The sequence below is a fragment of the Gossypium hirsutum genome, chromosome A03 (assembly GCF_007990345.1).
Source record: "Gossypium hirsutum isolate 1008001.06 chromosome A03, Gossypium_hirsutum_v2.1, whole genome shotgun sequence".
Classification (NCBI taxonomy): Eukaryota; Viridiplantae; Streptophyta; class Magnoliopsida; order Malvales; family Malvaceae; genus Gossypium; species Gossypium hirsutum.
In genome coordinates, this window is record NC_053426.1 from 2116149 (window position 1) to 2188237 (window position 72089).

Sequence of the window (72089 nt, forward strand, 5' to 3'; positions counted from 1 at the left end):
AGTCTAATGCATATGATGCAATGTAATGCAAATGCATGAAATGAATGCCAAAAGAAACGTTGATTCTTGGTTCAATTCTATTAGAACAACTGGAATAGAAAACAAATCCATTTACATAAAGCAGATATATATACGGCTTTGCCGTCATAGGCGGGGACATTCGATCCTCTTCTTCATTCGAGCGTTAAGATAAATCTCCCGAACTCTTCAAAAGGGACATCCCTTCTATCTCTTTTTTCTTCATCTGGGCCGCGACTCGTTACTCACTCATCCTTGTGATGCTCGTTGGCTTCTCTTTAAAAAGTTTAGCGGTTCTCGAATAATCTTTGTCATCTTGAGTCTTCAGGCAACGAGGCAAAGTCGTATAGTCCTCTACTGAACTATCATCCTTCTTTTGTTATATCTTCTCGGACCGTATTAGGACAACCGTATCGTCATCCACTTTATCAAGAAACCCATTTTCTTATGACAAGCTCTCTATTTAGCAATTGAACGTGAATCAACACCTCTTTTTATGATGAAAATACAATGCAATCATGACAAAAAGAAAACATGTTAGTACAAAGCAAAAGCAAGCAAGAATAAATAGAACACCTATTTGGGTGAATACTAGGGGTTCGAAGTGGTTCTACCTAGGGTGAGCTCCTAAGGTTCACTACATGAGGTTTGGTTCTAAAGTAAGGGTACCTGAACCAGCAGATTCCTCGATCCTCACCCATTGTAGGCTCATGCGGACCGAGTTCGGTTCAGGGGGATACATTTCTCTATGGCCATGCGGAGATGAAAATCTCACGAAGACATAGGTACGGATGTATCCCGGAAGCGATTCACTATCCCATGCGGAGGTGAAAACCTCACGAAGGCGTAGTTTCTCACTCCCACTTAAAAGGGTATGACCAGCGGTCATGCAATGCAATGTGCCGAGGTATAAAATAAAATACAGAACACGATAAAAAAATATAATTCAAAACAAAAGAGATGCAATGAGAGGATCGTAAATTTAAATCGAATTTCCCACTTTCAACAAAAAGACAAGAAATAATCAACACGTGGCTTGACTCTCTTATTGTCCCCAGTGGAGTCGCCAAGCTGTTGACACCATTTTTTGGATGGAAACGGGGTCGACTTGGATTTTGAAAATAAAACGAAAAATGGGAGTCGCCACCAATCTTTTTTCATGAGGTGTGATCAGGTCACCTCGTAAAACGGTTGTTTTTAATAAACGATTTAGATTTTATTAAAACAACGATTTTTGTCTACGAAATTCAGAAAAATGGGTTCGGGAGTCGGTTACGCACGAGGAAGGATTAGCACCCTCGATACGCCCAAAATTGGTACCTAGTTGATTAATCAGTGTCTTAGTGTCGAAAATTGAAAATTTGAAGAGTTTTAAAAATGCGATCCTTAAAAGAAACTCTGATAACGTGAATTGAAATATAAGATTCTCTTGTTCCGAAGGAATATCACATCCAGCACGTTAGGACACGATACTCTAAACCATCGAAACCAAGATCACCTTATAGTTTAATGAAACCATACTTTGAAGCTTTAAGAGGATATTTGGCTATTTAGTCGAACGAGGAATCGAAACCCAGCACGTTAGGGCACGTTTCTCGATTTTCCAAACGCGAAATATTGCCTCATTTAGAAAAATTTTCCTTTTGATGTTTAGTGTCAATGCTTGACAAAACAACAACGAATACGACGAGGTGAGCAAAGTAAAGTGAGTAACAACAATACAATAGGCAAAATGAAATGACGAGGCGATTACATAAACAAAGCATACAAATAAATAAATAGAACTAACCTTTTAGAAAAAGCACAAGTGTACATGAATAAATAAACAAACGCCAAATAACAATGATGACAATAAATACAATTATGTAAAAAAGTATATGCATGTATAATTTTAAGCCATAAAATAAGAAATGCATATAAATTATAGAATATGAAAACATAGATAAATATATACATATATGTGTAAAAAATAATATTATAAAAAGGGTACGTATACATGTATAAAAAAAAATAAATGTATTAACAACGAATATAATAAGGGTAAGAAAACAAGTATATACACAATATATATGTAACGTGGTACTAAGGATATATATATATACAATACAGTATTTAAAATAATATTTACGTAATACAAATATAATATTAAAAGGTATATGTACATACGTAATATATAAATACATATATAATATAATGTTAAAATATTTACATAATACTAAAATATTTAGGTAATATATGCGTATATTGAAAACTAGTAATAATATTACCGAGGTATATACAAATATATCAAGTATATATACGTATTATAAATATATAAATATATATCAAAGCATAAACTAATAAAAATAATAAGAATAATAATAATGATAACATTGGAATATAAAAGAAACAAACATAACATTAATAAATATTAAAATAAAGTGAAATAAAAATATTAAATATGAGAATATATATAGGTATACACGTACATAATAAAAATATATACTAATACATAATAATAATAATGGTAATATAAAATAACAAGGATATTTAATAAAGATATAAAAATCAACAAAAAAGGACTAAAATTGAATTAAAAACAAAGTTGTGGGGCCAATTTGAAATGAAAACAAAGAAAAGGGACTTAATTGTACGCGCGTGAAATGTTGGGGGACCGAAACAACAATTATTCCTTTCCATTAAAACGCAGCACATTGGCGGGGACTAAATCGAAAAGCGCGAGAAATTATAGGGCCAAATTGAAAACCATAAAAAACTTAATTGTGAAGCATCAGAAAAGCGGAAGGACTGCGCGCATAAATATCCCATTCAAACGAAAACACGCGGATCCTCTAGCGGGTCGGGTCGGATGGGTCGGGCATGGCCAAAACGACGTCGTTTTGGGGCTTAAGTGTAGCCCCCAAAACGACGTCGTTTTGGAGGGCTATATAAGGCCCAAACTAACCAAAAAATCATTTGGGGAGAGGGAAAGAAAAAAAAAAGAAGAGAGAGGGAAGAGAGAAGGAAGAGAGAAGGGAGGGGGAAGGAAAATCCGGCTAGGGGGGCCGGTCACCGGACGGCCACCGGAGGCTCGCCGGCGCCGGCGCCGGCCACCGCATGCGGTGGCCGAAAAAGGTAAAAAATTTATTTTTTGTTTTTTTTTTATTTGTTGTATATTTTTATGTTAAATAGATAGAAAATAAAGACATATATGTATATGTATGTAAAAATCGAAAGGAACAAAGAAAAAAATACAACCTTTTGTTTTTTCTTTTTGTTTTTAACAATCACTGCTATCTGTTTATTGAAGACTGTAAATTTCTCTTTAGTGTTTACAAAGTAGAAAAGAAGAAGAAAGAAAAAAAAAAGCCCCCCGTACAATTTTTGATTCGGGTTTTTATAACCCATTTTCATCTAATTTCCTATTGTTTCTGTTTTGTCTCTTTGCATGGGATGGGCACGATGGAGGTGACAGAGGCATGGGGTGCAGACGGTGATGGGCATGCGTGGAGGCTGGCGCGGAGCAGAGGCGTGCGAGGTTGAGTGGTTGCGCACATAGGGCAACGGCGCAAGTGGGCAAGTGGGGGGGTTTGCTGGTATGAGCCCGGGCAGATTTTGGGCTTTACATGATCAAATGAAGTGTAGACTTAGCAAACATTGATTTTGACTAAAACTGACTGATTTTGGCCAAGGATTTGACTAAAGCTTTTTCCTCCCCCTCAAACCCACGTCCAACCATTACCTATGAATTTTCTGAGGTGGGAGTAATCCAACATCATCCTCCATGTTGTGGATCAAAATAGCAAACTCGGCTACAACATATGGCTAAGGCCAGCAACCAAAACTACACCACCAATCTTTCTGCATTTATTTTCCTTTTGAAATCAATGAGCAAATCTATGAAAAAGAAAAAACATTGTAATCAAAATCATGATGCTGTTGTTAATTAAACCAGGGAAATAAATTTCACCATGAAATTTCATTATTACAAATACAATATACACAATCGACAAAGAATTAGAAAGAATTAAATTAAATAGAGAAAAATCGAATAAAACTTAAATATAATATATATAGGAAAATTAGAAATTCATATATTATAATTACATAGATGAAACATGAAATTAAATATTTAATAATTTAAAAACTTTAATCAACAAGTTAAGACCTCATTGACCACGGTTCTATTTTAATTTATTTTTATTTTTTATTTGTAGACCCTAACCCAAAGTGATTGGTGATACTTAATTTGCATCAAGTTGGATGCATATGAATGAGCAGAAAATGATTCGGAATTACGTTAATTTTAAGTGATTTGATTTGTTATTTGCTGTCGACCACATAGTTTTGGTAGTCCTTGATAGCTATTTTTAAGATAAAAATTACAAATCAATTTTATTTTCTCAAAAAGTTTGATAAAACATGGTTATTTTTTTTGCTGTTATTATATATATATAATACTTCAGTTGGTGGTACAAGTATATAATAATCAAATAAAATAATAAAAATATTATTTGAGAATTAAACACAAGACTAATAAATTTATATAAAAATCCTTTTTCACTCCACCAATAATTATTTATTTGAAATATTTTTATAAATATGTTTTTAATATAAAATATTTCTGTTCACTCATATCGTGAGTGTGATAAAATTTAATATTAATAATATTGTTGATGAGATGGTGTTACAAGTTAACTCGATGCTAGTTCAAGATTGATAACAAAACTATGATAAACAATTGGTCATTTAATATTCTTAATATGGTGTATTTATGTTTTCACTTTTTTTTTCATTTTAACATTGTACACATTTCATGTGTTTATTAAATAGTTTCAAACTATACATTTTATTATTTATTGTATGTTATTTTTAAACATAACTCTGTATTATAAATATATTATTTTCACACGCATATGCATGTGATAAAATTTCTAATAAATATTTATATTTGATGAATTGAAAATATATAATTTTGTTTACAGTCATTGAATTATATAATATATTACAAAAAATAAACCCACTTAAATTTATTTTTATAAACTTTTGATGTTACGTTACTATCATTTGCTGACTACAGTGTACTATTGTTCCCTCCCATCTTTATAATTATTATTTAGATTAATTGCATCTAGACTTGATCATGGTTCAGGTCACTCGGCATGGCCCGAAGGTCTACCCGAAATGTGAGAGAATTTGGATAAAAATATAGGTCCGAAGAATAGACTTAGACAAAAAAATAAGACTTGTTTAAAAAAGGATTAGGTCTTGGGTAAGGCATTTTTAGCCCAGACTTGGCTTGAATTTACTAAAGGATAAATTTTTTTTTAATATTATTTTCTTATTGTTTTCTCTCTATTTTGTTACTATTTTACTATCATGTTACTACAATTTTGTTGTTATTGTTTGGATATTGTATAAAACTTATTTTATTGTTAATTTTGTTATTATTTTAAAAACATTTATTAGTTTTGTTATTATTTTAAAGATATTTACTTGTTAAGTTAAATTTATAATTATTATTTAAATTAATTGCATCAAACATCCCTATTTTATTAGCTAAATTTTAAATTGATCTTAAATTTTAAGACATTCATAAAGTATCGTTTTAATAAAAAAATTGTTAATTTAGTAATATTTTTTGCGTTAAATGTTAGCTTAAATTTAATGTGTTTAAAATATTCATTAATTCACATATATATATTGAAAAAAAAAGAAGAATATAAGATCTAAACTGACATTTAAAGAAAAAATTAACGGTTAAATCACAAAAAGACATGATCGACACAATACTTTAGTTTGAACTTTCAATTGTAACATTAACCAATTTAAAATTTTATCCATAATTTGAGGATATATTGTAAAATTAATCTTACTTTTTGAAGTTATAACAATTTTAGTATAAACAAGCATTACACGATTTGAACTAAATATTTAACTCATTTCAAATTAATTAGCTGATCTTAAATCTGAGACCTCAAAATTTCCAGGCTCTTGATTTTACGATTGAGCCAAGTTCGGACATCATCTCCAAATTAAATTGAGTGTATTTGCATATGCATATGAGTATAAAATAAACTAATGCATCTACAAAAAGCAGAGGTCGAGGAAAGGTAGAGATGGGGGCAGGAGAATCTGAGTGATAATGTGTTTCCAAAAGCATGCACATCAAAATTATGTCCATGCTGGTTTCACTATAACTTTACAGATTCCTTATCTACAATTTTCTTTCCTTCTTGCATTATAACTGAAATTTATATTTCAAAATTCAAACTATTCAAGAGGTTTTGATTGGAGTTATCCATATTGATATGGTAAAATATCAACCTAGAGTCTAATTGTTGAACCCGATCGAAGTAGTCAATCGAATTAGAAATCGGTTTAAACAAAAGAGTTGGCTTAGTTTTTAAACAAACAACTTGAAATCAGTTGAATCAAAATGAAAATCGATTGAATCGATTTCATAATTTATTGAAACTTTAACTGTATAATGGATTCGATTTTTAAAACTATGCCTCGGAGCAGTTGAGTTACTGTATTAGAGTGTTAGAGGGGGGTTGTGTCCCTACTGAATTTTAAAAACTCAAATTTTCATGTTCAAATAATTGTAGGTTGTGGGAACGGTTTATGCAACCCATCTGGCCATAGCTGTGAAGCTTTGAAGTTTTATCATGTTCCAAAGAAGTGACTTCAATCATTTGAAACCCGAAATAGTTTTTAGTGCTACGAATTCAACGTTTATCATCGATTTGAGAATGGAAGAAATTAAAATTGGAAAAGAATTAATAATCCATAAGTAGGTTAATAAATAAACTATGCAAATTAATGCATGGGACAAGCAGGGTTGGATGACAATTGAATTGGGTTTACTTAATTAGTAATATATAAAAAGTGAAAAATATCAAAATTATACATGAATTTTGATTGGTTTAATGAGTATTATATTGATAATTGTACTAGTGATTTAAGAAAATTGAAGTAAACAAAATTTTATATATAAAATTATTCAAAATCAAAGTTCATGTACAGTATTCAACATTTAACAAATATTCATGTATAGTTTTGAGACTTATTCTTATATAAAAACAATCAAAATTTTCAAAACCTATAAATCACAATAAACTTTGATCAACTTTTTTTACTTTGAATCTGGTTTGACGAAACTTATGAATAAAATCTATTAAAATTTTTATTAATAATAAAAAGATGTTGAGTACATATTAAATTAATATAAGGTCTAGATTAAGGAGAAAAAAACACTTGAGATTACAGTGCATTAGTAAGGAATAAAGAAGATTAATAGCTAGGTTAAAAGAATAGGCATACACTTGATAAATTGGTATGGCCCTATATTATTCCATCAACTTTTTTTTTTGTTTGCACTTCACTCTCTCACATGATTGCACATTGCTATGTAGGGACTTGTAATCTTTCATGCATGCCTTTCATGAAATTTTTTATTCTAAATACTTATTTTTATATATATTTTTAAAAGTTTGTACAATCACATTTGCAAATAGATATGTAAATTAGATGAATTTAAATTTAAAGTTTAAATGATTTTTAATTTAATTTTTTTCGAGTTTAGTTTCATATTATTTTAAGTTAACATCAATCATTTCGATTTTTAATCTAAAGACTAGTTTTCTTGCAGATCTCAGTCGTAAAGATTTTCTTTAGTCAACCAAGAGATTGAGCTTGCAAATGTCAGGTAAATACCTTTTAGTCTTTATATTTTATGAGAGTTGTGAATTTAGTCTTTATATTTTAAATCGGTTATTTTTAGTTCTTGGATTTTTCGAACTTTAAAATTTTAATTCTCACCAAACGATATTAAGTTCTCATATTTCCAAAACTTAATGTGGCAAACATATTATCATATATTTGATGACATATCAACTTATTATTTCCACATATTACTCACTAAAAATTTAATTAAATTAATGATTGTCATTTGCATCAAGACTAAAATTTCAGAATTTAAAAAGTATAAGGACTTAGAATGATCTAATTAAAGAATATAGATTAAATCTACAACAGTGAAAAATAAAATAAAATAAAATAAATAACACACAAATTTTACGTGGAAACCCTTTCGAGAAAAAACCACGGGAAGAGTAGAAGAAAATTCACTATGTCGAAAACTTGAATCAATACAAGAGGAATAGACTATCTTGTAAAGCCATATTCTAGTAGGATTGAAACACCTTATCCTAATAAATATAAAATAGATGGAGTTTAATAAGGTTTAAAAAACCTTATTCTAAAATATAATAAAAGAAGTCTAGTTCTATATGGATTTTACTTTTATTTTATTTTCCATCGTATTTCATTGAAATAAGAATTCGGGTCACTTAATTCTAACAATCTCCACCTTGACACAAATTCTCAATAAACAAGTTCTTTATCGCGAACAAGTTCTCCACCTCTTCCATAAAACCCCTTAAGGGTTTAACTTCAACAATGAACATCAACCAAGTCTAAGCAATGCTCAAACTTAGTTATACGAAGTGCCTTAGTCATCATATCTGCAAGATTTTCATGAGTACTAATTTTGCTCACAACAATATCACCACGAGTAATAATATCACGAACAAAATGATACCGAACATCAATATGTTTTGTTCTCTCATGAAACATTTGATCTTTTGTAAGGAAGATGGCACTCTGACTGTCACAAAATACTGTACTGATTTGAAGGTCTTCATTGAGTTCACTAAATAGTCCTTTCAACCAAATAGCTTCTTTACAAGCCTCAGTAATTGCCATGTACTCAGCTTCAGTAGTAGACAAAGCGACTGTAGTTTGCAAAGTGGCTTTCCAACTAATTGCACAACATCCGATTGTAAAGACGTAACCTGTGAGAGATCTTCTTCTATCAAGGTCTCCAGCAAAATCAGCATTAACATACCCTATGACTCCATCTTTAGTTCTTCCAAATTGTAAGCAAACATCAGTAGTGCCTCGTAAGTATCTTAAAATCCACTGAACTGCTTTCCAATGTTCTTTACCGGGATTTGCCATGTATCTGCTAACTGCACTGACTGCATATGATAAATCTGGACCTGAGCAAACCATAGCATACATGAGAGATCCCACTGCACTAGAGTATGGAACATGTGACATGTACTCAATCTCATAATCTGATTGTGGAGACAAAGCCAATGAAAGTCTGAAATGGGCTGCTAAAGGAGTACTAATAGGCTTAGCACTCTGCATATTGAACCTACAAAGAACTTTTTCAATGTACCCCTTCTGACTTAGGTACAATTTACTTGCTTTTCTATCTCTAAGAATCTCCATACCAAGTATCTTCTTTGCTGGTCCTAAATCTTTCATCTCAAATTCTTCACTTAGTTGGGCTTTGACCTTTCTTATCTCTCCTTTATCTTTTGCTGCTATCAACATGTCATCAACATAAAAAAGTAGATACACAAAAGAACCGTCACTATTTTTCTTAAAGTAAACACAACTGTCTAAACTACTTCTTTTGAAATCATGAGAAGTCATAAAGAAATCAAACCTCTTGTACCACTGTCTTGGTGACTGTTTCAAACCGTAAAGGGACTTTCTCAGCAAGCAAACATAGTCCTCTTTTTCTGAGACTATAAAACCCTCTGGTTGTTCCATGTAAATATCCTCCTCAAGTTCTCCATGCAGAAATGCAGTTTTTACATCTAACTGCTCAAGCTCCAAATCATGCATGGCCACAATACCAAGCAAAGCTCGAATCGAACTATGCTTAACAATTGGAGAGAACACATCTGTGAAGTCCACTCCTGGAATTTGACTATAACACTTTGCAATAAGCCTTGCTTTATATCTGGGTTCTTTAACTCCTGGAGTCCTTTCTTTCTTTTTAAACACCCATTTACAGCGAACAACCTTTTTACCTTTAGGAAGTTTCACAAGGTCCCATGTTCTATTTTTGTGGAGTGATTCCATCTCTTCTTGCATAGCAAACATCCACTTTTCTGAGTCTTCACAGCTAACCGCCTCAGAATAATTAGATGGCTCTTGATTCGCATCTATATCTTCAGCCACATTTAAAGCATAAGCAACTAAATCAGCTTCGGCATACTTCTTTGGAGGTTTAATTTCTCTTCTAGTTCTGTTTTTGGCGATAAAGTATTGTGGGGAAGAAGCAACTCTATTCTCAATTTTTGTTATGGCTTGAGGAGTTGACTTTGTGTGAATCTGATGCTCCACCTGCTTTTGGTTTTCTTTATTGGAAGAGTCTTTAAGAGATAAATTAGGTAGCATAGCAGTTTCATCAAAAACAACATCTCTGCTAATCACAACTTTTCTATTTTGAGGACACCATAACTTATACCCTTTTACACCATCTTTATAACAAAGAAAAACGCATTTAATAGATCTCGGTTCCAATTTTCCATTATCAACATGAGCATACGCAGGACACCTAAAAATCTTTAAATTAGAATAATTAGCAGGATTACTAGACCATACCTCTTGTGGAGTCTTTTTCTCAATGGCAACGGATGGCGATCGGTTGATAAAAAAAATGTAGTAGAGGCTGCTTCTGCCCAAAATGACTTCAGTAAGTTGGCCTTTGACAACATACATCGAACCTTCTCCATGATCGTTCTGTTCATTCGTTCTGCAACACCATTTTGCTGTGGAGTATGACGAACTGTCAAGTGTCTCATGATCCCTTCTGACTTGCACAATCTATTAAACTCATCAGAACAGAACTCTAAGCCATTGTCTGTACGGAGGTATTTTATCTGTTTTCTCGTCTGTTTTTCAATCATAATTTTTCAAGACTTAAATGCGGAAAATATATCGCTTTTCTGCTTTAGGAGGAATGCCCAAACTTTTCTGGAAAAATCATCAATAAAGGTTAGCATATAATTAGCTCCACCTCTCGAAGGCACTCTGGATAGCCCCCACAGATCAGAATGAATATACTCCAACGTTCCCTTCGTGTTATGGATTCCTCTAGTGAATCGAACTCTCTTTTTCTTCCCAAAAACACAGTGTTCACAGAAATTCAGTTTGCAAATTCCTTGCCCATCAAGAAGTCCTCTTTTGCTCAATTCTGCCATGCCATTCTCACGCATATGCCAAATTTTAGTAATATCATCATCTGACAAGGAAGAAGAAGTGACAGCTGCATCACCAGTAACAGTAGAACCCTGCAAAACATATAACTTGGCAATTTTTCTCTGCCCTTTCATCACAACAAGGGACCCTTTAGAAATCTTTAAAGCCCCACTTTCAGCTGTGTATCTGTACCATTTTGAATCAAGAGTACTCAACGAAATTAAGTTTCTTTTCAATTCTGGAACATGTCGTACGTCACTAAGTGTTCTGACAACTCCATCAAAAATCTTAACTTTAATTGTTCCAACACCTGCGATATTACACGAGGCATTATTTCTCATCAAAACAACACCTTCAGACATTGTTTCATAAGTTGTAAACCAATCCCGATTGGGACTCATGTGGAAGGTGCAACCTGAATCAAGTATCCACTCCTCACTTACTTTAGAATCATTGACAGAAACGACGAGAAGTTCACCATCGCTGTAGTTTTCTACAACATCAGTTTCACCGAAATTTTCTGGTTGTTTTCCCTTTTGATTCGCAGCCTCCCTTTTAATATTATTTTGTAGCTTATAGCACTCAGATTTAATGTGCCCTTTCTTCTTGCAGAAGTTACAAGTTTTACCTCTATTTGAAGACTTCGATCTACCCTTAGATTTACCACGAGGATTCCGTTCCTGTGTCCTACCATGATCATCATCAGCATTTCGATCTTGTCTCCCACGAACAATGAGACCCTCTCCCTGAGAGTCGGGTTTAACTACAAGATGTTTCATCTTATCATACGAGGTTAAAAAATCATAAACCTCATCAACTGTGAGAGACTCGCGGCTATATAAAATCGTGTCTCTAAAGGTTGAATAAGACGGGGGCAACGAACAAAGTAGAATCAACCCTAGATCTTCCTTATCATACTAAACCTCCATGGCCTCCAAGTTTGAGAAAATTTCTTTAAACATTGTTAAGTGTTCGTGTACAGACGCACATTCTTCCAAACGATGAGCATAAAGACGCTGCTTCATATGCAACTTGCTTGTTAGAGTTTTCGACATACATATTTGTTCTAGCCTCTTCCATAATGCAGCGGCAGTTTTCTCTTTCATCACATCCTGCAAAATTTCGTTGGACAAATGCAGATGTAATTGTGTTAACGCCTTTCGATCTTTACGCTTATTCTCTTTATCTGTTAATGTCGAAGGCATCTTATCTATCCCTAGTAGGGCATTCTCCAGATCCATCTGCGCAAGAACTGCTTGCATCTTAATCTGCCACAATGCAAATCTGATGTTGTGATCCAACAGCGAAATTTCATACTTCAAAGACGCCATTACTGTGATTGAGATGAACAACTCAAAAGCTCTGATACCAATTTGTGAAAAATAAAATAAATAAAGAACACACAAATTTTACGTGAAAACTCTTTCGGGAAAAAACCACGGGTAGAGGAGAAGAAAATTCACTATGTCGAAAATTTGAATCAATACAAGAGGAATAGACTATGTCTATTTATAGGCTTGTAAAGCCATATTCTAGTAGGATTGAAACACCTTATCCTAATAAATATAAAATAGATGAAGTTTAATAAGGTTTAAAAAACCTTATTCTAAAATAAAATAAAAGAAGTCTAGTTCTATATGAATTTTACTTTTATTTTATTTTCCATTGTATTTTATTTAAATAAGAATCCGGGTCACTTGATTCTAACAACAACAATACACATAATACATGACTAATAATTGAATTTAACCGAACAAATTTAACTGTAACTGTTTGAGTCTAGAAATACAAAAAATTTTAAATTCGAGAAGTATAAGAATTAAATCTATAACTTTCACAAAGTATAACCACTACTAAAATAATTTAACCTCGTAAACTAAAAAAGAAAGAGATAAGCTTAAGGGAGAGGAGAAAAGAGGTCTTTCAACTTTTTGAGGTTGAAGATTTGCATGGAAAAGGAGAAACAAAGGAAGAAAAGGAACGGCGTTAACTGAGGTGAAAATTTAGGTAAAATCATAATGGGATTCGGTGGCCTGCCTTTCCATTAAAGGGATGCCATTAGTATCTCATTCGCAATGGCTTTTCAGTTTTCAAACTTCTTTTAACCACTCTCATCTTCATAACTAGATTTGGTGGACACCCTTTTTTTTAAAATTTTTTATTGCATTAGCCATTATTAAATTATAGTCTTAATTTCAAAAGCGAAACTTAATTCAATTATTAATTTGTCTTTATTTTGATTGTTTCACTATAAAAAATTTTAATTTCATTATTAATATTATTAATGTTGGATCGTTTAATCACACTTTTGTTAAATCTTTAATAGAAGGTTTATGTGAATTTTTTTTCACATGAATTTCTAGTTAATTTTGTAGATGTTCACATATTTTTCACTTAAGAATAAAAATTTTATGTTATGTGTATATTGTTTAAACCCTTTTATTTCTATTTAATATTACAACCCTAAATGTTTTACTAAGCTAAAGCTTCTTCATTTGTTTCAAGTTAACTCAAAATCAAGAAGAAAAAAGAAATTTGGATGGAACTAATGTCATTCAAGTATACTATTGTGGATCTCTAGCTGAGGTAAGAACGTATTGGTCCAATAACAATCATGGAAGAAGGTTTTTCGACTACAAAAACTTACGTCAATGGGATTACATAAGAAATGTCATTTCTTTGGGTAGTTTCATCCATAAACGAGTCAGAAGAAAAATTAGAAAAACGAAAAAAGGAAAGGAGGAAATGAATATTTTTTTTGGGTATTTTCATTTTTTCTTCTCAATTCATAGAAATATAATAAAAAGAGAAAGACATTAGTAAATACTAACTTTTTTCAAAAATAAATAGATTGCGGAAACTCTTAGAAAACAAACGAAAACAAATTAATAGCTAGCGAACATTAATCACCATGAGATGACATGATATTTCTTTCTTGTACTTTAAATATTTAATTACTTTTTGTTTAATTTATTTATTTAATTTTATTAATTTAAAATAATGATTTTTTTTTTGTTTTGGGGTTTTAAAACTCTTGTTTTCTTATTTAATATTAATTCATTAAGCATAATTCAATGCATAAATTTTTAACGTGAATTTCCTTTAATACTGATGATATTTTTTAGCATAACATGAATTTTCTAACATCATTAGGGTTTTGGAATAATTTGTGTAATATTTAACAAGTTTAGGTGCCAAATTGAACCCAAAAAATATTTAAGTGCCAAATTAGAAAAAAAAAATACCAAGTTCAGGTACTATATGTTATTAAACCAATCCTTTACTATTTGACTAGAATAATGGGCCGTGCATTGTTGGATTATGGCTGGAACAATGGCCCATCTGATGGATTTTTAGCTCTCATTTGGACCATTATTCTCCACATAGAGCATAAATGGGCCTTTTGTATTCCACTTCATTTTGTATTTTTATTTTCATACTACAAGAGAAAAACCTTTACCAATCAGGAATTTAATTTAATTTTCTGACTAAATTAGTATTACGGATTAATTAGATATCAATCTAGTTTCGAAAAGAAAGAAATATCCTCACTTTATAAAATAAATTGTATTATTTTTAAAAAAAATTATTCAAATGATTTCATTAATTGAATCAATGTCACTTATATTATAAAATAAAATTATAGAGTATTTCGTGTTTAATCATATTCAAACACACAACTTTCAAATTGTTGCAACAATAACAGCATGAATTAAATCATCATATTTTATCGACAGTGTATAATAAAGATAACATCCAGAATACTAATAATTTTTATAAAATTATTTAAAAAATTAAACTAAACCCCAAATCATAAGAATTCTAGAACAAAAAAATAGAAACTTCAAACATTATATAAATTAAATTGTCAACACGAAGAACAACAAACAATAGATTGAATTGCAAGAAAAAAACATAAACTATATTATTGTGGTCTACTTTCATTTGTTAGATCAATGTTTTCGGCTACTTTTCTTTTTATTTTTATTCACTAATTAATTTATTTGTGATAAAACCAAAAGATGAAAATTAGAAAAAGAAAATAAGATATTTATTTACTTGTTCGTTTTGATTTCTATCATTGACGTTGACTGGGTTCTAGACGAAATTCACCAATTAGAAAGAAAAAACCTGTGAAGAAAAAGCAAAACGTGGCCTCTATCCTATTTTTTTTATTTAATTTTGTAAGCTTCTAGTAATTCTTTTGGGAATTCAAGTCAATTAATCATACGACATTTTCCCATATTATTTAGATTCCATAAAATTGGCAAAAGTTATAGTTTTATTAAGTTTTACACGGAAATTATTTCGAGAAAAAACCATGGATATATAGGAAGAAAAAATTCATTAATGATGAAACGAATAATACAAGAGAAATTTTAATTACATTTATTTAAGGGTTAAAAAATTCTATTATAATCAAAGTCAATTCTATATGGACTCAACTTAATGTAGTATGGTCCGTAACTATATTCAAGATTAATCAGAATGGTCAAAATATATTATAGAACGTAAAGTAGATATTGAATCTGTATTACTAAAATTAATTAATTAATTAATTTAACTTTTTAAATTAATTAATTTTCGATAAAATAATCTAATAAATCCGTATTACTATTAATATATAATTCTTTTTTTAATTTAAATGTAACAAGTTTTTAATTTTTTAATTTCACAGATGGGTGTGAGATTTTTAGTTTGCCTTTTAACTTATTTGTATCGTTTGCTAATTGTCATTGACTAGAAATAAAGTAAGCGAACGTGGATTAATTTGATTGGTTTAACTTATAGTTAATATGACAAAAATAGTTAATATAATATTAATTTCTTTTTTTTTTGGAAAGAATATAATACTAATTTTTTTGTTAATGGGTAGGTAATTAAGAAAGCGATTAAGTTGCTCATTGCGAATAAGGCCATTGATTTAAGATTGGATTAATTTTACATTAAGACTTGTTCTCTTGACTCCTGCATGCCTTCGGATAACGAAGACATTCCTTTCGGTTCAATTTTTAAAAGTTTGGATTTTTAATTTCATCAAATCTAATTTTTGTATTTTTTAAATTCATCCATTTTAGTTTCTGCATTTTTTTCAAATTAAAAATTTTTTATCATAAAATTTTATTATTAATATTACACTATATGTAAAGTTGTAGATTTGGTCTATATTGATCTCTAACGAAGTTATTCATATTTTTTAAATTTCGAAATTTTAATTTTGACATAAATGAAACAGTTAAGTCCATTAACTAATTTTCTCATGATCAATAATATGTAAAAAAATAATAACAAGACAATATTATACATATAATAATATATTTATTATGCACATATTATTAACAGATAATTCTTACAATTCGAACTCATAATATAAACCGTAAAATAAACATCTATAACCAATACACCAAGAGAAGTAGAAATTGCATCAAAGAATTCCTTATTTAGTTTCCCCACAAATCAAGGTATAGTATGAGTCAAAATCGTCTCACGCGTTAACTCGATGATTTAGCACAGAGCCGTGATCGACGAAGCAATGGAAACGTTCAACATTCTTTTCAGCTTACGCATATATAGAAGCATTGTTGTGTATTTGTCAGTTTCTGGTTGCATTATAATGGAAAAAAAACAGAAAGAAAAATATGCATAGAATTAATTAAGAACAATAAATGGATTGAACTTTCAAATATTGACTACCCTATCCTTTCTGTTCACACCTTTTTTGATCATTTTATTGGTTAGGCCTCCCCCAGTCCCTATATTTTTCTTTAATTAGGGATTAGAATTATAACACCGACTCTTTCAATAAAAATTTTAAAACGTTCGTATGTTAATATTAAAGTATTATTTTTCAATGGGATTTTGCCTCTCATACTTAGTCGAGAGTTAATATATCTTAAAAAATCTAATTAGAGATGTAATTGAATTTAACTAAAGTATAAATATTTGTTGTAATAATCAATAGGAATGTTGGGGTAGTTGGTTTAGAATTTCCAGGCTAATTCCAACAGGACATTATTTCTAATTGTTGATTTAAATTATGTTAAAGATGGAAGTAGTTGGGAAGATATAAAATAGGGGAGGCCAGCCAAATGCTACTACTCTAGTACATAATTATTTTTAAGTCAAAGGTTATATTTTATTGCAAATCATTTCATTTTACAAGTTCAAATTATACTTTTAATAATTGAAATTTAAAAAGCTTAAAAGAAATTATCTTTTGAAACCTTTTTATGTAATTTATTTCAATACTCCTTTTAATAAAATAGAAATTGAACGTTATTTTTTCTTGAAAATAGAATATCCTTAATGTGAATTGAAAAATAAATTAGAAGAAAATGTCAAACTCTCACCAATTCGATCACTAAATTTTAAAAATATATAAAGAAAAAAAATCATACACTTTGTAAATATATATATAATAAAATCAAAAGATATTTTAAAATATTAAAATTTATATGATTGATTTTTCTAAGTTGTTCCAAAGTCTTCTAATAAATGTGTTGACACCATTTTTTGGATGAAACGGGGTCGACTTGGATTTTGAAAAAAAGAATGAAAACGGGAGTCGCCACCAATCCTTTTTTTGATGAGGTGTGATCGGGTCACCTCAAAAAGTGGTTGTTTTTAATAAATGATTTAATTTTATTAAAGCAACGATTTTGGTCTACGAAATTCAGAAAAATGAGTTCGGGAGTCGATTACGCACGAGGAAGGATTAGCACCCTCGATACGCCCAAAATTGGTACCTAGTTAATTAGTTAGTGTCTTAATGTCGAAAATTGAGAATTTTGAAATTTTTTTTAAAAAAATACGATCCTTATATTAAAACATAAAAAAAAATTCAGGAAAAGGGACATATTTCACGTTATCTGAGAAAAAAGAATCATATCCAGTAAGTTAGGACACAATGTCTCGAATTCCCGATATCGTTTAAAACTCGAATTTGAAAAGATTCATGTAATAAAGTTTAAAAGAATATTCAATTGTTTAAATCAAATAAAGAAATCGCAACCCAATACGTTAGGGCACAATTTCTCAAAATATTAAACATTGAATATTGCATTTATTTCGAAAAATCCTTGTCTCGAGAAAGCAACGTGTCACATCCAATGCGTTAGGACACAACATATTAAATTCTTGATAACGAGCTTTTTATCATTTTTTTTAAAGAGTAATCTCGATTATTTAAATTCAACGAAGAAAGTCGGAACCCAATGCATTAGGGCTCGATTCTCTCGAAGATCTAAATATCGAATATTACTTTTATTTTGAAATTTCATTTTTGGCCAATCCGATTGAAAAGATACGATGTGACAACAATGATGATAATGTAAGTAAAATAACACGAGCAAAACATAAGATAAATAAATAATAAAACGAAGAAAACAATCAAAAAGGCACAATAACAAATAATAAACAGATAAAAACTAAAACATGAATAACAGGCATATAAACAAATAAATAAATGAACAAAATGATCCAAAAAAAAATTATGAAAAGATAAAAGACATATATATATATATGTACAAAATTATGAAAATATAAAAAAGCATATGTGTGTACACATGAATTATAAACCATAGAAATATCATAAGAAAATATAAATTTTTAAAATATAAGAGTATGTATAAATACATATATGCATATTTATGAAAAATAAAAGAGATACATGTAAGTACGTATATACATAAAAAATTTAAAATGCAAATATAAATATATTCATGTATATAAAAATAATAATAAAAGGCGTATATATATGCGTGTAAATATTAAGTATGTACATATGAATGTATATAATATATATAAACTATATATATAAAAAAAATATGGTAATGAAATATATACGCACTATATATATATTTAAAACATTTAGAAATAAAAATATACACATATATTATAAAGTACACATGCGTGTATGTATGTAAGTATAAAAAAAATAATAATAGTAATAATAATAATAATAATAACTATATTAATAAAATAAACTAAAAACTTAAAATGAAAGATTATGGATTAAATTGAAAATAATTGAAGTTTCAGGGGCAAATCTGAAATAAACAAAACACCAATGGATCGAATGGAACATGCAGTTAACAGTGGAGGACCGAAAGTCAAATTAATCCCTCCGTCCAAAACTCCACGCAGCAATGGATTAAAATAAAACAAATTCGACATTTCATGGCAAAATTTGAAAACAAACCGCAATGATTTTGAACTGATGGGATAAAATGAAGGATTAAAACGCAAATAACCCATCAGTGTTTAAAACCCTTTTCATCTCCAATTAAAAGCCTACTCTGCAGCAGCAATAGACGCAAAGTTGCTTCATCTTCCTTTTTTTCTTTTTTGTTTTAAAACAACAGAGGGAAGAAAGAGGGATCTGCTAGGCCTTCTTTAAAGCCCTAACTACCGCCACGCCACTGCCGTTCAAGCTTCACCGCCGACTCCGATTCAGGTAAGTTTCGCCCTTTCCTTTTTGCCTTTTCTTTTGCACCAAAAACAGAGAAGCAAAGAAAAAAAAATAAAATAAATAAAACACAAAGAAAATTACCTTCAAAAATTGTTTTTGATTCTTTGTTTGTATTTCAGTATTTTTCCAATACAAGATTTTTCTCTTTTTAGTACCCAATCCCCCTGGTGTAGTGAGATTTTCGGTTTTTATAACCGAATTATTTTTCCTTTTTTACATTATTTTCTTTGTTGTTGCGCCTGCTTCTTGGCTTTGCAGGTGACCGTGGCCGACAGTGGTGGGGTGTCAGACGGTATGGGCGTCGTGGAGGCTGGCGCGGAGCAGAGGCGTGCGAGGGGTTGGGCAGAGGCTGGAGCGGCGCGCCCTAGGCATGCTGCGTTTGGATTTTGGGCTTCCGAGTTTCGGGCCCCGGGCAGATTTTGGGCTTTACAGCTGCCCCTCTTTGCTCGTTGTCGTGTAACGAAAACAGAGCAAAGACCAAGAAAGACCAAATTTGCCCGGGCTTGCCGAGCTTTGGCTTTTTTTGGTGTTTTTCTTCTTCAAGTAGCCTCGTTCTGTTCTGCTGTGTCTCGTTGCTTCAATCTACTTCACTGCGCTCCAGAGAAACAATGACTTAAATCTATTTTGCTGCAACTCCATGGAGATGAGATTTGTTGTTTTCTTCGTCTGCTCCACTACTGCTTAGGGATATAAGACTGAATGTGATCTGCTCCATTACTGCTTAGGGAGATACGATTTGTGCTCTTCACTCTATTCCACTGTTGAATGCAGGGAGGTAGAGTTATCGGCTTCAATGTACTCCACTGTAGTCAGGGAGGTAAAATCCGCCATCGTCGATCTGCTTCGCTGCCAAATACAGGAAGGCAAGATTTGCAATCCTCAATCTATTCCACTGTCAAATACAGGGATAAGATCTGCTTTCTTCGATCTACTTCACCACCAGTATGGGAAGACAAGATCTGTATCTTGGATCCACTTCCTATCAATATAGGAAGATAGGACCTGCTATCTTCGATCTACTTCTTGCCCCGGGAGATAGAACTATCAGCTTCAATGTACTCTACTGTAATCAGGGAGGTAAAATCCGCCGTCTTCAACCTGCTTTGCTGCCAAATACAGGAAGGCAAGATCTGCAATATTCAATCTATTCCACTGCCAAATACAGGGAGATAGAGTTATCGGCTTCAATGTACTCCACTGTGGTCAGGGAGGTAAAATCTGCCATCTTTGATCTGCTTCGCTGCCAAATACAGGAAGGCAAGATCTGCAATCTTCAATCTATTCCACTGCCGAATACAGGGAGATAGAGTTATCGGCTTCAATGTACTCCACTGTGGTCAGGGAGGTAAAATCTGCCATCTTTGATCTGCTTCGCTGCCAAATACAGGAAGGCAAGATCTGCAATCTTCAATCTATTCCACTGCCAAATACAGGGAGATAGAGTTATCGGCTTCAATGTACTCCACTGTGGTCAGGGAGGTAAAATCTGCCATCTTTGATCTGCTTCGCTGCCAAATACAGGAAGGCAAGATCTGCAATCTTCAATCTATTCCACTGCCGAATACAGGGAGATAGAGTTATCGGCTTCAATGTACTCCACTGTGGTCAGGGAGGTAAAATCTGCCATCTTTGATCTGCTTCGCTGCCAAATACAGGAAGGCAAGATCTGCAATCTTCAATCTATTCCACTGCCGAATACAGGGAGATAGAGTTATCGGCTTCAATGTACTCCACTGTGGTCAGGGAGGTAAAATCTGCCATCTTTGATCTGCTTCGCTGCCAAATACAGGAAGGCAAGATCTGCAATCTTCAATCTATTCCATTGCCGAATACAGGGAGATAGAGTTATCGGCTTCAATGTACTCCACTGTGGTCAGGGAGGTAAAATCTGCCATCTTTGATCTGCTTCGCTGCCAAATACAGGAAGGCAAGATCTGCAATCTTCAATCTATTCCACTGCCAAATACAGGGAGATAGAGTTATTGGCTTCAATGTACTCCACTGTAGTTAGGGAGGTAAAATCTGCCATCTTTGATCTTCAATCTATTCTACTGCCAAATACAGGGAGATAGAGTTATCGACTTCAATGTACTCCACTGTAGTCAGGGAGGTAAAATCTTCCATCTTCGATCTTCAATCTATTCCACTGCCAAATACAGGGAGATAGAGTTATCGGCTTCAATGTACTCCACTGTAGTCACATGGAGGTAAAATCTGCCATCTTTGATCTGCTTCACTACCAAATACAGGAAGGCAAGATCTGCAATCTTCAATCTGCTCTGCTACAAACGAGAGAGGCAAGGTTTGTCTTTGATTTTTACTGATCTGTTCTCTAGGGAACATGACCTGTATAATGAACCTAATTATGCCTAATGATTAGGATGGCATGATCAGAATGGATCAAATGTTCCTAACTAGATGTGCGTGAATGACATTTGAATGAATGCAGAATGTCATGAAAATGATTCCTTAATGCTTAGGTTATCATCGCTTAAAAGCTTATTAAGGCTTTATCACTAACGTGTCGCAACGCCTTCTTGACCAGCCGGCATTTCCAAAGAAACACGTAATCTGATTGCCCCCCACTGTGAACATCGTAGTTCAATCCATTGTGACATAAAATTTGTACTATCAATCTCCTACTGTAACCCAAGGGTAGAAAGATATGGCTTTTTTCAATCTTCTCCTATCGCCATTCAAGGGTATAAGATTTAAATCCTCCTGGTTCCTTATATCATTCCCAAGGTGTCGTACCAAAGACTCATGCGCAAACGAGGGTTCTCCTTCCCGAGGTAACCTCTTCTTATTGCCTGAAGATCATCACTTTCTTGTTTATTCAAGCTTTGTCACCAACATGGCGTCTTGTCAATCAACGCATTTGACAACAAAAATCCAAAGAGAAAGTCTAAATTTAGACTATTCCTTCCCAAATTTCCAACCTTTAAATTTGGAGTGTTCTAAACAATTGTCCTGCTTCAGGCTCTTATATTATTTAGAAACTTTTCAGAGTAATATGCAAAACTTCTTTCGTGAAAGTTTTATTAGTCCATTAATCATTATTCCAATGCAACATGCTTGCAAAAGATCATAACGATAGATAAAATAGAATTGATTTGAGAGCATAGCTCAAAATGAATAAACTATCAAGGATAGCAAGAATAAAAGGGGAATTAATTGGGAACACGTATCCTGAAAAAGAATGAAGTATTCCAAGAAAAAAAATAGTATGAGGACAAGATGCCCCAGATATCGTAGCTTGAACTTCTCTGTACCAACTCTTTGAAAGACCATTCTGTGTTTGACATGTGTTTAGGAGATCTACAAGACTTTGTCGATTCCCCAAGATGCTACCTACCATTTCCTGTTGAATCAGGTATAGCAAGATCATTACATGCCCCGATTTGATCAAAATTTGAGCTGCTCTGATCGCCTCATGCCCCAATTTGATCCAAAATTTGAGTCGCCCTTTTTTGGGTTTTCAACTCAAGCCCCTTTGGTCTCAATGCGCCCTTTGCGGGTTTTCACCTTGGCCTCTCCTTTTCCACTCATTTTTCTTTTCTTCTTTTTCATTAATTTTCTTTTTTTTAAGTGAAGTATTTGTTCCTTGAATCAAAATTCTCAAGATTAGGCAAGTTCTTGCCATCTATCTTGGTCAATACCGACACTCTCCCAGATAAAGCCTTCTACATAAGGTCCTTCTGGCTTGGCATCCACTTTCTTCTGAAGTCCCCTTTGTATGGGAAGGATCTTCTTTAATATCGGGTCCCCCTTGTGGAATTCTCTGGAGCAAACCTTGTTTTGGTAAACTCATACCATTTGCTTTTGGTACATTTGACCATGATAGATATTTTGAACATTCCTCTCCAACCAGGATTGGATCCAAAAACTCAAAGAGAAGGAAATCTCGACCTCAATAGGTGAAACCGCGATAAGCCCAAAAAGAGGGCGTTGCCCTGAGAGAGTTTTTTTTTTGGCGATATGGTGTTAATCTTGAACAGACTGCAAACTTCTTATATTTTGCTCTTGTTCAAATTTAGTGCATTGTCAAATATGATTTTTTTCGACTTTTCGTGATTTTTCAAAAAATTTGCTGTCGACTTCGTGACATTGGCATATGAAGCAGCTTCTTCCCGTGAAGATAAACTGATGACCACCAGACCTTTTTTGGCGAGATCGACCTAACAACCTTCATGCCCCACATGGACTCCATTGATTTTTCGTAAGGTGGAATCTGTTTTCACCTTGTTCTACCCTCCTCAATTAGTACGGAGATAGGCCACAATCTATGTCATTTTCGAAGTCATGATAATCCTCTAAACACATGTCTCGCTCAAAAGGAGATTCTGAGTCTGTAGCAGTGTCATTCATGTCGTTGATATTCAGGGACCTGTTGTTGGTGCAAAAGAATATACAAAGAATGTATGAATTTAAGAATAATTATCTGTACAGTATAATTATGAATGAATGAATGATTTGGAAGAAAGAATGAAAGATTAAGAATAATTATTCATAAAGAATGAAAGAATATTAGCTCAAAAATGATCGCAAAGATGCATTTCATTAAAATAACGACGTTCAGACATGAGCCTATTTCACAAAAAGAGTTCATATTGCTTCAGGCTAAAAGCAACAAGTTTATTCTGAATATTACTCTAAGTAGGTTCTAAATACTACAGAGACTTCTTTTACAGTCTGATTTATTTAGAACACTTCCAAGTTTATAAGGGTCGATATCTAACAAAGTCCCTTCTTCAATTGTGTCTTCATGCATGTCATTGATGTGAACACTTCCCAACATCTCTTCATACATCATATTCACCTTATTGTCAATCATGATCGGGTAGCAGATTTTCTGCAGTAGATGAGTCACCCAACTTGACAGTACCCATGTTGATGAGTTTTTCAACTAGTTTTTTGAAGGTGATGCAATTCTCTATTGAGTGCCCCGTAATTCCTGCATGGTAGTCACATTGTGTGTTCGCATCATACCACTTTGGATATGGAGGTTGTGGGGGTTTTGAATAGGAAGGGGAAACAACATGTGCATTGAATAAATTTTGGTATAGCTCTTCATATGACATCGGAATTGGCGTGAACTGGAGCTTCTCAGTACCTGGTTTCACTCTAGGTTCTTGTCTCAATGAGCCTTGTTGGTTAGCGACCATTTTTCTTGGCTGATTCACCGTAATTGGTTTTGAATAACCCTTGCTATATGTACGCGTGTTGTTCACCTCATTGTCTTTGTTCTTTGGGGTTGATCTCTTGATGCCTTCTTCCGCATCTATCTTCCCACTTTTTATTGCATTTTCAATCATTTCACCAGACATCACTACATCTGAGAAGCTCATGGTAGCACTTCCTAACATGTGGTTAATGAGCGGTGCTTTCAGAGTGTTGATGAAAAGCATCGTGGTTTCTTTCTCTAAAAGAGGTGGCTGGACCTGTGTCGCGACCTCTCTCCATCTTTGGGCATATTGCCTAAAGCTCTCACTTTGCTTCTTTTCCATGTTCTGCAATGTGATTCTATCGGGTGTCATATCTGTCACATGGTTGTACTGCTTTATGAAAGCCTGTGCTAAGTCCTTCCATGAATGGATGTTGACGCGGCTTAACTGGTTGTACCACTTAGCTGCAGACCCGATCAGACTGTCCTGGAAGCAGTGGATCAACAGTTGATCATTGTTGATGTATCCTATCATTCTTCGACAGAACATAGTTACATGAGCTTCAGGACAACTAGTCCCGTTGTACTTTTCAAACTCCGGCATTTTGAATTTGGGAGGGAGTACTAGATCAGGTACCAAACTCAAGTCCTTGGCGTCGACTCCACAATGGTAGTCGGTGTTCTCCATGGCTCTAAATTTCTCCTCTAGCCATCTACATCGGTCCTCAAGTTGTTTTGACAAGTCCGTTTTCGCTTTCTCCATCTCTGCCATGTTATCGAGATCAAGAAACACGGGGTTGGTAGGATTATCACCGGGATTAGAACCCGAGCCTATTGGAAAGTTCATCGATGCCGGGGCACCGACCTGGTATTGGGATCTAATGGTAACAGGTGCCCTCTGCGGGTACACCTCTGGTTGCGCTTGGATGTTAGTTGGGGTGAAACCTGAAGGATAGGCAGGGTCATCGTGATCATCCCCAGCATCAACTAAAGGGCCTTTTCCTTTGTCATTCCTTCCAGTCAATAACTGCTTTAATTGGTTCATCACAGTGTTCTGGGATTCTAACATGTCTTGCTGGATTTTTTCCAGTCGTTCGTGCATCTGATCTTGCATCTCTCGTTGCAACTGTTCCAATCTTTCCAACCTTTGATCCATTGCTTTAGTTTGGCGACGAGTACCGTAGTGATATTTGATTAGATTTTTGGTGGTTTCCAGGGTAACTGAAATAATTTTACCTAGTTAGGGTCACTTCGTGAAAGTCTAATGCATATGATGCAATGTAATGCAAATGCATGAAATGAATGCCAAAAGAAACGTTGATTCTTGGTTCAATTCTATTAGAACAACTGGAATAGAAAACAAATCTATTTACATAAAGCAGATATATATACGGCTTTGCCGTCATAGGCGGGGACATTCGATCCTCTTCTTCATTCGAGCGTTAAGATAAATGTCCCGAACTCTTCAAAAGGGACATCCCTTCTATCTCTTTTTTCTTCATCTGGGCCGCGACTCGTTACTCACTCATCCTTGTGATGCTCGTTGGCTTCTCTTTAAAAAGTTTAGCGGTTCTCGAATAATCTTTGTCATCTTGAGTCTTCAGGCAACGAGGCAAAGTCGTATAGTCCTCTACTGAACTATCATCCTTCTTTTTTTATATCTTCTCGGACCGTATTAGGACAACCGTATCGTCATCCACTTTATCAAGAAACCCATTTTCTTATGACAAGCTCTCTATTTAGCAATTGAACGTGAATCAACACATCTTTTTATGATGAAAATGCAATGCAATCATGACAAAAAGAAAACATGTTAGTACAAAGCAAAAGCAAGCAAGAATAAATAGAACACCTATTTGGGTGAATACTAGGGGTTCGAAGTGGTTCTACCTAGGGTGAGCTCCTAAGGTTCACTACATGAGGTTTGGTTCTAAAGTAAGGGTACCTGAACCAGCAGATTCCTCGATCCTCACCTATTGTAGGCTCATGCGGACCGAGTTCGGTTCAGGGGGATACATTTCTCTATAGCCATGCGGAGATGAAAATCTCACGAAGACATAGGTACGGATGTATCCCGGAAGCGATTCACTATCCCATGCGGAGGTGAAAACCTCACGAAGGCGTAGTTTCTCACTCCCACTTAAAAGGTGTGACCAACGGTCATGCAATGCAATGTGCAAAGGTATAAAATAAAATACAGAACATGATAAAAAAATATAACTCAAAACAAAAGAGATGCAATGAGAGGATCGTAAATTTAAATCGAATTTTCCACTTTCAACAAAAAGACAAGAAATAATCAACACGTGGCTTGACTCTCTTATATTCCCCAGCGGAGTCACCAAGCTGTTGACACCATTTTTTGGATGAAACGGGGTCGACTTGGATTTTGAAAAAAAGAATGAAAACGGGAGTCGCCACTAATCCTTTTTTTGATGAGGTGTGATCGGGTCACCTCAAAAAGTGGTTGTTTTTAATAAATGATTTAATTTTATTAAAGCAACGATTTTGGTCTACGAAATTCAGAAAAATGAGTTCGGGAGTCGGTTACGCACGAGGAAGGATTAGCACCCTCGATACGCCCAAAATTGGTACCTAGTTAATTAGTTAGTGTCTTAATGTCGAAAATTGAGAATTTTGAAAATTTTTTTTAAAAAATACGATCCTTATATTAAAACATAAAAAAAATTCAGGAAAAGGGACATATTTCACGTTATCTGAGAAAAAAGAATCATATCCAGTAAGTTAGGACACAATGTCTCGAATTCCCGATATCGTTTAAAACTCGAATTTGAAAAGATTCATGTAATAAAGTTTAAAAGAATATTCAATTGTTTAAATCAAATAAAGAAATCGCAACCCAATACGTTAGGGCACAATTTCTCAAAATATTAAACATTGAATATTGCATTTATTTCGAAAAATCCTTGTCTCGAGAAAGCAACGTGTCACATCCAATGCGTTAGGACACAACATATTAAATTCTTGATAACGAGCTTTTTATCATTTTTTTTAAAGAATAATCTCGATTATTTAAATTCAACGAAGAAAGTCGGAACCCAATGCATTAGGGCTCGATTCTCTCGAAGATCTAAATATCGAATATTACTTTTATTTTGAAATTTCATTTTTGGCCAATCCGATTGAAAAGATACGATGTGACAACAATGATGATAATGTAAGTAAAATAACACGAGCAAAACATAAGATAAATAAATAATAAAACGAAGAAAACAATCAAAAAGGCACAATAACAAATAATAAACAGATAAAACTAAAACATGAATAACAAGCATATAAACAAATAAATAAATGAACAAAATGATCCAAAAAAAATTATGAAAAGATAAAAGACATATATATATATGTACAAAATTATGAAAATATAAAAAAACATGTGTGTACACATGAATTATAAACCATAGAAATATCATAAGAAAATATAAATTTTTAAAATATAAGAGTATGTATAAATACATATATGCATATTTATGAAAAATAAAAGAGATACATGTAAGTACGTATATACATAAAAAATTTAAAATGCAAATATAAATATATTCATGTATATAAAAATAATAATAAAAGGCGTATATATATGCGTGTAAATATTAAGTATGTACATATGAATGTATATAATATATATAAACTATATATATAAAAAAATATGGTAATGAAATATATACGCACTATATATATATTTAAAACATTTAGAAATAAAAATATACACATATATTATAAAGTACACATGCGTGTATGTATGTAAGTATAAAAAAAAATAATAGTAATAATAATAATAATAACTATATTAATAAAATAAACTAAAAACTTAAAATGAAAGATTATGGATTAAATTGAAAATATTTGAAGTTTCAGGGGCAAATCTGAAATAAACAAAACACCAATGGATCGAATGGAACATGCAGTTAACAGTGGAGGACCGAAAGTCAAATTAATCCCTCCGTCCAAAACTCCACGCAGCAATGGATTAAAATAAAACAAATTCGACATTTCATGGCAAAATTTGAAAACAAACCGCAATGATTTTGAACTGATGGGATAAAATGAAGGATTAAAACGCAAATAACCCATCAGTGTTTAAAACCCTTTTCATCTCCAATTAAAAGCCTACTCTGCAGCAGCAATAGACGCAAAGTTGCTTCATCTTCCTTTTTTTCTTTTTTGTTTTAAAACAACAGAGGGAAGAAAGAGGGATCTGCTAGGCCTTCTTTAAAGCCCTAACTACCGCCACGCCACCGCCGTTCAAGCTTCGCCGCCGACTCCGATTCAGGTAAGTTTCGCCCTTTCCTTTTTGCCTTTTCTTTTGCACCAAAAATAGAGAAGTAAAGAAAAAAAATAAAATAAATAAAACACAAAGAAAATTACCTTCAAAATTGTTTTTGATTCTTTGTTTGTATTTCAGTATTTTTCCAATACAAGATTTTTCTCTTTTTAGTACCCAATCCCCCTGGTGTAGTGAGATTTTCGGTTTTTATAACCGAATTATTTTTCCTTTTTTACATTATTTTCTTTGTTGTTGCGCCTGCTTCTTGGCTTTGCAGGTGACCGTGGCCGACAGTGGTGGGGTGTCAGACGGTATGGGCATCGTGGAGGCTGGCGCGGAGCAGAGGCGTGCGAGGGGTTGGGCAGAGGCTGGAGCGGCGCGCCCTAGGCATGCTGCGTTTGGATTTTGGGCTTCCAAGTTTCGGGCCCCGGGCAGATTTTGGGCTTTACAAAATGCATGTAATATTTTCATTTTGAAAATTCATGTAATCCAAGTTAAGGGGAGCATTTGATTGATCGAGTTAAAAAAATTCAAGTTGATGAGTCATATTTTATCATTTTAATTCGATTTAAAATTTTTTTCGAATCAAGTCAAGTAAAATAAAATTTAAGTCAAATCAAATTGAGTGAAATTGTTCGGGTTAAATTAAAAAATGAAACATGTCAAATTAAAATCTTATTACAATATAACTAATTCCATATTAGAGCACATAAATTTGAAACCATATATATTAGAAAACATTTTAAAAGCAAAATAATAAAAAAATTTGATTAACTTTAATAATTAATTAACTTATTTAGGTTCCAAAATTAATTTTTTAATTTTTTTAAAAAAATTTTAACTTTTTTTATATATCCTTTAGAATTTTTTTTAAAAAATTTAAATTTTAAATTTTTTCTAAATATTTTAAATTTTAAAAATTATTTTTTCGATTTACCCACAATTTACGTGAGGGACTAACTTTAACAGAATATATCATTTCTTGCTACGGTGTTTGAAAATGGGCTGTCGATACCGCTGTACAAACATTAGATGCTGGATATCTTACGCATAGACTTGTGTAGTAGTTCAACACATTGTTGTACATAGGACAAATTGTGGCACCACCTGAGGGATTTCTATGAGTCCTCAAAAGAGGATGCTTCCGGAAAGAATTTTTATTCAAACATTAATTGGTCATGTATTAGTGGACGATATATATATATATATATATAGGTCCGTGGTGCATTGTCATTCGAAATCAAGGTATTAGGCTTGGGCTTGTCGATTGATTCAAAGCCTTTCGATATATATTCTTTAGAATTTTTTTTAAAATATAAATTTTAGAATTTTTATAAACATTTTGAATTTTAAAAATTATTTTGATTTTTTTTGTAATTTTTGTTGAGAGATAAAACAATTTACTCATTTTCAAAATTGACAAGGACCAAAGGGGTATTTACACTAATATGTTATTCGAATTATAAAATTCAACTCGATTTGAACTCGAGACTCAAATTATTTATTCAAATTGACTTGAATAAATCGATTTGATTAACTCAAAATCTAAATTTATTTTTAATTTTTTTAAATCGAATCGAATTTTACTCGTATTATATTTCCTAATTTATGGAGTATCATTCAGTTCTCTCAAACAAAAAATAATTTTTTATTTTAACAAATTTCTGCATCCGGATTGAATTTGAAAAGCTTGACCAATAATTTGGTTTTTCTCTCTAAACGATTGAATAGATTGTACATGTGCCACTCTCATCGATGCATGTGAAACAATTCAATTCTATACCCCCAAAAAATAGTATACTTTTTTTATTTGATTTAGCCTTGTATTTGTAATAATCATAGACAAAAGTATGGAATCCATCGATATTTTTATGATATACATAAATAATAATATTCTTAATGATAAAATCAATAATTAATTTTTAATTAGATAAAAATTATATCTCTATAACTTTCTTCATAAAACCAATTAGGGGAAATTATGGAGCGTGAGATCAACCTCCATTAAGAGCACGTACGTAAATTTACCTTCTTTGTGCTTATTGAATCGAATAGTCTTAAACTCTGACCAAAACTCTCCACATAATCGGTATATAAGCAATAGCATGGCAGCCAGGGGAGGGCTGAAAAACAACAAAAGAACACATATACAAACAGGGTCGAATTACAATTGAGAAAAACGCAATGGCTCAAAAGATGATGATGATGGCGGTCCTTGTGATATTAGGGACGATGATGGCAACGTTCACGGTTGCGCAAGAGACTTGTGCGCAGAGCCTGGTGCCTTGTGCTCCTTACCTTAACAACGCCACTGCACAACCGCAGGATGATTGCTGTAATCCTATCAGACAAGCCGTGGATACTCAACTTACTTGCCTTTGCAACCTCTTTAACGACCCTACTTTGCTTTCATCTTTTAACGTCTCCGTCTCTGAAGCTCTTAGGATCGCTCGTGAGTGTGGTGTCACTACAGGTCTCAACGCCTGCAACAATGGTTAGTGTTTCTAGCCATCACCTCTGTTTTTGTTTGGATGAAAAAAAATGGTTGATAACTTTGTTTTTTATTTCATCATCAATCTTAAAGTAATTGGAATAGACTAGTTAGATCAAAAATCGATTGGTATATCAATTTAAACGATATTTGAGTGAACCGCTCGAAACCAGTAGAAAGCCAAAAGCTGAAACAAAAAACTGGCAATTGAACCAAGTTGCAGGACTAGTTGGTGAGTTTAAACAAAGGGATTGAACCAATATTTAAGTAAACTATTCAAAACCGGTAAAAAAAAAGTGATTGAACCAAGTTATTTATTTATAAAATTTTAATTGCTTTTGATTATTGTTGTACTATCTAATCAAACTAGCTAAATCAAGAATTTATAGTTTGACTGATTTAATTATTGGTTTGATCAAAATATGTAATTTTTTTTAATATTATTTATATTGGTTTTATTATTCATATTCAATTGTTGAAATACTAATTATTTAAATTTTGGATTACGTTTTGTTACACAGCTACTTCTCCCACGTCTGCTCCACCCCCGCCAGGTAACAAACCATATTTTTAATTTCTTTTTCGATTAAGCTTTTCTATTCTTTTTCTTAGGATGCAAAAATAATATAAAATGACTTGATTCTTCGAATTTAAATTTGAACAAATCCGGATGATGACAAGAATAAACAAATTAAAGTTCGAAATTGATTTAAATTTGAAATAATTTAGAACTTTTATAACCCAAAATTAATCAAACCTTAATTGGTGAAACCTAAAACCAACCCAATCGGGTTGTCTAATTTATAAATGAAAATTTGAAAAAAAGGTCAAATATTAGTATTAGCATGAACTACCTTTGCCTAGTTCTTCATCCTTAATTTCTTTTTTTCCATTTTGGCTTCTAAATTTTTACAGGTGAAAGTGGAGGTGCTGATAGGATAGTATTGACCGGAATCACCACTTTGTTCTTATTGTTAGCATCTATAGCGTTGTACTAAGATGACATTTGGGACCTTGGTGAGCTGATGAGGATTTTATACCGGCGTAAATAATACAGAGATCATTCATATTTAGGCATTTCGAGTTTGATTTATCTTGAGATTTTGATTGTTTGATACTCTCTTATGTATTTGTATACTTATTTGATTATTATTGTTAGCACAGTAAATTTTATTGTTGTTGTATGTCATTGTCAGCATCATTTTGGGTGTCCAAAATTGAATTACTTATTCCTTTGTAGTTAAGTTTCAACTTTGGCGTACCTGATAGCTTGATATTATATTATTATTATTTATATATTCTTCATTTGTTCACTTATTTGTTTATTGGTGAAACTTGATTCACAGTACATAGGTGAGGGTAAATTTTCAGAATTAGAATTGAATTATAATTATTTATGAGATTAAAATATATTAAAAATTTAAAAGTTTTTAAAAATTAAAGTATAAATATATTATTTTTGACTCTTTGATGCTGCTTGTGCATATAAGCATCAATTAAGGGATTGCTCACCTAACATTCTTTTTGACTTTTGGTTAAAGTTAGTGACCTCTATAGTTACTCTTAAACACTTTATTTATTTATTTACAATATAAAGATTTTAATAATAATATCATCAACATTTGAATACTCTTTTAAGAAGAGGGAATATCTCACCATTTTCGATGAACCCATCTACAATTATAACATCACCGGCCACCGTCCCTTCACTGACAACCACAACCATCACAGGATTCCAGGAGGAAAATAAACCAAAAATTATGCTTCAGATTGCCAAAACTATCAAGCTATGTATAAAAAAGAAGCATTCTAAAAGCCATAGGGGATACAGTCGAAAATATTGTGACGATTGACTATAATACAAATATTACATCTAGCGACAAATTTGCAGGAATGACTATTAGCCATTGATTTAAATGTTCCATTGGTATCTAAAATTTGTATTGATAACTCCATCCAAAGAGTTTGAGTACGGATCACTTTTGAGTAGATGATCTGAAGGAAATATGTTGGATGCTACAAGGTGCTAGACCAGAAGGGGACCAAGTGGTGAAGAAGAAGACAATAGAGTCCAATGTGAATGCGCTAGTTGCCACCGAAAATTATGGTAAAGGGATGGTGGTAGAAAGAAAAACAAGGAGAAATACTAAGGATACTAGCTGTAAAGAAAGAAGGGAAAAAGGGGAATCTATCATATCAAGTTTTGATTTACTTGCTGATTTAACTGAGGAGGCTGGTGATACTGCTATTAATGGAAACCGGGATGGGAGAGTGGTTTTCTTTGGTAAATAAACTAAAAAGTGTTTTAGACTATGGTCTCTAGCTTTAGCCAAAAGTAAAAAAATGCCATGTTAGTTAGGGTGAGCAAAATCCAATTCGATTTGAAAATTTTGATAAAATTTTCAAATTTTGAATTAAATAGTTCGAGTTATTTGAGTTAATCAAGTTATTTGGGTCAACTCGAATAAAAAAATAAGTTTTCGGTTTAACTCGAATGTGAATTACACAATTCAAGTTATCCGAAAATCCAAATAAGAAAAGGCAAAACTACGTCATTTTGATAAATGTTTACCTTTTTAAAGTTAAAAGTCAAAACCATTAAGTTAAAAGGTAAAACTATGTTGTTTTGATAAATGTTTACTAATTAAGTTAAAAGGCAAAACCCTTATATTGTTTATGTTCTTAAATAATTTTATACTTCGTTTTCTAGTTAAATAATTGGTTCATGTAAGCCCAACATTGAGTACAAATAATAGGATTCGTTAACTCGACTCGACTTGACTCGAAACTTTTTGACTTGATTCGATCCGATTAAAAAAAATCAAATTGAGTTTGGTTATTAAAATAAGATTCGTCAACTCGACTAACTCGAAATTTTTTGACTCGATCCGACTCGACTCGATCGAATGCTCACCCCTAATATTAACAATCCGTTAGTGGATTAATGGAATCACGAAAACTTTCAAAAACCCGATTGTAGGGAATTAACCCATATATATATGTAACAAACAAGTAAATATAATAAAATTGAGAAGATCAAACATGCAAATTTTACGTGGAAAAACTCAAAAGATGATAAAAAAAAACCATAAGCAAAATGAGATTTCACTCTAATAAAGGAAAGTACAAAATATGGAGAAATTAAAGGAAAACCTGAAGCCTTGAAAATCATTTATACCTTTGAGTAATTTTCATGCTATTTTATGACGACTCCCTTCCTCCCTTTTTTATTTTATCATTTATACCTTTTTAAAGTGCCAAGAAACTTAAAAATCACAACTTTTAGTTGTTAGCGCACATGGTTCTCAAAATCCACACACCTTGGACACACAACTGTGTGGTTCACATGGCTGTGTGAAACTCTGTTGCCCATGTGCAGCTTCCAGACTGCTCCAATGTTTTGATTTTCACTCGTTTTTCGCTCCTATTGCTCCCAAGTGCTCTATTAAACTTCAAAACATGAATTTAAAGGATTCGAAGTATATAATTCACAATTAATACCACATAATCACCCAAAGATGCATTAAGAATGTGACTAAAATATGTTATTTTTGACACTTATAAAATATTTTTTACAGGTTATGCAATCGTAATAAAATATTACATTTATATATCGATTCTTTTAGAAAAATATCAAATTGAGAAATTATTTGGAAAAGGCATTAAAAGTATGTTGAGGCAAGTTGTGGAGAAGTATTCTAAGTGTTATTTAGTAGTGGCCACTAAAATTCATCCTTACAATAGTGCAACAAAACTTTCCATATTTGTGTTGGAAGTTTATTAAATCAAAATCTTTGGGATATTAATTATGTTGATATTTAGGAGATACTGAAGCCCAACAACGAAAACTAATCCATTGCTTTATGACGATTAGATTGGATCAGATCAATCGATGGCAACCTTAGATCATGGAGAATCGTGCCAAATCAAATTGAAGTTTACCTTGAAGATTGAATGTCCATCAGATCACGATTTATTTGACTTTGTTATTATATAGCTTTTATTAATTTATTTTGTAGCTATTGATTTTAAGGGGTTGCATTTGTATTCAATCACTTGAATGTTAGCAACCCTAGAAACTTATATATAACGAGGATTGTTTAGGTATGTATGAGAGCATCTTGAGAGAACTTTATTTGTTCATTAAGGAAATTTTTGTGTGTGTGCAATTGAAGTGTAAACTTTTAGTGTTTAATGTCTTAATTCTCAAAGGGAGAATTTAGATGTAAGTGTTTTAGTTTTTAGGTATAAAGGTGAGATCTGTATACTTAGGAAGTGATAGAGTGTGATTCACATATTGTATTTTGAATCGAAGATAGTTGAATTCCTCACTGAGATAGGCTTCGTAGATGTAAGGGAACTGAATTGCATAAATAAACTATTGTATTCTTTACTATTTTGTTTACAAAGATTTTGTAGTGTCAAGCTGTAATGGTCATTGCAATTAGACATTTCCATTCAATTTAGGTAGTCCAAACAATTAACCACATTAGGTCCCAACAATGTATACTTTTTATTTCTTTGAAGGAAAAGGGATAATTCTATTAAAAGGATGACAAAAGCAATAAACAAAAAAAAAGTAAGGGGTCGACAAATTAATCCCAAGTTAATAGACTTACCCATTAGATCACGTCCTAAGTCCCTTAACTTTATTGGTGCTAGTAAGTTGATGCATATATGCAAATTTACTTTAGAAGGCAATTATGTTGTTAGGTGTGCAAAGTTGATGCATATATGCAACATCCGCATTAAAGGGTACGTAAGAACTTTAACCCCTCTAAAGGATGATCAATTAGTATTTTAATTCTTTTTGTGAAAATTTATAAAATTATAATTTAATATTATAATAAAAAATAAAATTTAACCTCTTAAAATAATATAATTCAATTTTAATCTTTAATATAAAACTTTAGATTCACTTTTATATTGTGAATTAAGTTTCGCCGATAAGAATAAAGTTGAACAAACAATATATATAATAATATATCAAGTTACCAGATTTAGGTATGCCAAAATTGAAACGAAAGTACAAAGAAATATGTAGTTTTAACTTTGGACACCCAAACTGATGTTCACAGTGACAAAAACAATAATAAGACTAATTGAATAAATAACGTATATGCTAACGACATTGACCAAACAAGCATACAAATAAATATATAGAGAGAATCAGACAATAAAAATCTCAAGATAATCCAAACTTAAAATGTCTAGATCTAAATGGTCTCTTTATTATTTGTTCTAAGATGAAATTCCACTTTAGCTCATGTAGGAAATACGTTACCATAGTACACAATTATAGATGCTAAACATAAGAACAAAGTGATGATTCCTGACAAAGCAATCTTGTCAGCGCCTCCGCTTTCACCTCCTGTAAATTTTAAGATGAAAAATGGGGAAGAAAATTGCGATGAATTAACACTAGGGCAAAGACGATTTATACTAATACTAATATATGATCGAATTATTGATTTTTATCATCAATCAAGTTGAATTAAATTCATCAAATTGAATAAATTGAGTTCGGTTTTCAATTCATGCTAAATGAAAATACAAAAAGAATAAAAATACTTATTGAGAAAAAGTTAAAAGATATGCTTTGATACCTGGTGAGGGGTGGAGCAGATGTGGAAGAAGTAGCTGTGCAACAAAACATAATCCAAAATATAAATAATTACTCTTTGATAAAAATTATGAACAAAAAGCAACTATTTCTTACAATTAAAAAATCCAAAAAACAACAAACATTATGAAAGAAGAATTGAATAAATAAAAAAGAAGAAAAATAAAAAAAAGTCGTTTTTTTGTAATTTCATATATTTGGATATTTATTTTTATACTAAAAATTCAATTTTGTATTTTCTTATTTAAGTTATAATCATATGCTTTTAAAGTTAATATAATTATATATTTTATCGATAATAAATTATAATAAGATAAATGTTTGAAGTAAAATTTTTAAATTAAAAAAAGTTAAACCAACATTCAACTTGTTTTTAAATTTTTTTATTCCTTGAATCTAAATTAAACCTCTCAATTGGATGGATTGGATTGGTTTTCAGTTAGATTAATTAATGTCAAATTAATTCAGTTTTAAAATTTTTATATTATCTTGGGTATGAATTATTTTGGATTTAGGTTATTTAAGTTTCGAATCGTTCTTCATAAAAATTTTTTTGAATCATTTTAAGTTTGAGTTTTTATTCAGATTTAACACTCGAATTTACATTTTTTTTCAATATCATTTTGGATTTAGATAATTTTTAAGCTCAAGTTTTAATTTTTATGATCAATCAAATTAAATTGAATTTAAATTTGAATAAATCAAATCAAGTTTTTTAATTTATTTTCAATTTGTTGGAGAATATTTATTTTAATATTTTTATTATTTTTGATGTATTATATATTTTTTAAAAATTATATAAAAATTAATATAGGTCGACCGGGTCTAAGTTTGGGCAAAATTTTAGGCCCATTTTTTTAGCCTTGCCCAAACCTGAAATTTTGTTTGAGTCCGGCCCGACGCATGAACACCTCTAGTTACCCTCCGATTAATCTCATGAATAATTATGGAAATTAAGAATTTATCACAATCTTCTTTTGTTAAATATATAACTTTTTTTTTTCCTTTTTTTCCTTCAAAGAAAAAGAATAAAAAAGTTTAATCGAAAAAGAAATAAAGATATGGTTTGTTACCTTATGGTGTAGGAGCAGGAGAAGGAGCTGTAGTAAGAAGACATAATCAAAACATGAATAATTAGTCTCTCATCAACATTATGAATGATTCAACCATATCTTACTATTTAGAAGCTAAAAAAATAGCAGATTATTTTTGCTATTTCAATAAACAAGAAAACATGAGTTGATGGATTTTTGAAACTTAATAAAAAAAAATAAAAAAAAACTGTATGCTAAAAGATTAATAATTTTGATGAGAAACATCTGCTGAATTAAGATTTTTTTAAATAAAAAAATTGAAATATCGGTTGAATCCCTTTGTAGGAACCAATGTAGCAGCTGGTTAATGTATCAACCAATTTTTTTCATCCAAACAAGAAAATAAAGAGGTGATGGCCAGGAACACTGACCGCTGATGCAGTCGCTGATTATATCAACGACACCGCACTGACTGGCGATCCTAATAGCTCCAACGTAGGGGATGTCAAAAGAACTAAGCAAAGAAGGCAGGTTGAAGAGGCTGCAAAGGCAAATAAGTTCAGTAGCGACGGCTTGTTGGAGAGGGTTACAGCAATCGTCTGGCAGTGTGACATCGGTGTTGTTGAAGTAAGGAGCACAAGACATCAAGCTCTGCAAACAAGCCGGACTTGCAACCGTAACGGTCGCCATCGACGTCCCCAATATCACAAGGACCGCCATCATCAACATCTTTTGAGCCATTGCGTTTTTCTCAATTAATCTAATTCCGCTGTCTGTGTATGTGTTGTTTTTCTTCTCCCTGCCCTCCCCTGGCTACTATGCCATTGCTTATATACTGATTTTATGGAGCGTTTTGGTCAGAGTTGAAAACAAGTATTTGGTTAGTTCAATACCAACGTTATATATTTTTTTTCTCCAGGGTTTAATTAATAATAATTATTATTATTTTCAAATATTTAATTAATAATTAAATGATACTCCAGGGTTTACGATTACACTTGGATTGCGTGGTTTTTAAAATCAAAGTGTTACATGCATTTTTTTTCTTGGGAAAAAAAATTATGTATTCCAAAACGTGTTTAAAATACAAACATTGTGAAACTTGATTAGGAAGTGCCTTGCACAAAGAAACACCAATAAAGAAAGAAGAATGGGTAAAGAACTCGACACCAAAAAATCAATTAATCTGATTGAGTATTAAATCAGCGATTTTTTTATTGTTATAATAACAAAAAAAGTCAACACCAAAAAATTAATTAATCCAATTGAGTATTAATTCAGGCGACTTTTTTATTGTTATAATAACAAAAAAATATGACTTAGAGCGGTATTATATAAAAAAATCATGTAATTTTAATATTTTAAAATATCTTTTATTTTTTATATACTAATTTTCGATATAATATGCGTTGCATAAGAATATATATACATTTTTTATTTTGTAATTCTTATTAAAAATCATTAAATAAATAATATTCTAAAGATAGAAAAACATTCAAATCGTAATTAAATTATGTATACACACATACAATGTTAGGCCCTGAATCTAGATTGGATAATTAGTGCAATTGACCAGGAGTCATCGTTGGACTTTGGAGAAGGTGATAAAAGATTAAAAAAAATATGAATAGATTTAATGGTTGTTTTTGGAGGATGGAAGCTTCTTATATCTTGATATTTTTTGATCCTAAGTAAAATAATAAGTTGTATTATTTTTAAAAAAAATTATAAAATGTAATACAATAAAATATGAAAATCGGGACATCGTTTCTTTTTGTTTGCAATAAAGCGTCAATTAGAAAAATTAAAAAGTTGGAATATTCTTTTTCCATGTTAAAAGCGGGACAAAATTTTTTTTTGGATCCCTTCGAACCCTAGGCCTTGGACGACTAAACTCATAAACTACCCTACGGTCGGGCCTGACTTCTTAAATTATAACAAAATGATAATACTTTATTATGATAAGTGAAACAATTATTGTTATTATTAAACCATTTAAATGTATTAAAAAATATAAAATAAACTAAAGACAAATTAAAAAAATTTTAACTTCCTAAAAATAATGTAAAATAAAAGTATATATAGATTAATTAAAAAATATAACTTCTAGAAAATTTAAAATAAAATATAATTAAAAAAATACTAATAATATTACAGTATATTTAAATTTTCTATTTTAATCTTATGCTTCAATCTATCTTTCTCATCTCTATCTTCTATCTTGATTCTCTTGCTCAATCTATCATCTTCGTCATGATCTTCAATCAACATTAGATTTCTGATGTACTTAATTACTTCGTAGTTGCAAATTCCCTAAGCAATTAAAAAATTATAATAAATAATACGAACTTATTGTTATAAATTGCATATTTTTAGTAATTAAAAAAACATAAAGTAAAAATAATAACTTCATATTAAATAGGGAAAAGTGAATAAAAGTGAGTTTAAAATAAATTTAGTACAACAAACTGGATAAGTGTCATAAAAGAATATCATAATTTTACCTCATTACTGATTAAAATGATTTTTCATCTCTTTCCAATGGTAAATGTCATTTGATTATGACTTGAAATTTTCTATTTGAAAAACCATTACTTTAATGTTCCATTATTTTTAGACACTTCAAACTTACCAATGTTAATAATCTCCATGCATACCGAAGACGATACATCTAGATTTTGAGACACTAAGGTAGCGAAGGATAGCAAGCAAAGAAAATCCACCCTATTTTTATCATCAAGACCATGTCCTTTAAAAAGTAACGGTTGAATGATCCAACAAATTAGACAATTCGTGGATGAGGGGGACGTTTTAAAATTGACGGAAATTCACGTGCGTCACTCCCTGATGCTATGAATTCCATGGCAAAGCTTATTGGTGAGCAAGTGGGGGTGGGGGCTCTTACTGATACGGTCATTGTCAAAACCATTTTTTTGGTTTGAAGAAAAACGGGGATCGACTTTGAAAATGAGATATGGAGTCGCCACCAATCCTTTTTGTTTAGGTGTGATTGGATCACCTAATAAACCATTTATTCCATTTAAACCAATTTTGGCCTACATAAATTTGAGAAAACGGATTCGGGAGTCGGTTACGTATAAGGAAGGATTAGCACCCTCACTACGCCCAAAATTGGTACCAAATTAATTAAGTACTGTCCGTATGTCTAAGTTTTAAAGCTATTTTTGAAATATGGTTCCTTTTGAAGCATTTGAATGGCTCAATTTGGTTGTCAAAATTCTCTTGTTTTAGAGGAATACAGCATCACATCCAGCACGATAGGACACGATCTTTTGTACCCTCGAAAACACTATAAATTTTGACTTCCAAAAGTTTATATGTTGAAAATTACAAAAGGATGCCCAATTATTTAGTCCAACGAAAAACCGAATTAACCCAGCACAGTAGGGCATGATTCCTCGAATTTTTAAACATTCAGCATTGCCTTATTTTAGGATTTAGAAGACATGAGTGAAATATTTCTAAAGGAATATTCGATAATTTTGAACAAACGGGAGATTGCAACCCAGCACGATAGGGCACGATTCCCCGAATTCCCAAACATCGAACATTACTTTCATTTTAAAGAATTTTTAAAACATGAGTGAAATTCTAAAGGAATATTCGATTATTTTGAACAAACGGGAAATTGCAACCCAGCACAATAGGGCACGATTCCCCGAATTCCCAAACATCGAACATTGCCTTCGTTTTAAAGAATTTTTAAATGAATAATCATAAAACCAACTTGAAACGTATTAATTTGACTTGAAAAAAAATAGAATAATTAATTTTAAAGAGTTGGACATTATGAAACGACGTTCCGTAAGCCAAAAGGAAAACGATGATCATGGCATAATACACACATAAGATACAATGCTTGATGAATGAAGGTAATATGGCCTTATTTAATCAACTAACAAAATAAACAATTAAATATAACTAACCTAAAAATATAACCCAATTTGAATCATGTAGGGAGAATAATTGATAGAACAATACCAAAACGAAAATAATAATATAACAATACATCACAACAAAACAAAACAAAACAATAGACACAATAATATGCCACAATAATACAAAGCCTAATATAACATAATCAATACAAGATGTACAAAACAAAATGAAAATTAAAAGAACAATATGGTATAAAACGAGTTTAAAATAATGATAAATACATAATATATAATATATGAATTGATGAATTTAAAAAAAAACTAGAAATATATATGTAATCATTTAAATAAATGTTATAGAATGAATATTTTAAATCAAATAATATACAAGGGCTAAAAAAATATTTGTTAAAATATATAAAGGAAAATTTAAATAATGTATAGGATATAGAAGGATAACAAAAATACATAATAAAATATAATCTTAAAAAACACATATAATAGGTTTACAAAAACATACACATGCATAAATAAATTTAGAAATAATTATTTGTAAAAAGAACATGCACTTAATAATGCATTTAAAATTAAATTAAATTTATTATAAATTATATATAATAAACTTAAAAACATGCTTGTATATGCCAATATATATGTATATGTATAATAATAATTTAAGTAATATGTAAAACATGCATACAAAACGTATTAAAATAACAAAAAATGTATATTAAAGTGTATGAATAGATTCAAAAACATGTATGAAATAACATAACATTAATAATGTACATAGAATAAAGTTAATTTTATTATAAAGTATATATATAAATATAATGATGTAGGAAAACATTTATATAAGGAAAAATATGCAAAATGAGATGATAATATTACAAAAACGAATTTACAATAATAAAGAAACAATTACCAAGGTAGTTTAAAATGTACAAATAAGTAATCAAGAATAAAAAGCTATAAGATAGAAAGACTTAATTAGAATAAAATTAAAACAAAAGGGATAATTTGAAAATAAAATGATAACGATCAAAAGGGGCCAACAAGCAATAAGCGCGGACGTAGAGGGACCTAAACTGGAAATATACCAGCTCCCAAAGCGCAGTGTTAAAACGCGGGCCAAATTGCAAACACGCGCAAATTACAGGGCAAATTTAAAAGAACAAAGAAATCTGGACTAAGCCTAATCAAACACCAGCGCGAAAGGAAAGGACCAAACATGCAAATAACCCTTCATCGCAAAAACACGCCGGTCCTGAGGGTACTCGGGTCGAGTCCGATCGGGCATGGTCTATACGGCGCCGTTTTGGAGCCACTGAGACAGGCTCAAAGTCTCAGTGGCTCCAAAACGGCGCCGTTTTTGGTCCTTTATAAAGGCTAAAACAAAGCCAGAAAACTCATTCGGCCGAACCTTAGCCCTTTCTTTCTTCTTTTCCAAACCCTAAATCCTTTCTTCCATACACCGATCCACCATCACGAACAGCGGCCAGCATTTTCAAACTTCAAAGAGGTGGTTTTTAGCCTTGAGATTCCTCTTATGCTTTGATTTCAACGAAGTGAAAAGGAACCGATGGCCGACTTGCAAGGTAAGGTCTCGTTTTCCCTCTTTCTTTTGTTTTTAAATGCAAAAAATGAGAAAAAAAAATGAAGGAAGCAGATAGAGAAAAACGCAATAGATCCAGAGACTCAAAACAGAAATCACCTTTTGAATTGCTTTTGAATTTTTTTTTCTTTCAAATTGCTTCTTTCATTGTGCGTAAAAAATATACATAGACTATTACATTGCTTTTATAGCCGAAAACAGAGAAAAACGAAAAAGAAAATACGAATTTCTTGTTTTTTCCTCTTTGCTGTGCTGGTGTTTTTGCATTTGCTTGCAGGTACGGAGTTCGCTGGCATTGTACGGAGGTACGGAGAGGCTACGTGGCGAGGTGGTCGTGGCTGTGGGCGCATGGAGGCTGGGCTTGGCTGCGGCGCAAAGTCCTCGCTAGGGTTTCCAGCGACCAAAATTTTGGGTCATTTGGGCTTGAATTTTTGGGTCTAGGTTTTAGGTTTGGGCCGCATTCGTTGTTGGGCCATGGACCATTGTAATTTAGGTTGTAATTTTGGGCCCTGAACTGTTTAAAACTGGATTGTTATAATATTTTTATTGTAATAATTTTTCTTTTTGGGTTTTGTGTTGTACGGGCCCGGGCTAAATTGGCCCATTACAGTCATTACCAACGATGAGGGAGATAAAGCTTCATTGGGCCTTTGAAAGGTTAGTCCTCATACTTTTAATTATTATTTATGAATTTTATATTTTTTCTTAGAATTGTCAGGGTAGCGCGAGTTCGAAGTTTATTCGGGTTTTTCATGAATACAATCAAGAACATAAACCCGATTTGATCAACCTTTTGGAAACGAGGGTCAGTGGGGAAAAAGCTGATTTGATTATTGCGAAGCTTGGTTTTCATTACTCGCATCGAGTAGAGGCAGTGGGTTTTTTAGGTGGAATTTGGATTGGTTGGAAAGAATCTATTTGTGTGGAGGTTCTCAAAAATATATCCAACGGGGTGGTAATCAAAGAGGAATCTGAAAAAGATGAGAAAAAATGAGTCTAGTACTATGAGTGTCAAGGTCATTGTCATATCTAGCCCAAGTGTTCAAACACTTTGAAAAAGAAAAAAAGAAGACACTTTGTGTGACATGGAGTGATGAAGATTCATCTAGTAGTTCAAATTCAAAGGATGATCATCACACTAATTATGTTGCTTTTTCAGTTGGTCCTACTAAACTGGATGATGAAAACTTAGATGGAGACTTAGATATGCAATTAGATGAGGAGTTTTTGAAGACATACGAAGTTATGTTAGGAAAATGAGGGCAAGTATGTGACTTCAATGTTCAATTGCTTGAGGAAAATAATCAGTTGAAGGATGAAAATGCAAAGCTGGTTAAACAGGTGGAAGCAAAAGAATCACTCATTGCTGAGGAACTTGACAACTTTGTGAAGGTGAAGTAGGAACTTGTTAGTACAAAACTTACGCTTGAAAAGTTTAATAATAGAAGCAGCAAACTCAATGAGATCTTAGCAGCTAGGAAAAAAGAACCAATCATAGGAGGATTAGGCTTTGTTGATAAAGGGAAGGCTGTAATGAAAAGTCCAATAGTCTTTGTAAAACCATCTAGTTTGAAGGAAGAAAGTGAAAGACCTAAGCCAATGTTTTTCAAGCTATCCAAGAAGATTGTTCATTCCCGTAAGGCGATTTACCATTATTGTGGTACTCCTAGTCATAGAAGACCTTATTAGTTCAAGATATTGCATGATCTAAGTTGGAGGCGCAATGCCTAAGGAAGTGCCCACTCTTTGTGACACCTCAGTTGCGAGGAAGTAAAAACAAGTATGGATGAATAAGAAGACTAAATTATGATATTCTTGCATCATCCTTATTTAGTTTATTATACTAAATTTATTTTAAACTTACCCGTATTCTCTTCCCCCTATCATTCTACTGTTCAGGATAAAAGTTTCACCTTATAATTATAAGTTCTTATTAATTTTAGTTATAATTTACATTTTTTTCTAAGTACTATTACTGTTTTAATTATAATTTTTTAAAAACCTCCAAATTACAACAATAAATTCTTATTATTTATTATTATAATTTTATAATTGTTTAGGAAATTTTCAACTACGAAAAAATTAATTCCATCAAAAGTTGAGTGTTGATCGAAGATGGTAACAACAATGATAAATTGAACCAAGAAGATGAATACCACAATGATAGAAATTTAAATTTAATTATCATTATTAGTATTTATTTTAAAAAATATATTTTTTATTTCCTAGAAAGTTAGATTTTCTACTTTACTCTTTTTCTGACAAAAAAAATTATTAAATTTAAAACGAAACAACATGCCATACTTTTATTTTAATTATTTTTAAGTAGTTGAAGTTTTTTTAATTTGTCTTTAATTTATTTCATACTCTTTTACAACACTATTAAGTAATTTAACAAGAAGAATAATGGTTTTTCACTTGTAAAAATAAACTAATAATGATCAGACTTTCCCAAGCAAGGAAGACCCACCATTTTCGGATGATTTAAGAAGCTTCCATCCTTCGTTAAACCTATTCATCATTATCACCTTCTCCGGACTCCAACGCTCCTTTTCAGCTCATATTTGTTCTTTGCACTGTTTTCTATTCTATTCAAAAAAATTTACGTCCGTATTGAACCAAATGCTTGTCTTAAACTCTGACCAAATGACTCCAAAAAAATTGGTATATAAGCAATGGTAGAGCAGCCAGAAGAGGGCAGGGCAGAAGAAGAAAAACATCTACACACAGTGAAATTAGAGTAATTGAGAAAAACGCAATGGCTCAAAAGATGTTGATGATGGCGGTCCTTGTGATATTGGGGACGAAGATAGCGACAGTTACGGTTGCGGATCCGACTTGCTTGCACAGCTTGAAGTCTTGCGCTCCTTACTTCAAAAACGCCACTCTCCAACTGAAAGGAGATTGCTGTGACCCTCTCAGAAAAACTGTCGCTACTAAACTTACTTGCCTTTGCAGCCTCATTAACAACTCTACTTTGCTTAGTTCTTTCAACATCCCCATCGCTGCAGCTCTTAGGATCACTCGTGGCTGCGGTGTCACTGATCAGATGAAAGGCTGCATCTCCGGTCAGTGTTTCTAGCCATCACCTCTTTGTTTGGATAAAAAAAAAGGGTTGATACCTTCTTTTATTTCATAAAAAAAATCGAAAACCAGCTACCATATTGATTCAAACAAAGAAATTGAACCGATATTTAAAAATCTTAATTCAGTGGTTGTTCTCATCAACATTTGCAAATCCATCCTCCTCCTCCTATTTAGAATCACTAATTTTTTAATTAGGAATATAATACTTCCTTAAGGCGTTCATATTCTCATTCTCTTGATTCTTCAAATAACAACAATAGAATTGAGCTAAAGCTGGATCATCACTTTTTTTTAAATTTTTAAATAGTAAGATATAGTTGAATCATTCATATTTTTTTTTACGAGAAACTAATTATTCATGATTTGATTATGTGTTCTTGCTGCAGCTACTCCCACACCTGCTCCTTCCCCATGAGGTAACAAAGCAGTCTTTAAATTTTTTTCGAAGCAACTTTTTTATTCTTTTTCTTTGGACCCCCCCAAAAAAAAATTGTATATATTTAACAAAAAAAATATTGTAATGAGTTTCATTGGAGGGTAAAATTTAAAGTGAGTTAAACCCAAAATAATTTAAATTTAAAGTGATTTAAAATTTTTGAAACGGAGTTTATCCGAATTTACTTGATTTAACTCAAAACCAACCTAATCTGTCAAATTGAGAGGTGGAAGTAAAGAATAAAAATATGAAAACAATTAAATATTGGTATTTGATATTAGCATGAACAAGTCGATGAGACCATTGTCACTACAATCAACATTTGTAGTTATTGAGAGGAAAATTGTGAAGGTCGGTAGTGTTGTATTTTTTATGGCAGATAAGAAATGAAATGAAATGGCCTCAACCTTGGTGATAGCAATTATAATTTGTGGAGACATGTTTAAAGCTTGGTGGTGAGCATTAGATTTGATGTCAAATGTTAGTTTTCAATTGTAGAAAATGTTATATTATGGGACGCTGTAAATTTGAACTTTTGAATGCTGTACTTGTTGTATTTATAATAAATCAATTTGAATGAAGACAAAAAAAATAACTTTACCTAGTGCTTCAACCTTAATTTTTATTTTTAAACTTATAAAATGTTAGTTCAATTATTTATCTCACCATATTTTATTATTGACAAACCATACAATTATATCAATATAACATAAATAAAATAATTTAACTTTTAATGTTTTAGTATAAATATTAAATATAAAATTTTGTGAAATTAAAAAAAATTACTTTCTTAATTATATTTTTCTTTTGTTTTTATTCAATTATTGATTCATATTCTTTGTACTTTTTAACTTTTATTTGTAAGATATGGTTGAATTTTTGATAACTTTTATTAGAAACTAATTGTTTATATGTTGGATTATGTTTTGTTGCTATAGCTAATTCTCCCAAAGCTGCTCCACTCATTACCAGGTAAGAAAGCATTTTTTTTTCAATAAACATTTTCATTAACTTTTTAAATTTTTGTTTGGCATGAAATGAAAACTTGATTCAAATTCAATTGATTCTGAATAACAACAATTTGAGATGAAAATTAATTTAAATCTGAAATTATTTAAAATTTTTAAAACCTCAAAATTATATTAATTTGACTTAAAACCAACCCAATACGTTAAATCGGGTTATCTAATTTAGGGATAAATATATGAAAAACAGGCGATCATATATATTGGTATTAGCATGAATTTCCTTTTCCTAGTGCTAATTCATCGTAAATTTCTTTCCCATTTTCTATTAAAATTCGCAGGAGGTGAAAGTGGAGGTGTCAACAAGAAAACTTTGACCAGAATCACCACTTTGTTCTTTTTTTTTTAAAGCATCTATAGCTCTCTACTATGGTGACATGTTTCCTACATGAGTTGAATGGGGAGATTTCATCTCATAATAATTAATAAATAAATAATAAAGAGAGCATTTCAAGTTTAGATTATCTTGAGATTTCTATTATCTGATTCTCTCTTTATATATATTTATTTGTGTACTTGTTTGGACAGTGTTGTTAGCATGTACATTATTTATTCATTCAGTCTTATTATTGTTGTTGGCCGGTCACTGTCAGCATCATTTTTCTTTTACTTTCGTTTTAATTTTGGCATACATGAATCTGATAGTTTAATATATTATTATATTATTTTATATATAATGTTTGTTGTTCACTTATTTGTTTACTTTTATTTTTATTGGTTAAATTTGATTTCATAATCTAGTACAGATGAACCTAAGGTTTTATATTAAAGATTTAAATTGAATTATAATATTTTAAGAGGTTAAAATTTAATTTTATCATAACATTAAATTATAATTTTATAAATTTTTAAAAAAAAATTAAAATTCTGATTTATCATTTTTAAGAGGGGTTAAGGTTCTTACTTGCCCTCTAATGTCGATGTTGCATATATCCATCAACGGTAGTTTTTTAATCGTTTGGTTATGTGGCATGTATATAGAATTCGTATCGCATATGTGTCATTTTGAATGTTCATGAACTTGAGCCTTATGTGATATTTGATTTTGGATGCTTACATATTATGTATATAAGCGAGTATGATGGCAAAATTTTGAATATGGAATGGTTGGGTTAATGCTATGAGAATGGTGTAAAATTGTTCAATATGTGATAGTCGGATGATAGCTTAACGAGATGTCTTCAATGGCATCTAAATGATATTTGTGGGTATGATTTGGTATAAAAACATGATGATATGGGATGTTGGATTGTATGATTTATTTGGTAAGAAATGTGCATGATTAGGTGCACTGTTTGGATGCTAATTGTGAAATGAGGAAATTGTGGTTTGAGAAAATGAGTGATTGTGGTAAAATGGTATGTTTGATTTAGTTGTTTGCAGGGCTGAAGTGTGCCATAGGCATAAATGAGTTTAAGTTAAGCTTTGGTATGAATTGGTTTTCAAAATGGTCATTTTTGTAAAATTTCTAGAAAGTATCGATACCTTAAATTAAAGTATCGGTATTTTATCAAATGAACAATATTTTAAATTGGTAGAATACTAAAATGGTATTGATACCAATTTAAGTATTGATACTTATAGAATAAGTATTGGCTTCAAATCTCAGGTGTAGATACTAGTGATTTTTTAAATATTTTGTGGAACAAACAGAATGCCAATTTGGTATCAATACCAAGACAATGTATCAGATTCTTATAAGAAAGTATCGATATCTATTGGTTTTAATTTGATTTTTAAGAATTCAAAGCTAATAATGGTATCAGTACCTTGTCTAGGTATTGGTATCTATACTCAAATTTTAGAAAGTTTTCAGATTAGTCATTTTCATGCTTGGATCAATTTAATAACATTTATAAGTTCGATTAAGTCCCGCTTTTGTTTAAGTAAATCCTTTTGTACATGTATTTTATGGAATGAGTTTATGTTTAACTTGAATTAATTGATAAAATTTGTATGTGATTGCTCCGGTAACATTAGTAGCATCCCATAGCTATGGTCCGGCGACCGGACTAGGTAAGGGGTGTTACACCTTACCCATGTATACCTAGAGTAGTCAACAACACATCCAAGGACATATCTCTTCTCTCTTAGGCTTTCTATATGCATAAGGACAAATGAATTAATGTGCAAGAGCTCAAGTTGTGCTTTGGTCTGGATATGAGCCATTTTTTTTATGTTTCTCTCGATGTTGTTTGCCTTTCATATAACTACTACACACCTTAGGAATGGTTCTTGAAAGATTTGAGATTCCTTAAATTGTCTCATATTTAACCAATCTATGTATCTCATGCCATAGCTTCAATTCTGAGGTTGCAATACTATTGCAAGTTACAGGCAACATCACTTTGTAGTAGTTGTTGAAAGTACAACCACCCTCCATGTTCACGTCATTAGAATCATTAGTAACTATACGCTTCGTTTTTAGTGAAAATCACAAGCATATCTTGGTTACACAATTGACTAATATTTATAATATTGGCTTTAAGATCAAACACCAAAAAAAAATCTTCAATAGAGGCATGCTTGAAACATTCAAGGTCCCTCTATCAAGAATTTGCCCTTTCCTTCCATCACCAAAGTTGACCATTCCAATTTGAGAATCTTCAAAATCAGTTAAGTAGGACTGGTTACTTGTCATGTGCCAAGAATAACCGCTATCAAAATACCATACCCCATCAATGGTATACTTCAGAGAACGATGAGCAACTAATATTTCCCTAGCCTGCTTTTTTTACCCATATTTGTTTTTGTGGCTTTATAACTGATGTGCCATGAGGAGTGGGCGCTTGCTTAGGCACTATGCACCTCCAACTTAGTGGGGAGAATACTAGTCTTCTAGAATACAAAAGCAAGGAAATTATCATAAGGTGTGATAGATTCAGGTTCACTTGTTGTAAGTTTTGAAGATAGTGGATATTTCTCATTGAGTTTGGCTTCGCAAATGTAAAGAAACCAAATTGTATAAACAAACTTTATTATCTCATGTTTTTATTATTTGTTTCGCAATGGTTGAAGAAGTGCCAACTTTATTAAGGTCACTTTTATTAAGGAGGCTAAAGATCTTAAAAGTTTGGCAATCGTGAATTTATTGGCTCTTTGCAAACTTTTGAGATAAATCTTGAGGATACTAAACGCAACAAGATAAAATGTGAGAAAAGTATTACTTTCCAAGTAAAATAGTGCAACTGAAGAAGTTCAAGAACATATTGTCTTAGCCACACAGAGCTTCAACAAATAATTCAAGAAGCAATAAAGGAGAATAAAAAAGTTTGAACCTAGCACAAATATTCCCAAAAACATATCCAATGGGGTGGTAATCAAAGAGGAATCTGAGAAATTAGATGAGAAAAAAGGAGTCTAGTACTATGAGTGTCAAGGTCCTGGTCATATCTAGTCCAAGTGTTCAAACACTTTGAAAAAGAAAAAAGAAGACACTTTGTGTGACATGGAGTAATGAAGATTCATCTAGTAGTTCAAATTCAAAGGATGATCATGTTGCTTTTTCAGTTGGTACTACTAAAGTGGATGATGAAAACTTAGATGGAGACTTAGATATGGGATTAGATGAGGAGTTTTTGAAGACATATAAAGTGATGTTAGGAAAATGAGGGCAAGCATGTGACTTCAATGCTCAATTGCTTAAGGAAAATAATAAGTTGAAGGATGAAAATACAAAGTTGGTTAAACAGGTGGAAGCAAAAGAATCACTCATTGCTGAGGAACTTGACAACTTTGTGAAGGTGAAGAAGGAACTTGTTGGTACAAAACTTATGCTTGAAAAGTTTAATAATAGAAGCAGCAAACTCAATGAGATCTTAGCAGCTAGGAAAAAAGAACCAATCAAAGGAGGATTAGGCTTTGTTGATAAAAAGGAAGGTTGTAATGGAAAGTCCTATAGTCTTCGTAAAAGCATCTGGCTTGAAGGAAGGAAGTAAGTGAAAGACCTAAGCAAATGTTTTTCAAGCTATCCAAGAAGATTGTTCATTCCTGTAAGGTGATTTACCGTTATTGTGGCACTCCTAGTCATATAAGACCTCATTAATTCAAGATATTGCATGATCTAAGTTGGAGGCGCAATGCCTAAGGAAGTGCCCACTACTTCTGGTACATCTGTTGCGAAGAGGTAAAAACAAGTGTGGATGAATAAGAAAACTAAATTATGATATTCTTTCATCATCCTTATTTAGTTTATTATACTAAATTTATTTTAAACTTGTACATATTTACTTCCCCTATCATCCTATTGTTTAGTGTGAAAATTTCCCTGTTCTTATTAATTTTAGTTATTATTTATATTTTTTTCTAAGTACTATTACTGTTTTAATTATAATTTTTTAAAAACCTCCAAATTAAAACAATAAATTCTTATTATTTATTATTATAATTTTATAATTGTTTAGAAAATTTTCAACTACGAAGAAATTAATTCCATCAAAAGTCGAGTGTTGATCAAAGATGGTGACAACGATGATAAATTGAACCAAGAAGATAAAGACTACAATGATAGAAATTTAAATTTATTTGTATCATTATTAATATTTTTTTAAAAAAATATATCTTTTATTTTCTAGAAAGTTAGATTTTCTAGTTTATGCTTTTTCTGACAAAAAAATATATTATTAAATTTAAAACGAAATAACATGCCATACTTTTATTTTAATTATTGTAAAATAGTTGAAGTTTTTTTAATTTATCTTTAATTTATTTCATATTCTTTTACAACACTATTAAATAATTTAAAAAGAAGAATAATGGTTTCACTTGTAAAAATAAACTAATAATGATCACACTTTCCCAAGCAAGGAACACCCACCATTTTCCGATAATTTAAGAAGCTTCCATCCTCCGTTAAATCTATTCATCATTATCACCTTCTCCAGGCTCCAACGCTCTCATATTTGTTCTTTGCACTGTTTTCTATGCCATTCTAAAAAATAATATGTCCGTATTGAACCAAATGCTTGTTTTAAACTTCTGACCAAATGGCTCCAAAAAAATTAGTATATAAGCAATGGCAGAGCAGCAAGGAGAGGGCAGGGCAGAAGACGAAAAACATCTACACGCAGAGTGAAATTAGAGTGATTGAGAAAAACGCAATGGCTCAAAAGATGTTGATGATGGCGGTCCTTGTGATATTGGGGACGAAGATAGCGACAGTTACGGCTGCGGATCCGACTTGTTTGCAGCGCTTGATGTCTTGTACTCCTTACTTAAACAACGCCACTCTCCAACTGCAAGGCGATTGCTGTGACCCTCTCAGACAAGCCGTCGCTACTGAACTTACTTGTCTTTGCAGCCTCATTAACAACTCGACTTTGCTTAGGTCTTTCAACATTCCCATCGCTGCAGCTCTTAGGATCACTCGTGGCTGCGGTGTCACTGATCAGATGAACGGCTGCATCCCCGGTCAGTGTTTCTAGCCATCACCTCTTTGTTTTTCTGTTTGGATGAAAAAAAAGGGTTGATACCTTCTTTTATTTCATAAAAAAAAACCGAAAACCAGCTACTATATTGATTCAAACAAAGAAATTAAACCGATATTTAAAAATCTTAATTCAGTAGTGGTTCTCATCAAAATTTGCAATTCCATCCTCCTCCTCCTATTTAGAATCACTAAATTTTTAATTAGGAATATAATACTTCCTTAAGGCGTTCATATTCCCATTTTCTTGATTCTTCAAATAACAACAATAGAATTAAGCTAAAGCTGTATCATCATATTTATTATAATTATTTTAAATAGTAAGATATAGTTGAATCATTCATATTTTTTTTATGAGAAACTAATTATCCATGATTTGATTATGTGTTCTTGCTACAGCAATTCCCACACCTGCTCCTTCCCCATCAGGTAACAAAGCAATCTTTAAATTTTTTTCGAAGCAACTTTTTTATTCTTTTTCTTTGGACGCAAAAATAAAAAAGAAAAATAATAAAAAAAGAAAAAATGTACATATTTAACAAAAAAAATATTGTAATGAGTTTAATAGGAGGGTAAAATTTAAAGTGAGTTAAACCCAAATTAATTCAAATTTAAACTGATTTAAAATTTTTAAAACAGAATTTATGCGACTTCAATTGATTTAACTCAAAAACCAATCTAATCTATCAAATTGAGAGGTAAAAGTAAAGAATAAAAATATGAAAACGTTCAAATATTGGTATTTGGTATTAGCATGAACAAGTCGATGAGACCATGGTCACTACAATCAACATTTGTGGATATTGTGAGGAAAATTTAGGAGGTAGGTAGTGTTGTATTTTCCATGGCAGATAAGAAAGGTAATGAAATGGCCTCAACCTTGGTGATAACAGGTATAAATTTGAACTTTTAAATGCTGTTCTTGTTATATTTGCTACAGATCAGTTGGAATGAAGAAAAAAAAATGATTTACCTTTACTTAGTTTTTCAACCTTAATTTTTACTTTTAAACATTTAAAATGTTATTTCAATTATTTATCTCACCATATTTTATTATTGACAAACCATACAATTATATCAATATAACATAAATAAGATAATTTAACTTTTAATGTTTTAGTGTAAATATTAAATATAAAATTTTGTGAAATTAAAATAATAATTTCTTAATTATTTTTTCTTTTTTTTTAATTCAATTATTGATTCATATTCTTTGTACTTTCTAACTTTTTTGTGTAAAATATGGTTGAATTTTTCATTATTTTTATTAGAAACTAATTGTTTAGATGTTGGATTATGTTTTGTTGCTATAGCTACTTCTCCCACATCTGCTCCACTCATCACCAGGTAACAAAGCATATTTTCTTTTCAATAAACATTTTCATTATTTTTTAAATTTTTATTTGGCATGAAATGAAAACCTAATTTAATTGATTCAATTAGAATTTGATTCATCTTTATTAATCTTGAATATCAACAATTTGAAATTATTTAAAACTTTTAAAACCTCAAAATAATATTAATCTGACTTAAAATCAATCTAATCCGTTGAATTGAGTTATTTAATTTAGGGATAAATATATGAAAACAGGTGCTCATATATTGGTATTAGCATGAATTTCCTTTGCATAGTGCTAATTCATCGTAAATTTTTTTCCCATTTTCCATCTTAAAATTTACAGGAGGTGAAAGTGGAGGTGTCGACAAGATAACTTTGACCAGAATCATCATCACTTTGTTCCTTTTTTTTTAAGCATCTATAGCTCTGTACTATGGTGACATGTTTCCTACATTTCATCTCATAATAAATAATAAATAATAAAGAGCATTTCAAGTTTAAATTATTTTGAGATTTCTATTATTTGATTCTCTCTATATATTTATTTGTATACTTGCTTGGTTAGTGTTATTAGCATGTACATTATTTATTCATTCAATCTTATTATTGTTGTTGGTCACTGCTAGCATCATTTTAGGTGTCCAAAGTTGAAGCTACATTTTTCTTTGTACTTTCATTTTGTTGCGGAAAGGATCGATTCGAGAACTCCGATATGACTACAAGTAAATTGACCGGAACGAAAAATAAAGTGAACACAAGGATTTACGTGGTTCGGCTTTAATGCCTACGTCCACGGGCAGAGGCGAAAAGAAATTTCACTATAACAAGATGAAGATTACAAGTGTTTTACACTCAAGACACAACCCGAGAACCTCACAACTCTCAACCCCTATAGAAAACCCGAAAGCTAAAATCCTAGCTTTCAAAGAACAAGCTTTGCTCTCTCTTGGTTTGGGATGATGAATATGGCTAATGAACCTCTCTATTTATAAGAGAGTTCAAGGACATAATTGTCCAAACTTTGGCAAAGATTTGTGGTTGAAAATGGACACCAACAACCATCCACTAATCCACTACCACCAACAACCCACTACCAACAACAACAATCCACTACCAATTTTAAGCCATTTCTTAACAAATCTCCACCTTGGCTTGAAATTTACCAAGCTGAACATCATAGTGAATTCCTCGAACTGGATCACCTCTTCCAAACGCCTCTCTGGCGCTAATCAATCCCGAATACCTATCAAGTCCAAGCAATGCTTGAACTTATATGCAGGGATCACCTTAGTTAACATATCTGCAGGATTCTTCTCGGTAGCAACCTTGCTGATAACAATGTCACCTTGCGTAACATGTTCCCGAACAAAATGATATCTGACATCAATGTGTTTGGTCCGTTCATGAAACATCTGATTTTTAGTCAGATGTATGGCACTCTGGCTATCGCAAAATACAACAGTGAAATCCTGTTGTAAACCCAAACTGCTTACTAGACCTTTCATCCACAATGCTTCTTTCACTGCTTCTGCTAACGCCATATATTCCGCCTCAGTCGTAGATAAGGCTACGGTAGACTGTAACACAGCTTTCCAACTAATGGCTCCTCCAGAATAAGTGAAAACATAACCCGTCAGAGATCTTCTTTTGTCCAGATCTCCAGCATAATCAGAGTCCACATAGCCCGTGACACTGCTAGTGCAGTCACTCTGATCATATACCAAGCATAAATCTGCAGAACCTCTCAAGTACCTGAGAATCCATTTCACGGCCTGCCAGTGTTCCTTGCCAGGACAACTCATGTATCTGCTGACCACACTAACTGCATGTGAAATGTCTGGACGAGTGCAAACCATTGCATACATCACGCTTCCAACTGCACTCGAGTATGGAATGTGAGACATTTGCTGCTTTTCTTCATCAGATTGTGGTGACAACTCTGCAGAGAGTTTGAAATGTGGTGCCAACGGAGTACTCACAGTTTTCGCTTTATCCATGCCGAAGCGTTGAAGAACCTTTTCAATGTAGTTCTTCTGCGACACACGAAGCTTGCCCGCCTTGCGATCTCTGTGAATATCCATGCCCAAAATTTTCTTGGCAGCACCCAGATCCTTCATCTCGAACTCACCACTCAACTGCGACTTTAACTTGTTGATTTCCGACATGTTTTTGGAAGCAATTAACATGTCATCAACATACAGCAACAAATAAATGTGCGAACCATCTGAGAGCTTCCGATGATAGACACAAGTATCATAGTCACATCTTGTGTAACCATGCTGAATCATGAAGCTATCAAACCGCTTGTACCACTGCCTTGGGGATTGTTTCAATCCATATAAAGACTTCTTTAATAGACAGACATGGTCTTCTTTACCAGGAACTGTAAAACCCTCTGGTTGACGCATGTAGATTGTTTCCTCGAGCTCACCATGCAAGAACGCCGTTTTTACGTCAAGCTGCTCAAGTTCTAGATCAGACTTGGCCACCATGGCAAGTAATACACGAATGGAAGAATGCTTTACGACTGGGGAGAAAACTTCATTGTAGTCAATCCCCTCTTTCTGAGTGAAGCCTTTAGCAACCAATCGTGCCTTGAATCTAGTTGCTTCAACCCCTAGGATGCCTTCCTTTTTCTTGAAGACCCATTTGCAACCAACTATCTTCTGGTTACTTGGCGGCTTAACCAACTCCCAAGTATGGTTCTTGTGAAGAGATTCTATCTCCTCACTCATAGCAATTGCCCACTGTGCCGACTCATCACACGTGACAGCCTCATTATAACTGGAAGGTTCTATACCAATGGACTCCGCCACACTGAGCGCGAAAGACACCAGATTAGCGTAACGCGGATTTGGTTTGATTTGTCTCTTCGTTCTTCCAGTGGCAATGCTATATGGTTTTTCTTGAGGTGACTCATCTTCATCGGAATCTTGCACCTCAACTTGATCATCCTGGACTGAAGTACCTTCCGTAGGAATTGGAGCGTCCACCTGACACTCCACCTGCTTCTCAACACCGTGATCTCCCATTCTATCTGACTCCTCCTTTTCCCGGGAATTTGTGGTGGATCGAAGCATGGATGACTCATCAAAAGTCACATCTCTGCTGATGATGAACTTGGACGAAACCGGATCAGGACACCACAACCTGTATCCTTTCACCCCTTGGCCGTATCCAAGAAATATGCATTTCTTCGCCCTCGGTTTGAGTTTTCCCTCATTTACATGAGCATACGCAGGGCAGCCAAACACTCTTAAACCAGAGTAATCAGCAGGAGAACCAGACCATACTTCCTCAGGAGTCTTCAGCTCAATAGCTGTTGACGGAGATCTGTTAACCAAATAACAAGCAGTATTAACAGCTTCAGCCCAAAATTCTTCACCGAGCCCAGCATTTGATCGCATGCAACGAGCTCGCTCCAAGAGAGTTCTATTCATGCGTTCTGCAACTCCATTTTGTTGTGGTGTTCGACGAACAGTGCGGTGTCTCACTATTCCTTCATTTTTGCAGAACTCATTGAATTCACCTGAGCAAAACTCCAAGCCATTATCCGTCCGGAATCGCTTGATCTTCTTTCCTGTTTGATTTTCGATCAAAGCTTTAAATTGCTTGAAGTTGATGAGAACCTCATACTTGCTCTTCAGAAAATACACCCAAACCTTTCTCGAGTAATCATCGATAAAGGTAAGCAGATATCTGTAACCACCTTTAGAAATTGTCGGAGAAGGCCCCCAAAGGTCAGAATGGAAGTAATCCACTGTGCCTTTTGTCTTGTGAATCCCAGTGCTGAACTTTACCCGAGTCTGCTTACCGAAGACGCAGTGCTCACAGAAATTCAACTTTCCTGTACACTGCCCAGACAATAATCCTCGTTTGCTTAGCACCGATAAGCCTCTCTCGCTCATATGCCCGAGCCGCATATGCCATAACTTCGTGGTGTCAGAATCTAGATCATCTGATGATGACACTCCCGCAACACCTGTAACCGAGGAACCATCGAGGAAGTAAAGGCCCCGCTCCAAATTACCACGTATCACAGTCAAAGCACCCGAGAATACCTTGAGAACTCCACCTTCAGCAGAGTACCGAAAGCCTTTCTTGTCCAACGTACTCAAAGAGATCAAATTTTTCTTCATTTCTGGAATGTGCCGAACATCAGTTAGAGTTCTAACAATACCGTCAAACATCTTTATACGAACTGTGCCAATCCCCATGACTTGACATGCGTGGTCATTTCCCATTAGTACTGAACCAGAATGCTTCTCGTATGTTGAGAATGTATCTTTCGAAGTACTTATATGAAATGTAGCTCCCGTATCAAGAATCCATCTCCCACCAGCGTAAGAGTCGGATACTGCAAGAACGATCTCGGCATCACTTGAAGAATCTGCATCAGATACATTCGCACGATCATTTTGTTGCTCCTGTGATTCTGATTTCTCCTTCCTTTTCGGACAATCTACCTTCATGTGCCCGTACTTCTTACAGTAGTAGCACTGTATTCTCTTCTTGGACTGCGATCTAGGATGGCTTTTACTTGAACTTCCACCCTTTGCCTTGGATCTTCCTCGAGCAACCAAGCCTTCGCCTTCATTGTTTTCGACCACCTTACCAGTGATTTTCTTCCTCAACTCACTGGAACTTAAGGCATTTTTCACCTCCTCTAGAGTCAGGTCATCACGACCGTACATCATTGTATCAACAAAATTCTCATACGAGGGAGGCAAAGAACACAAAACAATTATTGCTTGGTCCTCATCATCGATTTTGTTATCGATATTATTCAAATCCATGATAATGGAATTGAATTTATCCAGGTGCTGGGAAACAGGTGTACCTTCCTCCATCTTCAGGGCATAGAGTCTTTGCTTGAGGTAGAGCCGGTTCGTCAATGACTTCGTCATGTACTTGCTCTCTAACCGGAGCCACAAACCGGACGCGGTTTTCTCATCCGCTACTTCTCGTAGCACTTCATCTCCTAGACATAGCAGAATAGCACTATGTGCTCTTTCTAGCATGTCATCCTTTTGCTCTTCCGAAAGCGTGCTTGGTAATTTATCTTTACCAGACAATGCTTTTAGCAATCCTTGTTGAACCAGCACTGCCCGCATCTTGATGCGCCATAAACTGAAACTATTTTTCCCGGTAAATTTCTCGACATCATACTTAGTCGATGAAACACTTGTAGCCATAATTTGGAACCTTTGAATGAATGATAATATTTTCTTCCTGATGTGAAAGATCAGACAAAGCTGCAGTCACAGGGCAATTCAGAAAATATTATCACTCCTTCAACTACGCTCTGATACCAATTTGTTGCGGAAAGGATCGATTCGAGAACTCCGATATGACTACAAGTAAATTGACCGGAACGAAAAATAAAGTGAACACAAGGATTTACGTGGTTCGGCTTTAATGCCTACGTCCACGGGCAGAGGCGAAAAGAAATTTCACTATAACAAGATGAAGATTACAAGTGTTTTACACTCAAGACACAACCCGAGAACCTCACAACTCTCAACCCCTATAGAAACCCGAAAGCTAAAATCCTAGCTTTCAAAGAACAAGCTTTGCTCTCTCTTGGTTTGGGATGATGAATATGGCTAATGAACCTCTCTATTTATAAGAGAGTTCAAGGACATAATTGTCCAAAACTTTGGCAAAGATTTGTGGTTGAAAATGGACACCAACAACCATCCACTAATCCACTACCACCAACAACCCACTACCAACAACAACAATCCACTACCAATTTTAAGCCATTTCTTAACACATTTTAATTTTGGCATATCTAAATCTGATAGTTTGATATATTATTATATTATTTTTATATATAGTGTTTGTTGTTCACTTATTTGTTTACTTTATTTTTATTGGTGAAATTTGATTCACAATCTAGCACAGGTGAATCTAAAGTTTTATATTAAAAATTGAAATTGAATTATAATATATTAAGAGGTTAAAATTTAATTTTTATCATAACATTAAATTATAATTTTATAAGTTTTCACAAAAAAATAAAATACTAATTTATCATTTTTGAGAGGGGTTAAGGTTCTTATTTGCCCTCTTTTTATGTGGCATGTATATGGGATTCGTATTGCATATGTGTTATTTTAAATGTTCGTGAACTTAAGTTTTATGTGATGTTTGATTTTGGATGTTTACATGTTATGTATATAAACAAGTATGATGCAAAATTTGAATATGGAATGGTTGGGTTAATGCTATGAAAATGGTGTAAAATTGTTTAATATGTGATGGTTAGATGATAGCTTAACGAGATGTCTTGAATGGTATCTAAATGATTTTTATGGATATGATTTGGTATGAAAACATGATGATATGGGATGTTGAATTGTATGATCTATTTGGTAATAAATGTGCATGATTAGGTGCAATGTTTGGATGCCAATTGTGAAATGTGGAAATTGTGGTTTGAGAAAATGAATGCTTGTGGTAAAATGGTATGTTTGATTTGGTTGTTTGCAGGGCTGAAGTGTGCCTTTGGCATAAATGAGTTTAAGTTAAGCTTTGGTATGAATTGGTTTTTAAAATGATTATTTTTGTAAAATTTCATAAAGTATTGATACTTTACCAAATGAACAGTATTTTAAATTGGTAAAATGCTAAAATTGTATTGATACCAAATTTAAGTATCGGTATATGTAGAATAAGTATTGGCACCCAAATCTTAGGTGTAGATATTAGTAATTTTGTAAATATTTTGTCGAACAAACAGAATGCCAATTTGGTATTGATACCAAAATAAGGTATCAGATTCTTATAAGAAAGTATTGATATTTATTTATTTTAATTTGACTTTTGAGAATTCGAAGCTAATAATGATATCAGTACTTGGTCTAGGTATTGGTATATACTCAAAATTTGGAAACTTTTCAAATTAGTATTTTTCATGCTTGGATCAATTTAATAACATTTATAAGTTCGATTAAGTCCCGTTTTTGTTTGTAAATCCTATTGTACATGTATTTTATGAAATGAGTTTATGTTTAACTTGAATTAATTGATAAAATTTGTATGTGATTGCTTTGGTAACATTAGTAATATCCCGTAGCTAGGGTCTGGCAACCGGACTAAGTGAGGGGTGTTACACTTTACCCATGTATACCTGGAGTAGTGAACAACACATCCAAGGACATATCTCCTCTCTTTGGCTTTCTATCTGCATAAGAACAAACAGATTAATGTGCAAGAGGTCAAGTTGTGCTTTGGTATGGATATGAGCTATTTTTTTATATTTCTCTCTATGTTGTTTTCCTTTCATACAACTACTACACACCTTAGGAATATTTCTTGAAAGATTTGATATTCCTTAAATTGTCTCATATCAAACCAAACTATTGCAAGTTACAGGCAACATCACTTTGTAGCAGTTGTTGAAAGTACAGCCACCCTCTATGTTCACTTCATTAGAATCATTAGTAACTATACATTTCTTTTTTAGTGAAAATCACAAGCATACCTTAGTTACACAATTGACTGATACTTTGGCTTTAAGATCAAACACCAACAAAACATTCTTCAATCGAGGCATGCTTGAAACATTCAAGGTTCCTTTACCAAGAATTTGCCCTTTCCTTCCATCACCAAAGGTCACCCTTCCAATTTGAGAATCTTCAAAATCAGTTACGTACGACTGGTTACTTGTCATGTTCCAAGAACAAACACTATCAAAATACCATACCCCATCAATGGTAGACTTCAGAGAACGATGAGCAACCAGTATATACCTAGCCTGCTTCCTTACCCATATTTGTTTCTGTGGCTTTGTAATTGATGTGCCATAGGGAGTGGGCGCTTCCTTGGGCACTATGTGCCTCCAACTTAGTAGAAAGAGTACTAGTCTTCTAGAATACAAAATAAGGAAATTATCATAAGGTGTGATAGATTTAGATTTACTTGTTATAAGTATTGAAGACAGTAGATATTTCTCATTAAGCTTGTGTTTATAAACTGTTTTCAAGTTAACATAAAGAATTATTTAGCTGAAACCTATTTAGTGTTTGATTGAGCCCATTTAGCTGAAACCCATTTGATTGGTTGAAAGGCTTCAGGCCCCATGCTTGATTATTTTTATTATGAGGACCATTGGGCCTTTTGGTTGGGTAAATTCCATTATATAACTTGGCTGCCTGTGTAGATTATCATATTATTGAATTTATTGTCATTATCATCACTAATATTTTGTTTTATATTTATTGCCAAATCTTCAGTTAAAACCATGAGCAACATGTATCTTTTATTAATTGATTTTTGAAATCTGCCAATAAATATTATCTTTCTTTACGGGTTTATTGTTGTGAATCGTATGGGCTTACTTTTCATTATGAAAAGAATGCAGGGCTTTGAAGATCCACTAAGCTAACTATTTCAACAATGTGTTGTGATAAAGTGTTATTTATTTGATGTTATGTAATTTTATTTGGCAGTTAGTAAATGGTTATATTAAATTCATTTTATCTATTAAAGAGTTTCATTGATTATAGGGAGACTCTTTAAAGTTAAATTGAAACTCTGATAGATAAGGTAGAGGAATTGAACGAAAGACAATAAGTGATTATTTTGAATACTAATTAAATTGCAAGTAATATTATTGGAATTATTATTTTTATATAATGTTTAGAATTACTTATAATCTCCCTCTCAATCTATAAATATGAGGATAATACGTTTCATCACACTCAAACTCATGTCCTATTGTATTGATGACAATACTCATACCAATCAAGCTAAAACTCAATCGGCATTTTGAAAGAGAAATTAAATTAAAGATAATACCGAATTATTTTGAGAGAGATTATTTTGATGTTTTGCTTTTAGATATTCTTGAAAATAAAAACGAAGAGAGTTAAAGTAGGATATAGGAGTAAATATATGGGGTAAGTTCATTGGTTTGGGTTAAAATTTTTATACTATATGCAATCATATGTGTAGGTCTCTAAGTCTCATCATGTATAAAGTTTTAGTTCAAATAATCTTAATTAATTGACTTTAGTTTCAATTGTATTAATCTGAGCAAATTAAAAATTTATTAATCCCAAAACAAAAGTAAAACTAACCAAAAGATTAGTTATACAAAGATCAAAACCAAACATGGCACCAGAACACCAATAATCGACACCAAAATTTAACAAAACCTGCAAGAAAACAAAAATTAGTACCAAAACACCTAAATCACCACCACAAACTCAACATGCCTAAAGAAGAAAAAAACTCCTACGGACACCCTCGCCAAACTTTCAAATCCATCAATCAATGGAACACCAAAAACACCCTTTAATAACCCATATAATAATCCAATTATTTTCTGAATCAATTCTCTTCAATTCGAATTATATTAATTTTTAACTTATTTGTGTAGTAATAATTTAATTCTACTCCATAATTATTCAAACAGTCTAATTATAATAATGTGATACTTGTAATTCCTCGAATTTGTATTTATAAATATACTGTATTTGTTACGTTTATATAAATTATTATAGGGATATCAGCATTTGGTTTATTAGGAGTTTGAGTTCCGCCATAACACCTCAACAACATAGTCAAAAAAGAAGTACCCTGCCGTAGTACTAAAGCAAGCAAAAAACCTCCATCATCATCATCATCATCATCAGCATCATTATTATTATTATTATTATTATTATTATTATTATTATTATTATTATTATGCAGTTGAATAATAAGAGGCTTAGAATAGCCGAAAGGGCAAGTCTTGACTGAAAAGTGAAAGCATTTAAGTACCTACTATGTACTAACTACAACTTGCTTTCATTGACTCACATCTCACATTCATAATGGAAAAGGAGCCTTCATCAGCAACTTACATTCCACCAATCACCTTTCTTCTTTACATTCACAACCATAGCCTTTTATCCTTGAATGGGCTGTCAAAACAAATGGAAAACATAAGGCTTAATTGTGATTTTAGTTATGCTAAAATTTAAAATTTAATCTTTATATTTTAGTGATATAATTTTACAGTTCTAATTTTTAATTGTTATTGATTGAAATATAAATTTATTATTGGTTAGAACATGATTGACTTGATTTTAATTTAGTCTTAAACTATGTAATAGAAGAATAGTAAAAGAAATTCTACCTAATCACTTTAACTACTACATTTAATAGTGTTATAAATTTAGACCCATTAACAACATCATAAAAGTAACGAACTAAATTACATTAAATCAAATTAAATCATAAAATAGATGAGAATACTTATGGTTAGAAAAAAAAATAGAAGGTTTAAATATTAAATTTTAACATAATAGAATGACTAAAAGGATAACCTCTTCTCTTTTTTTTTCTTTTAAAATACCTCATTTTCCTTAACTAAAATTCTATCTTCATTGCCAATAAAGCTTTGGCTCAATAGTAAGGTTAAAGCTTTGGGGATTTAAGATCCCAAATTCGAGTTCCATCTTATGCAAATATGTGGGTAGTCCTTCAAATATATTTTGATTAGTTAGCCAATTTGAATTGAGCTAGTTACTCAATTTTGTGCTTGTTGAAAATATTGTAACTTTAAAAAAAAAATTTATCTTCATTCAATTTCAATTTTTAATTTAGTTGATGCATAAAATGATTTTTACGAAAAATAAATTCAAGTATCGATATATTCAATACATTTCCTAAATTATTCATAAAACTCACAAACCCTTAACTAATTATGTTAATATAACATTATATAACTGTCACACCCTAAGTCCTAGAATTCGTATTTTGACTGGTTGACGCAGTGACGTAATTTTATAAGTTATTCTGTCTAATCAGCAAGATTAGACTGATTTTGGGGTGGAATCATTCGGCGAATTACTTTGTTGTGATTTGTCATCTAGCGGACTTTCGCTTCTCTAGTATTGGCAAACTCCTACATTGGTGAGTTCTCCCGTGCGTGAACACGCCAGTGGCTAGTTCTTTTATAGTTGAGTCAATTGTTCAATAGTTTAATCGAGATAGGTGGGACACATATTAGTTACGTGTCAAACTTTTAGTAAAGAACGTGTCATTTAGCATGACACCTATAGAACCTCATTAATGGTGTTTGATTAGTGGAATTGTGTCTGATTAGTGGAACCATGTGTGATTAGTGAAATCATGTGTGCATATAAAGTGACCACGTAACCCGTTATAATGGAATTATGGGCTAATTCCTATATAAATAGGATGAAGACTTAATGGAGGAGGACTTTATTTTCTATTATCTATTCATCCATGTTCTTTTAAAAGAAACCTAGCATGTTCTTATTGTGTGAAGAAGGTACTAGCCTTTAGCTTGATAAGTAATTGACTTTCTCAAGCCAACTGTTGGTAAATTCTTGAATCCTTCTTTAATTTAATACCAGGGAATGATAGGGTTGTAGGAACAGTTTATCTAGGTTTCTACTAGAGGTCAAAGGGAAGGAAACTTCCTTTTGTTTAACATTTGCATGTTTCTGATTCTTGTTTTTACATTAAAAGTTTAGTTGTTTCTGTGCTTAATGAGCGTTTAATTTTATTTAGCTAAAGAAAAAGGATAATGCCCTAGTACAAAAGGGAAAGAACCCGTAGAATAGGCAAAGCTCATCCTGGTTATCTTTGGTGAGTTCCTTTCACTCATACTCCTGTTAAATCTCATCTAATTTCTTGATAGTGTTGTCTTCCAGGTAAGTAAGTTTATTTACAATCAGTTGTGCACGTTTGTGTGAACGAACTAAAATGATAAAGAAAGTATATGCATGAATGGATGTGAATGGATACTCTTCCTTGGTGTACAAGCTCTGTATCCAAAATGGTGGAAGGGGGGAAATGGTGGAAACTGTTGAGATGTAATGGGAGATATGTATGGAGATTATGATATGAAATGAGATTTACCTCTGGTAAGGTATGTAAATGAAAACCGCGAATGATGAATGTCCCGGACTTGTGAGGGAACACATAAGTGTTCGAATTAACAAGGAGAATTTACAAAGGTCCGGTTGGATATATGAAATACTGGCTCATTGGAGCAATACTGTGAATATGAAACTGTGGCTCTTTGGAGCGATATGTGGATCAGAAGCTAACATAAGGAAGGGGTCCATGAATATTCCATGCAAATCATGTAAGTGTTACGTAAAGTTGATGCACGTGAATAGTGCTTAGATGAATGGGTATCCAATCGATTTGTGCTTAACAGTGAAAAGTATCTACTTATGAACTAACTGGGTTGTGGTATGAAATTGTTTGTGTATTGTGATTTGGCATGACTAATATTCGCATGAAAATTTAAGATATGGATGACTGCATTTAGCGGCGGATAGTATCCGCCAAATAACCTTAAATTGTTTGGTGTTAAGGATCCGTCAACGGATCTCATACATCTGTGTTAGTGTATCCATGTGTAGGTTGTTGGTATTACTAAGTGTGGTATTAGCCTAATTGAATTTCACTTCTTGAAAACCTAGTTCGAAAGTCTATTATTTATCTTCGGAACTCATTAGATTCGTTATGAACTTACACATTTCCCTTACCATTTCAGGATCTGTAGAGAAAGTGGACTTTTGAAGGGACTCAGCCACCCAACGGACTTTTTTTTGACCCGTTCTTTGTTTTGCCATAACATGTATATCGAGTTGAGGTGGCCTATGTAATCTCTTGTATTGAATCATGTAAAAGTGGATTTGAACTTCTTTATTTCAACTGTCTATATGTAATGAATGTTGACTCTTCGCCAATTCACTAAATTTTATATTGTTCAAGTTAAATTTACTCTTATTTTCCTTGATCTATATCATAAATTCTTTTAATCCGCAGAGTGATAGTTTGAAACGTATACTTTCAATTTTTCTTTTGGTTTCATAAGAATATTACTATGTCTAACATTGTTTTAAGATTGATTTATTGAAAAATATTAATTGACTTAATTACCAAAACCAATGTCTTGTTCATTACGAAATGATTTCTTTTTTTTCGATAATGTCACCGTTCGTTGGTTAAACGGTCGAAGTAAAGTGTTTCAAAACTTAAACTCACAATTTTCAAAAAACTAGAAACTACAACAATAACTATACTAATTAAGTTAATACTCTCAATTCACTATAATTTTTTTTCATCCATCTATTTGAATGGAAAAAATCTATCTCTATCATACACTTTATATATTTATTAATTAGACTTGTGAATGTGACTTGTTGAAGCTCCATATTAGATGGATAATCAGTCCTATCTTTGAAATGTCTTTTCATCACTAGAGTTTCAATTCCTAAAGATTTAGAGTTTGACCCTTAATCCCTACCCCAACTCAAACATATTTTTGACCAAATTCTCCTCTCATTTTTGTTCATTTAAATTAAGCTCATCATAAATTAATATCTTTTTTCCCTTGCTTAATTTGGAGCATTTTGGATCGTCGGTCTTCCCTAATTAAGCTTATTTTAGTAACTTGCTTGTAATTTATTTGTTGCTAATTCCTTAATCAATGACGACTGCATTACTCATTATGTAATTAGATGACTCTATTATACTTAAAATGTTGATTTTTTTTGTCAAAATATATAATAGCTTCACAGGATTATATTTATGAAGAATCAATAGTAATCACAATGTTTTTGAATTTCCTTTTGGTAGTTCAATAGTCGCTTTAAGCTATGCCTTGCGATGTTCATGTTTAACACCTATACAAGATATTCTCGACAAAGTTAAGAAATTTGTATTAATAGCGGAGCAAAATTAATAAATTTTTTAAGGCCAAAATAAAAATTTCAAAAGTCAAAATACAAATTCATCCTATGAATTAATGAATCAAGTCCTTTGTCTATCCCTTTGGTTCCGCCCTCGAATATATCTATACTTGTATGTTATTTACAATGGTGTGTTCGGAAACTCTAATAATTGAGTTTGGAAGTAATTATTTATAATTATGCATGCTTGGTGAACTATTATAATTAGCATATCTCACTAAATTAAGTGTAATTGAAATATCTTAATTATTTGCTCAAATTCTTAGAAGGGGTAGAGAATTGGGAGAATTGTGCGAATAATAAATCATGATGACTTTTTAAAGTTTTATATTTCTTTTTTTGTGTAATTACAATGTATCTATAAAAATGATATAGGAAATTAAGATAAATTACACTTTGCCAAATAAACATGTTTAAAAAATAAAATTTATTATAATTACAAGAAGATATAATTACTACATTAATAGTTAAACTTTCTTACAACTATTCTATGGTCTTTCAAAACAATAACTCAGAAAAGAAACTCAGTTTTACCTCAATAATTGCAAAGTCAAGCTTGAACTCAAGTAGCTTGCTATCAAATAAGTCAAATTAAAGTATAGGGATTGAAAATTTATTGTAATTACAAGAAGATATAATTACTACCTTAATAATTAAACTTTCTTACAATTACTCTATGATCTCTAAAAACAAGAATTCATAAAAGAAACTCAAATTTATCTTGATAATTGCAAAGTCCAGCTTAAACTCAAGTAGCTTGGGATATCAATAAGTCAAATTAAAAGTACATGCATTGAAAATTTTAAAACTGAAAAGTACATGGATTAAAAATGACCAAATTAAAATACAAGGATTGAATCCAAAACTTTCAAAAAATAAAAGGACTAATAGTAGAATTTAACCAAAATTTTTATTCAAGTTTGAAATAGAACATAAATAATCGGATTTGACATCGAATACAAATAATTTTTTATTCTTACTATTTGAGTTTATCTCGAGTGGATCATATCCTATTCAGGTAGTATTAATGGATTCATAAAAGTGACCACTTTCCATCATACCAAATATTAGAAACACTTTTCAACTGATTAAATTTTTAGGAAAGTTACTATTTCTCATCGAACATCCCCAAACTATGATCATTATTCTAAATTGTCCCTAAACTTTAAATCATTATATTTACATCTCTAAACTATCAAGGATCTTTAAATGAAAATTTTAAGAAAAAAAATATTGTAATAATAAATGTTTTGCAAATCTTAGTTTTGAAGTTTTCAAAACTTTTACAAAAACTTTAGTTATCGTTATCTTTTTGTTCAGTTTTACTTTATTTTTAGTTTTTACTTCTAAAAGTTATTCGATAGTGTTCTATGTATTTTTATTTTTTATTTTAATTTAGATAAAGAATATTTGATGTGTCATTTAACGATTAAATTAACGATTTTAATAACTAATGGTGTTAGAATTAAGTGACCCGAATCCTTATTTAAATAAAATACGGTGGTAAAATAAAATAAAAGAAGAATCCATATAGAATTACACTTCTTTTATTTTATTTTAGAATAAGGTTTTTTAAACCTTATTAAATTCCATCTATTTGATATTGATTAGAAAAATGTGTTTTAGTCTTACTAGAATATGGCTTTACAAGCCTATAAATAGACATAGTCTATTCCTCTTGTAATAATTCGAATTCGACATAGTGAATTTTCTTCTCCTCTGCCCGTGGTTTTTTCCCGAAAGGGTTTCCACGTAAAAATCTGTGTGTTCTTTATTTTATTTTATTTTTTATTTTTTTCACAAATTGGTATCCAAGCTTCCGGGTTGTTCATCTCGATCACGGTAATGTCGTCTTTGAAGTATGAAATTCCGCTGTTGGATCACAACACCAGATTTGCATTGTGGCAAATTAAAATGCAAGCAGTTCTTGCGCAGATGGATCTAGAGGATGCCCTGCTAGGGATAGATAAGATGCCTTCAACATTAACAGATGAAGAGAAGAAGCGTAAGGATCAAAAGGCGTTAACACAATTACATCTGCATTTGTCCAACAAAATTTTGCAGGATGTGATGAAAGAGAAGACCGCCGCTGCATTATGGAAGAGGCTAGAACAAATATGTATGTCGAAAACTCTAACAAGCAAGTTGCATATGAAACAGCGTCTTTATGCTCATCGTTTGGAGGAAGGTGCGTCTGTACACAAACATTTAACAGTGTTTAAAGAAATTCTCTCAAACTCGGAGGCCATGGAGGTCCAGTATGATAAGGAAGATCTAGGGTTGATTCTACTTTGTTCGTTGCCCCCGTCTTATTCAACCTTTAGAGACACGATTTGATATAGTCGCGAGTCTCTCACAGTTGATGAGGTTTGTCGAAACCATCTTTTTTGAATAAGGGGGTCGACTTTTTATTTTGAAAATGAAAACGAACAGAGGAATCGCCACCAATCCTTTTTGATGAGGTGTGATTGGGTCACCTCGTAAAAGTGGTTGTTTTTAATAAATGATTTGATTTATTTAAACCACGATTTTGGTCCATGAAATTTAAAAAGACGGGTTCAGAGTCGGTTACGCACGAGGAGGGATTAGCACCCTCATAACGCCCAAAAATTGGTACCTAGTTGATTAATTAGTGTCTTAGTGTAAAAAAAACACTCGAACGTTAAAGATCTTCTTGTCTCGAAGTAATAAAATGTCACACCCAGTAAGTTAGGACACGGCATCTCGAACTTTTAAGAGTGAGCTTGCCTTTTATTTAAAATTTGCGTATTTTAACCCTTTTTTAAAAGGGTCTTTGATTATTTAGAGTAAACGAGAAAAATTGAAACCCAATAAGTTAGGGCATGATATATCGAAATTCCAAATACCGAATATTGCCTTTGTTTGCAAAAATCTTATCTCGAGGTATCAAGATGTCATATCCAGTAAGTTAGAACACAACACCTCGTATCTCCGAAAATAAGCATTTTATTTAAAACTCGTGTTGCGATTTAAAAGAATATTTCGTTTTTTAGGTTAAATGAGAAAAATCAAAACCCAGTAAGTGAGGGCACGATTTTCTCGAATTTCCAAATATGAAATGTTGCCTTTATAAGAGAATTAATTTTGGGTTGGGTAAAACATAAGTTCGTCATGAAACGAGATAATAAAGAATGCATAAGCAAATACAAATTTTGGTATTGACAGGCATGACAGAATAAATATAAACGCGAATGTAAACGATAGCGATAAAAGCAAAAATAAAAATAAAACGGATGAGCTAAAATAAGAGAGAAATAATAAATAAGCTAAAAGTATTTGAAAATAAAGAAACTAGTGGTAGATAAAGATTATCTAAAACTATTTAAAAAAGGTAATAATAGTGATGATGATGATAATATGAAAAATATAACAATAGTGAAA

At 32.2% G+C, this 72089-nt stretch overlaps 2 protein-coding genes and 4 long non-coding RNA genes across 7 annotated transcripts; 5 read left to right on the forward strand and 1 right to left on the reverse strand.

Moving 5' to 3' along the window:
* Positions 1 to 2974: 2974 nt before the first annotated feature.
* On the forward strand, positions 2975 to 3925 carry LOC107963644 (uncharacterized). Its single transcript, XR_005920912.1, has 2 exons — positions 2975 to 3132; positions 3473 to 3925. It is a non-coding gene; the product is annotated as an uncharacterized lncRNA (long non-coding RNA).
* Positions 3926 to 28582: 24657 nt separating this feature from the next.
* LOC107887959 (uncharacterized) lies at positions 28583 to 29521 on the forward strand. The gene is made up of 2 exons (XR_001681220.2): positions 28583 to 28989; positions 29261 to 29521. It is a non-coding gene; the product is annotated as an uncharacterized lncRNA (long non-coding RNA).
* A 1545-nt stretch (positions 29522 to 31066) lies between these two features.
* LOC107963640 (non-specific lipid transfer protein GPI-anchored 7) lies at positions 31067 to 32787 on the forward strand. Its single transcript, XM_016900062.2, has 3 exons — positions 31067 to 31477; positions 31996 to 32028; positions 32390 to 32787. Exons 1-3 carry the CDS (start codon positions 31168 to 31170, stop codon positions 32470 to 32472), a joined length of 426 nt encoding a protein of 141 aa, XP_016755551.1. The 5' UTR covers positions 31067 to 31167; the 3' UTR covers positions 32473 to 32787.
* A 3898-nt stretch (positions 32788 to 36685) lies between these two features.
* LOC107963639 (uncharacterized) lies at positions 36686 to 39026 on the reverse strand. The gene is made up of 4 exons (XR_001701989.2): positions 38563 to 39026; positions 38171 to 38197; positions 37081 to 37114; positions 36686 to 36845 (listed from the first exon to the last, which is right to left on the reverse strand). It is a non-coding gene; the product is annotated as an uncharacterized lncRNA (long non-coding RNA).
* A 7247-nt stretch (positions 39027 to 46273) lies between these two features.
* Positions 46274 to 48779, forward strand: LOC107963638 (uncharacterized). The gene is made up of 4 exons (XR_001701988.2): positions 46274 to 46713; positions 47119 to 47148; positions 48107 to 48140; positions 48475 to 48779. It is a non-coding gene; the product is annotated as an uncharacterized lncRNA (long non-coding RNA).
* A 4300-nt stretch (positions 48780 to 53079) lies between these two features.
* LOC107963637 (non-specific lipid transfer protein GPI-anchored 7) lies at positions 53080 to 55462 on the forward strand. 2 transcript variants are annotated; one of them, XM_016900060.2, is made up of 4 exons: positions 53080 to 53602; positions 54018 to 54047; positions 54905 to 54965; positions 55301 to 55462. In XM_016900060.2, exons 1-4 carry the CDS (start codon positions 53179 to 53181, stop codon positions 55305 to 55307), a joined length of 522 nt encoding a protein of 173 aa, XP_016755549.1. In that variant the 5' UTR covers positions 53080 to 53178; the 3' UTR covers positions 55308 to 55462. The 2 variants fall into 2 exon arrangements, with proteins under 2 accessions (XP_016755549.1, XP_016755550.1); XM_016900061.2 differs by having other exon boundaries at positions 53090 to 53602; positions 54932 to 54965.
* The last annotated feature ends 16627 nt before the right edge of the window (positions 55463 to 72089 follow it).

Bases quoted from the DNA above. Each gene is read 5' to 3' on its own strand.
- LOC107963637 (XM_016900060.2), top strand. From the start codon at position 53,179: ATGGCTCCAAAAAAATTAGTATATAAGCAATGGCAGAGCAGCAAGGAG. The intron at 53,603-54,017 runs GTCAGTGTTTCT...TTCTTGCTACAG, and splicing joins GATGAACGGCTGCATCCCCG to CAATTCCCACACCTGCTCCT. The intron at 54,048-54,904 runs GTAACAAAGCAA...CTAATTGTTTAG, and splicing joins ACCTGCTCCTTCCCCATCAG to ATGTTGGATTATGTTTTGTT.
- LOC107963640 (XM_016900062.2), top strand. From the start codon at position 31,168: ATGGCTCAAAAGATGATGATGATGGCGGTCCTTGTGATATTAGGGACG. The intron at 31,478-31,995 runs GTTAGTGTTTCT...TTTGTTACACAG, and splicing joins TCTCAACGCCTGCAACAATG to CTACTTCTCCCACGTCTGCT. The intron at 32,029-32,389 runs GTAACAAACCAT...AAATTTTTACAG, and splicing joins GTCTGCTCCACCCCCGCCAG to GTGAAAGTGGAGGTGCTGAT.